Raw genomic sequence first — 72,089 nt, 5'->3', positions numbered from 1 at the left:
AAACAAGAGCCGGCCAGTGGTTGGTTCTATTCAGATTTGACCTGTAGAATTCAATCTGATTTTGAAACGCAGTCACATTCGTCTAGTGGGCACCCTCCTTGGGCCTATTTTGGGGGCTTGTTGATCCTTGGAGTCTTTTTCCACAAGAGTACCCCCATGGTGTTAGGGCTAGGGTTAGAAATATGGAGACTAGAGTTAGGCTATTCCAAGTGCAAGAGCATAAAGAGAGAGAGAGAGAGAGAGAGAGAATATGGATACAATGATAATAGTCAAGGTGTAAATGCTTCATTATGTGAGTGCGCAAATGCGGTGCGTGTGCAGAGAGTGAGAAGGGGAGAGAGAGAGCACGACACAGAGATGTGGGTGGAGCTCCCAAATCTCACTGTATGAACACAGTGTGAGAATGAGTGAGAGCTCCTTATTCTTTGTATGTATAAAGAATAAGGAGATAAATGTGAGCGGTCGAACATTGGCCGGTAGACACGGCAAAAGCACGATGAGGCACACCGCCTTTACGTAAAATTATCTCACTAAAGGTTGTGTGCCAATAAGTGGCGAGAAGACTAGCCTACAACTAGTATATACAAGAGGTGAGAGAAGACGATTCTCAACCTATGCCCACTGGATCACTTTGTAACCGCTCTAGTGTAGATGCAACATGCATACCACTAGGGCTAGAGCTACGATGACACTCCTGATGCAGATATCGAGTGATGACCTGCATGGCTCCACAATGCACAATGCCAGTGTTAGTCATCACACGACTAACAACTCCCACTACAAATGCACCAACCGCATAAGCAAGATTAGGTCTCGAGACCAAAAGGTCATACATGAGAGACTCGAAAGCCGACGAAACATGCACTATGTGTGCCAACCTATCAGTATTAGCAACCTCAGTGCCATATGCATCCTCATCAGGAACCACCTGACTATGAATCACCGTGTCAGCATCATCTAGCAAAGGCATATATGCTAAGAATGACTGCAAAACCGAAAAATCAACACCACTGCAATCACACACAGTTTTCTGAAGGACACAGTCGCCTTCAAACGTATCAAACACATCATAGAACAATGCATCAGTCTCTAGCTCAATTGATGTCACCTCAACTGATGACTGACCAAGGTGTGCATCCCCAGAGATACCACTATATGCATGAACGTCACCAAAAGACAAATGCACAACCTACTCTCCATGCAGCACATCCGTAAAAGAGATACTTCTCGTCTCTCGCTCCAAACATGGCTGCAAATACACAGAGACTACACCACCTCGTGTGTCAGAAATATGCAAAGGATATACCAAACCACTCCTAGTACCTCTGGCTATCACCAGTGATCCCCTATGCATTTGAAATGACCGCTCTCCAAGCAATACACAATATCCACTACTTTGCCAACTGACGCACTGAAATGAGACTCTAGCTGAGTCCTAGTACATAACGTACATCTCATAGCGTAAGCAAAGCACCGCTAGGTAAAGACATGCATACATCTCCAGCACCCTCTATGTCATATGCCGAACCATCAGCAAACTGCACACAACCAAGTATCCCACTAAAGAAAGAGAAAAACAAATCACGATGTGGCGTCACGTGAAAAACTACATGCTCGTAGAAAACACGTAGACAATGTGCTATCCCAATACACAAAGTAGTTTGAAGGCAAGCTAGACTCAAAAGTGGCATGCATGTCACATGCATACTCTCTAGCATTTGTCCTCATAGTAGCACCATGCATCTGCCTCTTCCGCTGCCTCATATGCCTGAAGCAAGGATGCATAATATGCCCATCGTGGCCGTAGTGCCAACATGTCAGTCGCGATCGTGAGCGAGAACCACCTCTAACCTGAAGCGTCTCCATATCCATGCCAAAACTATGGCAAACAAAGTCGAAGATAACTCAACACAATGCTCAAAAGCATGATCGATCGCATCAAAATCGATGCTCACATATGCATGAAACAACTCCATAATCTGCAAACTCTGCAAGCATAAACTGGGACAAACTGACAATTGGATGTAAGTAGGTATACAAAATAAATCATAATGTTGATGGTAGTGTGAGCAGGTACAAGGCAAGGCTTGTGGCCAAAGTTATGCACAAACTTATGGGATTGATTATGAGGAGAATTCAACCTGGTAGCCAAGATGGATATCGTTCGTATGTTAGATGCAGTGGATGTAGCTTTAGGATGCGTGTTGAAACAAATGGATGTAAAGAATTCTTTCTTGAATGGAGACTTGGAGGAAGTTGTGTATATGGAGCAGCCACAAGGTTATGCAAATATGAGTCTACGTGACCGTGTATGCAGGTTAAATAAATAATTGTATGGGTTGATGCAAGCAAATAGAGCCTGTTATGAGAGGATTGTGGCAATATTGATTTCTTTGGGCTTTGAAATGTCTGATGCAAATCATTCATTACATGTACAGAAGAATGAGGTAAGAATTGTGGTGATATGCATGTATGGGATGATATGATTGTTGGAGGTTATAGTATGGTTGAAGTAGAGTGTGTACAAGCTCTTTTATGAAGAATTTTGAGATGAAAGACGTGGGAGACTTAAGGTTTTTCTTGGGCATTGAAGAGGGTTTATGGCTATCACAAAGACAATATGCTTTGGACGTGTTGCAAAAGTATAGTATGGTTGATTGTTAGTCAATTATGATGCCCTTAGATCAAAATTTGAAATTGGGGAATGATGTAGGTCAAGTACTTGAGAATGCTATCATGTACAAGAAGATTATGGGTAGCTTGATCTACTTGAATATTTCATGTCTAGACTTAAGCTACACAGGTGGATTGGTGAGTCAGTTTATGCAGTCTCCCAGGAAACTACACTTGGATGCAATGAGGTGCACATTGCACTAGGTGAGTGCTACTTTATACTATGCACTCTTTTATAGGGTTAATTTGAAGTTGTAGCTCTATGGTTAGACATGCGGATTGAGCTGGTAGTACATAAGATTGCAGGTCTACCAGTGGATTCATGTTTTCACTTGGGAGTGTTTCTATCACATGGAGCAGTAAGAAGCAACATGTGGTTGCTCTATCAAGTACAGAGTCACAGTACATGGGTGCTACAGTGGCAACATGTGAGGTAGCATGGTTGGGATTGCTACTTCAGAACTTTGGAGTACGGGTACAGAGGTGACAACCTCAATAGCATATAGCTGGCACAAAACCCAGTGTTTCATGCTAGAACAAAGCACATTGAGGTGCATTACCACTTCATCGGAGAGAGGGTCTTAGTAGGTGACATGGACTTTGAGTACGTGGTGAGACGAATGAGCAGGTTGCAGATGTCTTCATGAAGGCCCTTGGTGCGAAGAAGTTGTGGTGATTTTGAGTGATGCTTGGCATACGAGAGATGGTGTTGAGCTTGAGGGGGAGTGTTGAGATGTCAAGCTCACAATGGACTCCTGGATGACTATCACCGATAGTTATCATCACTAGCATCCCTTGGTGGATACGCATATCTTGGTCAATGAGGATACTATACAATTGTACTACATCGAGTTGGTCTACCTACCAAATTTATGCGGCACACTTATCCATTCACCTCACTCACTAACGGTTTCCACTAGACCTTGTACTAGTTTCCTATTATGTTGTTATTTTCCCTTATGTTTTTATATAGACCTCTTATTTTGAGGCAGTGAAGAAGAAGAAGAAGAAGAGGGTTTGCCTCCATCTATGTGAGTGTGTGTGTGTGTGTGTGTGTGCTTGGAAGAGCTCAAGCTCTCTCTTTCTATCACTCTCTTAACAGAGCATCCTCAGAGGTATCTCATACACGGTACATAACTCCCTTGTTTTGTGTGTGTGTGTGTGTGTGTGTGTGTGTGTGTGTGTGTGTGTGAGAGAGAGAGAGAGAGAGAGAGAGAGAGAACATAGGGTACGTCATGTACATTAAGTGCATGGGGGTCATTGTTGCTATATGCGAGAGATTTTGACCATTTTTGGCATGCCCAAAGGGCATGGCCTATAGTATTGAGTACCCCTTTTTGCTCTTAACTAAGTACAAGGATTTACGTTTTTGCAAAAATGTGTGGGTCGCATAATGATTGAGGGGTGAAGTGGTCTTGGTTAGGGTGGGACTTTTGAGGTGGAAGGCTAGGAGTAATCTTGGGATCTAGGATTCTTATATATCTTAGGAATTTTGCTATTGTTAGAAGAGCACTTATATGATGAATGTCTTTAAAGTTCCAACTTTTAGTCATCATAAAGGACTATTTCTCTCGCTTCCTAGGAGGCCATGGTTGGGTTGTACAAAGCACTCAGTATTATGAGTGCTCTCTCTCTCTCTCTCTCTCTCTCTCTCTCTCTCTCTCTCTCTCTCTCTCTCTCTCTCTCTCACACACACACACACACACACACACACACACAATGGTAAACTATAGTGCACAATTTTTTTTCCTTGCTTGTGCTATCAATTGTGTCATATAAGCTCTCATCATGAAGGTGCACGATTTCCCATACATCCTCTCCTTTTCTCCAACTGTAATTGTCTCTATGACACAAGATCACGTGCCTCTTTCACCTTGATGATGTATGGTGAGTCCTTAACACTTGGGACTACTCCAAAATCCTTGTTAGTAAAGATATAGACCAACAATATAGTCTCTTGGTTGAGAATGCTACCCCTTCACACCATGACTTACCTGTAGACGATGACAATGGGGATGTTGAGTTCGTGCAAGAGCGTTTGTATTCAGATCGTTGCAAGTGGCCTTGTGAGATTTTCTCAAAGATGCACCTTAAATGCTAAATTTGTGGAAAAACGTAGTCTCGATTGTTGGAGAAAGAAGAAGAAGAAGAAGAAGCATGCAAGCGCACCATGCTTAGGGAAATGGGATAGAAAGGGAGAGACAATGACTTTGTAGTCTACCAAGCTTATGTATTGTGTGTGTGTGTGTGTGTGTGTGTGTGTGTGTGTGTGTGTGTGTGAGAGAGAGAGAGAGAGAGAGAGAGAGAGAGAGAGAGAGAGAGAGAGAGAGAGAGAGAGAGAGAGATCTCAATAGCTCAAGATGTTAGTGCAAGAGAAAAGGGTGTTTCCAAGGGGGAGGATGCAAGAAAGCAAGTAAGGAAGCATGCGTTAAGGAAGAAGAGCGAGCATGAGGTCACAAAACCATCATTCCTCCCTCTTCATCAATACTTTTATGCCTCAAGTAAATCAACTCTGTCCTCCAATTTTTATGGATTTGCTCCTATGATTTGATTCCATGTTTATCAAGTTGGTAGAAACATGGTAAATTTTTGTATTCTAACTTTAGCGCATTGTTGCTAAATTTGAGAAAAATTTTGTTTTTTAATATCAATAAGAGAGCTAGTGTGCTATTGCTACTTGCTTTAGCTTATAGTTTGTTACCATATACATGTGGTAGTGATGTGTGTGAACACACTAGGACCGCCGGGGCATTTTTTCCCTCTTAGGAATTTTCCCCCCCCAGCATTGTATATACGCCCATCACTCTAGGGCTATCTATCTTTCCATTGCACACTAAGTAATACACTCTCTATTGTGTGCCTTGAGCTTCCTTCGTCTTCTCCAAGCCGTGTGTGTTTCTCTGCAACCCTAATTCCAACAATTGGTATCAGAGTAGGTTGCGTCCTCCCGAGCTTAGTCGCCAGCTGCTCCAGTACACGCCTGCTCACTTTCTCCGATTTCAGTGAGCTTTGGCGCGCATTCGCAGGTCGACAAATACTTTGGGATTTTTGATTGGGCTCATTTCGGCCTCCGTTTCCACTACATGCAGGTCTGCACAGGCAATTTCGTCATTTTGTGCAGAATTTTTGTCAGTGCCATTTTCTGCATAACATGTGCCCTATAGTCTTCTGCGGTTTGTGCTATATAGCACGTGTTGTTCTCCCTCCGTTTCTCCTATTTTCGGGCAGTTTTCACATCAGGTGCAGCATTTACCATGGCTGACAACAACAACACAGATGTGTTCAAGATGTTTGCTACTGAGGACAGGTTGGATGGGGACAACTACCCTATGTGGGCTTATATGATGCAGCATGTTCTTGTGTCAAAGGGCGTCTGGAACATTGTGCAGGGCATTGATGTACGTCCTGGTTCTGAGGATGTAGGCGATGTTGAGGATGTTGCAGGTCTTGCTGCAAGGATTGCTGCTGTTAGAGTTGTTTTGCCTACAGCAGAACAAGCTCGTTGGGATGTTAAGGATGCGCAGGCTCATGCATTGATTGTGTTATCTGTGAAGCGCACCATTGTTCTTCACATCTGTTCAACAAAATCTGCAAAACAGGATTGGGATATTTTGGCTGGTCTTTATGCAAGTTGCAATGAGGCTAAAATTGCTTTGCTGCGTAAAGAGCTGAGTTGAAGATTATGCATGAGGAAGATGATATGGACACTTTCCTTGCTAGTGTCAAGGATATCAATGAGCAACTTATTTCTATAGGTGAAGTCATTTCAGACAGTTCCCTTGTGCAGACTGTTCTTGATGCCTTACCAGATTCTTACCAGACTTTTGCTAGTACTTGGAGACTTATGACCCAAGGAAATTCTGAAGTTGTCAAGTTTGATGCATTATGCACATTGCTGTTGCAAGAGTCACTTTCCAGAAAAAACGGGACTAGGCAGCGTGCAATTGAACAGGCTTTTATTGCTTCTCAAAGAAAGGGTGGTAACAGCAATGCAGCCACTTCTTATGGTTCTGCTGCGAGCGGCAAAAATACTATTCCTAATGCTTCTGTTGGCAGCACTTCGTCTGGCAATTCTGGTGATAAGGGCAAAAAGAAGATGCGTTGCCATTATTGTAAAGCTAATGATCACTTGATCAAGTCATGTCCTAAGTTGAAGGCCAAAGAGGCTAAGAAGAAAGAGGGTGGTTCCACTGCAAATGCTGGTTCCACTACAAATGCAACCATTGTTGAGTCTTCTATGAAAGGAGACTGTAATGCTGATGTTGATGCAGAATGGGCTTTTAGCGCAGAGTGCACTTACAATCTTGTTGTCCATGATGCATGCTTGTCAGTTGCTGCAGATTCACATGTGTGGTATTTCGACAGTGGTGCTACAAAGCACATTACCTCACATCGTGAATTGTTTACCTCTCTCGAGTCTGTCCCTCATGGGAATTCAGTCACTTGTGCCAACAATGCCTCTTATCCAGTTCAGGGAGTTGGAAAGATTGTGCTTACTGCTGCTAGTGGCAATTCTTTCACACTTGTTGATGCACTTTATGTACCTGGGATCAAGAAGAATCTCTTGTCTGTATCCGCACTTGCTAAACTTGGACTTGTAGTCAAATTTGTGGATGACAGATGTACAATTCATGATCTCAGTTTTGGTGATGAAATTGTTGCATCTGGCCTTTTGTGCCGTGGGCTGTATAAGCTCACTTTGTATGACAAGTGTGGAAAATTTTTTGCAAATGCTGTTGCAGATTCAAGGGCTATTTTAGATGCAAAACTTTGGCATGCACGTTTTGGTCATCTGAATTTTGCCAGTTTGCTACGTTTGCAGAAATCTGATATGGTTGCTTCTTTGCCACCTCTTGAAGCACCTGTCAAACATGTTTGTGAAGGCTATATTTTGGGTAAGATGCAGCGTTCTAAGCTTCCAAAGGATGGTTCAGTCCGGGCCACATGCAGGTTGCAGCTTGTGCATAGTGATGTTTGTGGGCCCATGCAAACTCCGTCCTTGGGAAATTACCTGTACTTCGTGACTTTCATTCATGATTACTCCAGGCATGCATGGGTATTTCTGCTTAAAGCGAAGTCCGAAGTTTTTATGTGCCTCAAACAATTTCTGGCTATGACTGAAAATGTCTCGAAATGTACTATGGGCACCCTCAGTTCCGATCGAGGGGGGGAGTATATGTCTCATGAATTAAATGCATTTCTGGCTAGTGGTGGGATAAAACACCAATGTACAGTGCCTTATACACCTCAGCAAAATGGTGTTGCTGAGAGGAAAAACAGGTCACTGATGGAAATGGCACGATGTATGGTCAAAAGTCAAGCTTTACCGCATTCTTTTTGGCTTGAGGCCATCATGTGTGCCACTTATGTACTAAACAGGTGTCCTACGAAAGCTTTGCAGTCTATTACTCCATATGAAGCATGGCATGATAGAAAGCCTTCTATTGAGCACATGCATGTTTTTGACTGTTTGGCATATGCTTTGGTGCCACAAGTGCAGCGCAGAAAATTGGATGATAAGGCTGTCAAATGTATTTTTGTTGGTTATAGTGTTGAAAGCAAAGGTTACAGGTTGTATCATCCGCAAACAAAACGTATTCTGGTTTCTTGGGATGTAGTGTTTGTGGAAGATTCTGTTCAGCCCTTGCTGTCATGTACTAGAGACAATAATGTAAGCTCACAGGACATTTATGACACTTTGTTGCCTCTTTTCAGTGGTGGAAATACGAATAAGTTCCAATGAGGCAAATGTACAGCCTATGGGGGTTTCTGAAATGTTCTAGATCAGCCTATTACTGATGCAGATGTACATGATATACTTGATGAGGAAAGGGCTGAAAATGAGCAGGCTAGAGGTATGCCAAAATGGCTGGTGCACACTTTGCGTGACAGTAAATTGGATGCACCTTTGTCTAGTCGTACTCGTTCAGGCTCTTGCCATGCATCTTATGCATCAGATTGTTATGCTTTGGCTGTGTCTAGCTTACATGATGTTGAGGAGCCTCTGTCTTTTGATGAAGCACAAAATTCAAAAAATTGGATGGCTGCCATGCAATCAGAATATGATGCACTCATAGAAAATGACACATGGACTTTATGTGATTTGCCTCCTAGCAAAAAGGCCATTGGTACGAAGTGGGTTTACAAGTTGAAACGCAAGTCGGATGGTGAGATTGATCGCCATAAGGCTCGACTTGTTGCAAAGGGTTATGCAAAGCAAAAAGGCATAGATTATGAAGAGAATTTTGCTCCCACTTGTCGTATGACTACTGTGCGTTTTCTATGTGCATTGGGAGCTCATTTTGGTTGGGATGTACATCAATCAGACATTGTTACTGCTTTCTTGAATGGTGACATATTTGAGGAAGTTTATGTAACGCAGCCTCGCGGTTTTGTCATAAAAGGACAAGAGGAAAAAGTGTGCAGATGTAAGAAGGCTTTATATGGGTTGAAGCAATCTCCTCGTGCTTGGTATGAGAAAGCTGACACTCATTTGGTTAAACGAGGCTTTCGCAACAGTCCAACAGAAATCACATTGTATGTAAAGCGTGAGGGTGATGTACTTCTCATTGTGGTTCTTTATGTTGATGATTTGCTGATCATTGGACCAAATGAGAGACATATTGCTGAATTTAAGGCTGATTTGAATGCTACTTTCAAGATGAAAGATTTGGGACTATTGCATCATTACTTGGGTATACAGTTTAAGTAGTGTGATGGTGGTATTGCCTTGTGTCAGAAAAGTTACACAGAGACATTGCTATGTAAGTTTGGACTTGAGGATTGCAAACCTATTGCCACTCCCATGGAAACAGGTTTGAAGTTGAGTCTACATGATGCTGGCGATCTTGTTGATGTCACTCTTTACCAAACTGCTCTTGGCTGCCTCATTTATGTATGCAACACGAGGCCGGATATTCAGTTTGCAGTCTCACAGGTCAGCAGATTTATGCATAGCCCAGGGTCTAAGCATTGGCAGGCTTTCGAGAGGATTTTCCGCTACCTTAGTGGCACTTTACATCTTGTCTTGTTTTATCCCAAGGGGGGATCATTGCCGCCAGACTTACATGCTTTTTCGGACTCAGATTGGGCTGGTTGTTTTGACACGCGAGTGTCCACAAGTGGTTTTTGTTTCATGCTTGGCATTTCATGTATATCATGGTTGAGCAAGAAGCAACCTAGTGTGGCCACTTCGAGTTGTGAGGCTGAGTACAGGGTAGTCTTCACAGCTACGGTTGAGTGTGTATGGCTCAGACGCCTTATGGCCGATTTGGGTGTTGGACAGGACACTACCAACACTATCTACACTCATAGTCAGAGCGCATTGGCAGTTGCGAGGAACCCAGTTTTTCATGCTCGCACAAAGCACATTGAGGTGCATTACCATTATGTCAGGGAGAGGCTCTCAGCAGGAGAGATCAGCTTGGCTTATGTGCCAACACAGGACAACCTTGCAGATCTTTTCACAAAGGCATTGTCTCGTGAGAAGCTTGAAGCTTTCCGCAAAGCTTTGGGCTTACTCCCCTTTGTGGACTGATCATGTCCTTAGGGCATGGCACTTCCCTTTACTCATGTGCCAGCTCTCGTTCACCGCATCACTCCAGGGGGGATTTGTTACCATATACATGTGGTAGTGATGTGTGTGAACACATTAGGACCACTGGGGCATTTTTTCCCTCTTTAGGAGTTTTTTTCCCCTGAGCATTGTATATACGCCCATCACTCTAGGGCTATCTATCTTTCCATTGCACACTAAGTAATACACTCTCTATTGTGTGCCTTGAGCTTCCTTCGTCTTCTTCAAGCTGTGTGTGTTTCTCTGCAACCCTAAGTCCAACATAGTTATCGATTCTATTTCTGTCAATAAGTGTAAAAAAGAATTGCTTGAATCTGAGAGTTTGTGGCCTATGAAATGAGTGTTACCTCCTTAAATATAAGGCCACATTTACATGGAAAATTCCCATAACAAAAATTCTACATTCCCAAACTTTTCGTAGGTTAAATTATTAACACTAGTTTGGTAATGTAACAGGACATAAAAGTGCTCTTTCACGGTTTTGGAAAAAAAATCAAATACTCCTATTATATGTATGTGATTTTAGACGTCCTTACTTAAGCTCAACGCTAACACTACACCCCCACTACACTTTATGTGGGAAAAATAAGACACTCACAACTCTGGACTCTATGGTCATGAGGAGCTCTCAAAGCCAAAAGAGTGCTCAATTTGACCAAAAATAGCAACCCCATTTTACACAAGTTAAAAAAATCTCTAGACAATGAACGTATTTCCCCCCGTAAACATCAATGAGTTCTTGACCAAATTCTATGGTTTTTATAGGCCCAAAAATTTTCTTTTGAACATAGAATTAAGTACAAAAATGTGCATTTTTTGCATTTTGTTGACCTATTATCAATGTTTCCATGTGTACACCTTTCATTACCTTTATAAATGCTTCCACTTTATGCACTTTGGTTCTTTACTTTCATGTTCAAGCACAAAAAGCATCAAAACATGTCTTTCTAAGACAATTTGGAACACACCTATGAAGTTCAAGAACTACACGGATGAAAAAGTTGGCTTCCACAATGTGGCCTTCTGTATGGCATATAAACCTATTAAGTTGGCACCAAATTGAAATTATACACCTACATTTTGACATAAACTTGCAATGTACCACATTTATTCAGTGAAATTTAGCAATTTGAAGCCAATGTCGTATTAACTCAAAATGAGTGTGATTTTGGTAAGATAAAAAATCAGTTTTGCCTTTGTGTTGTTTGTTATCTAGGGTACTAGGTGTCCCAAAAATCAAGGAAGAAGAGTTACATCGTGAGAAATCCATATACACACCAAATTGCCTTTTGATTACAAAGAGACTTTCAAAATATTCATCAAACTATGAATTTTCTTAGCACATCAGTATAGAGAATTTTCAATAAATGGGTCGTAGCTTCCAATACATAGGATTTCCATTTTAAAGAAGCATAAAAACACCTTTGGCTCGAGTTAGGTTTAAAAATGTTATTCAAACTCAACTCCAAAGGTGGAATTAATAGCCCCAAATAAATCCAAGTTTTTTTCAAATCATACGCTAGCTTTGTGGCTATAGAGCACTTTAGAACCTCCTTGGCATCTCAAGCAATAATTCTAGAAAGTTGATGAGTTAAGAGGCTCTATATGGTTTTGTTCAATCATTCAGGCTTGGAATTTTCACAGGCTTGATTTGAGAATTAATATGGATTCTAAGCACATGTATTGTATCCCCTCACAATACTCTATATGGTGGCCTACCCAAAACAACCCATATTGATCTTCGATGTGGAATTTGCTACAGGTGTTCTAGAGAAGTGGAAGACATTGGCCAATTATCATGTGCATGTTCGGATAATACTTCTGTGTTAGCCCCAGTGGTCAAGGTGCTCAATTTCCATCCCAATTGGAAACAACTGTTATTAGGGGCCTATGTTGGGTTCCTTAGCATTTTTTGGAGCAAAGTCAGGGGAGAATTTCTTTGGATTATTTGGAGGTAAAGGAACTTTACGTTGTTTGAGGGGGCTTACCAGACACCAAGTTTGAGACTTTTCTTTTCCTAGGTGAACTTGCGGACCATGAAGACTGCCAATGATGAAGTGACCTTGTACGGGACAAAAAAGGAGATTCTCTTTAATACCGGTTGATGGCCTATGGGAATTCATCTCAGGCCTACTGTGTCAAGTTACCCAACAAAGGAGCAGTGGCAAATCAAGGTTGAAATTGAAGTCCATCACTTGGAGTCTTAGATTGAGGACAGACTAAGATTTGTGGCAAGGGTCCAGGATGAGCTGGATGCCCTTCCCCTCACCCGCTTAGGGTAGTACTGAAGATGGGTAACAAGAGACCCCCTTTTATGGAGCAAAGTCTGGATACTTCCCCCATTATGGAGCTCTCACCTGCTACACCCTCTTCTATGGTCCCATGCTTGGATACCCCTCCGTATGGAGCCTACACTTGCAAGCTCACCTTGCATGGACCGTTCTTGGTATGGTCCCATGCTTGGATACCCCTGCGTATGGAGCCTACACTTGCAAGCTCACCTTGTATGGACCCTTCTTGGGCTGCTCTGTATGCTTCGCCACCCCATATGCTACATCCCCCACCCCCGGTGTATCTAATTTAGCTCTCCGTGGCTAATCACATATAATTTTTGATTCTCTCGATCATAAATTCACAGCGTGTATGTTTTGTTTTATAAAAGCCTTGTACTCGTGGCAATTGTTTAATATTTGCAAGTCTTTTATAACATAGATCGTCACTCCCTCTCCTGCTGCTGCTGAAAATTTCGTTGTCTCTCGTCGCAGGTTTTGAACTCTCATCTTGTACTCAGCATGGGGAGGGAAGGGAGACAGATTATTAATAGCAGAGAATTCACGGTCTGCTGATTCTGCGCAGTTCGCGCCTACGTCCTCAAGGATCTTTCTGTACGCTATCTGCTTTTAGGGGGGTTGCACAAGCAGCAGTTAGAGACTATGAGCACGTCGAAGAAGAAGAGCTTCAGGATCGAACCTTTCAAGCACAAGGTTGAGATCGATCCCAAGTATGCAGAGCGCACATGGAGGGTTCTCGATGATGCCATAAACGAAATCTACAATCACAACGCAAGCGGCCTTAGTTTCGAGGAGCTTTATAGGCAAGCTTTCTTTTGGTTTTCATGTTTGCTTCCATAGCCTGCAACCGCAAATTTTTTTGGCATAGTTTTCAAGGCTCTACGTCAGGCATTTTGTTTTAAGTTACCTCTATATAGCAACAATCACCGTTGCATGCTTCCAATGATATCTTTGGCTTAGCAGACGATTATTTACGTGCTGGGTTGTGCCTTCAAATACTTTTTCAATTGCCATCATCATTTCTCAGGTTATGGTTAGTGCTTTCAAGCATTGTAATTGCTAGTTGGAACTTGGAACAATCATTGCCCCAATGATACCGTTTTCTTTGAATGAATGGGAATATATAAGATTTTGTTCAAGAAAACACACTAAAGAGCTCAAATCGAGCATAGATGTGAGATTACATGCATTAGTGGAATGTTCATAAGAGCTGTTGAGGTAGTGTAAGCTTCCTCTTGGTTGACCATGCCTTCATCTTGTTAGACGTGTAAACCAAGACTCCATGAAACTCTCTCCTATGCTTTCCGCCTCTAGAAGTACGAAGTCCCACAATTCCTTGGCTGCCACGGGTGAACCACAAGTGGCTCCTATTAAGAGGACTTATGGGTCATTAAGAGCTTTCTTGTGTGATCACCACAATTGGACTCCATCCCTTGCTAGCTCAACGTGCAGAACTATATTGGTGTGGCTTATGGTATTGGATTGTGAGAAATATGCAGTGGAATGTGGGTGGGCATGAGAAAAGAAAGACAGCGTCTTCTAGAGGCTGAAGTCTTGCCTATGAGGCAAATGATGTACATCTGTGTGTCCTCCAGGCATCCAAAAAAGGACAAAAGTGTTGAAAATAAACCTGCTACAAAATAAAATAGGCTATCATGTTGGTATGTAAATATGTGTATTAGGATGAGGTTGATGGAGCTCTAACTCTAGTGGATGTGGAGCTATATGCGTATGGGAGTATAACCATGATATGCAAAAGACTAGCTTGCTCCATCTGGTACTAAATTAGGGGTGTAGTATAGCATGCATAGGTGGGTAGGGAGTGAAGAGTCCATGCAACATAGCAGTAAGGAGTGAGAAAGCCCGCTCTTTCTCCCTCTATCTGGTCCGTTTATGTTACAGTCGAATCTCTCGGATCACCGTGTGATGTACTCTCTGAACTTGGTATCCTGTTGCTCTGGGGAGTCTACGAGCTTAAACAATCTTTGCCTGCTATAGGGTGACCCCTCTCTAAATGTCAATGGGTCGGACTCGGGTAGCGGTCTGCAAGGAGTCTGTGAGTTGTGACTGTCCCCTTCCACAAGTGTGTGTGGGTCACTGGAGGAGAGTCTCCATGTCTTTGAATCACCTAGCTGAAGGTGGTCTCTCGACTCCAATAGTACTATATAAGTGTCGGCTGTTTTGTGAAAAGGGTTGTATATCGGCCTCATATGCTGGGCATGTGCATACAGAGTGCTCCTCATTTCTCATTACACGTCTACATACCTTGTAGGTCACGTGGTCTGTCAATCTGGGCCGCCATCCAACCTCAATCTATAGTCTGTTAGATGAAACCTTGAGCTGTCTGATTGCCGCTCTAGCACTATGTGTTATATATGTCCAACTATTGTAATAGGCTTGGACACCCCAAGCCAAAGATCCACAACACCACATTTGAGAAAATTGCAAACAACTAAGCTGAACTTGAATCCACAGAGAGAGAGAGAGAGAGAGAGAGAGAGAGAGAGAGAGAGAGAGAGAGAGAGAGAGTCGACATGAACGGTGGAGTTGTGCTTCTAGATGCACTGGCCCCAAAGAGTGGCGCCCCTTCTTGTTACTTCTTTACTCTTATGCTTCACAAGGTACAATGTCCAAGGGTTCTCTCTCTCTCTCTCTCACACACACACACACACACACACACACAGTCCCAAGCTAATCTGGCAACTTATTTAAAGGCCCTTGGCCAAAACCATACAAGTCAAAAGCCCTGCTCCAAAAGCCCTTCTTAGCTGTCCCATAAAACGTGGACTGTCCCTACAGCCATGGTAGCAATTTTTACGATTTGTGGGGATGTGTACCGAATGCCACGTTAGTAGCCTTGCCCAATTTGGGGGTTCCACTCTTTTATTTATAATGGTTTAGGCCCCTCGGCCACGCTTTGAAAGTTGGGCAGGATTAGGTTATTAACCCTAACCCCTTTTGTGCCTCTCGTAGAATCTGCAATTTAGAGGCCATGCCCATGTCACAAGTTTGTGATAGGCGCTCTACTTTGCTCATGCATGACACTAACAGAAGATGTGGGTTCTTTAGGACAATCTCTCTCACGTGACCTTTATTGAGACACTTAAAACATCTTCCTCTTTCTTCGAGACTTAACCATCCTCCAAATATTTGTGTAGCAGATTTTTAGGGGCCAATGCAAGGGTTGCTTGAGGTTTAGCCTTTCCTTTATTATTACTGTTAGGTGAAGAATTCTAAGCTTTAGGTGTAGTGGAAGATTGAGTAGAAAAGAGTTACCATTGTTCTTATCATTATGCTGATTCTGTTGGTCCTACTGCATATCAGAAGGTGACTTGTTCTTCTCCTCAGGCTTACCTTCGTTGTGCTTCATTTCTTGCTCTAGTATGATCTTGATGGTGTCATTGTTGTAATAGGCTCGGACACTCCAAATCAAAGATCGACTGCAACACACTTGAGGGAATTGCAAACAATTGAATAAACTTGAATAGAGGGGAGAGAGAGGAGGAGAGTCGACACGGCATGATGGAGTTCTGAGCCAAGATGCACTGGCTCCAAAGATAGGCGCCCCTTTCGGTATTTCTTTATTATTAATTTGCAAGAATACAATGTTCGTGGGTCCTCTTTCTCGTAGTGCTCCCAAGCTAAATCTGTTGAGAGTGAGGCCGTGGGCACATTTATAAAGGCCCTTGGCCAAAAGCATACAGTGAAAAGCTCTAGCATCCAAAAGCTCTAGACCCAAAAGCTAGCACCCTCTAGGACGCCTCTGTAATACGCGGGCAATCCGCACTGCCACGTTAGTAGTCAGCGTGATTTGCGAATGTCGGTACAACAATGTCATGTCATCACTTTTTATACTAAAAGGGGTCCTTGCTTTGCTTTACAGGGTCGGCTGGGTTCTACAAGTTGGGAGAGAACCTAATCCCTTCTGGGCCTTTCGGCCATAATCTGTAGGTTGCTTATGCTTCTTTTTAATAGGGTTTAGGCCCCTCGGCTGGGTTTTGCCATGTTAGGCCTAAGGCTATGCCACGTCATCATTTTGTGACATTGTAGTCGATAGGGCGTAAGACTTTTATATCATATTTGATGTACTCATGCAAACCAAAAAGGAAAGGCTCTTTGCGATCCTGGTTTGACTTACGCAATAAAGGACAATCTACAAAATATGATTAGAAAAAGACATAACTGGAGTCCCATTTTGCTTGAGATCTTGCCAATCTTCTTTCAACCGATCAAGGTATTGTGGTGGCATAAAACAACCCTTGAGCTTAGCTTGGGCGTCAACCCAATTGTAAGACGACAATGGCTCGCCATCGGCCATATGTGCCTCTTGCTAGGCTTGATACCAATTAATTGCATCACCCGACAAATACATGGCAACTGTCAAAACTTTACTATTACTGCTTGTCAGGTGCAGCGGAAGAGAATAAGGATTTTCTCGGATCTAGTACTCCGCACATGAACACAAGGGACACTTTACTTCTCTTCTTGAAAGAACTGAACTGAATTGAAAGAAAGAGAGAGACAAGAGAGAGAAAAGAGACGACACAGGAATGTCGAGTCCCAACCCTCAAGGGCCCCCTTGCTTTGTTGCCAGAGGAAGTACTTTCTTTATTCTTGCACAAATGCTGCGACAATGATTGGATGCTAAGATGCTGATGCTAAGGGGTACTGATGCTGTGGTACTTGATGACGATTGTGTCGACGACTATGTCGACGACGACGATGGAGACTATGACGATGACGATGATGGTGTCGTCGTCAAGTCCGGGATCTGCGACGATGGCGACGAAGGTGTCGTCGTCAAGATAGGGACTGCGATGACGATGACGATGTTGACGACGATGATGGGTCGATGACGACGGCGTCAAGGCTGAAAACTGAAAATGCTAGACTTTTTGTTGGGGATCTACTACTGCTGGCTGATCTGTTGAATTCTGAAAACGCTAGGCTGATCTGGGTGTAGATGGGGAATCGAGCGAGGATCTGCAAACCGGGTGGAAGCGGGTTCTCGCGAGGCTAAGGGCTGAAAACTGAAAACGCTGATCTTCTTCTTCTTCTTGAGAAAACGCTAGGGCTCCTGTTGGGTGCTGCCCGACTGCTGGGTGCCTGTCTCCTTGTGTCTTTTGCTTCTACTGAGTGCCCAATGGGTTTCTTTTATAGATCTTTAGCAATTTGCCCAACCTACTTTTCCAACAAACTTATGAAAAGAATTCCAAAAGTCACTTTTAATAAAATGACTTATAAGAGGTGGTTCACGCGGTAAAACGCCTGCATGATGAAATGACTGTTCTTGTTCAAGAGAGGGTATGCAACTATGACCGGCCTGGACATGCACGTCCTGCTAGAGGCTCACAAAGTGCCAGGCTCAGTCCTAAGCTAGGTTATGACTGACGCTAGACTATGGCAGAAGCGTGTCCACGTGGAGCAAGTGAAGTGCGCACGTGACATCCCTCCCTGTTAAAAGTGAGGCACAACTGCAAAACTACTATCTGTACTACTAATGCTGAGTGATGAATGGATTTGATGCTGTGGATACATCACCAATGAAAATTCCTCCATACGAGGTACTGCTGCGATGTAAACACCGACCATACGAATTACTAGGTAGCCTTACTACTGTCGTAGAATATCAGCCTTCGTGCTGACTCTGCCTGCACCTGTCGTGAAAACATTGCGGGTGAAGCTGAAAGGTAAGGGTGCTCGGAGAAAAATCCAAGGGTTTCTTGTCGACGGAAGTGGATGCATGCTACATGTGAATGCGAGTGCAGAAGAGGCTAGGGATCCTATCTCCAACTCCTTCCATATCCGCATAAGAGGCAAGTAGATCTTGGTACTCAAGATCTAGGTTTTCGTGTATCTGATGTCGATCTTCCATCAAAGACACGGTAATGAAGGTGGGATCTGGTAAGTTTGTCACAAGACGGACACCATGTGCCAATAGAAAAGAAGAGACTGAAACAGACTTTTAGCACTTCAATAACAACTGAACTGAGAGAGAGAGAGAGAGAGAGAGAGAGAGAGAGAGAGAGAGAGAGAGAGAGAGAGAGAGAGAGAGAGAGAGAGACGACACACGACATGGAGTGGCGGAATTCACCTCAGAGAGTATTGGCCCCAAACCTTGGCGCCCCTTTCGGTATTTCTTTATATTGCATCAACACAGTACAAGCCGGTACTCCAGACTCTGCACCTTCTCCAGGAAACATGTCAAAGAATGAGCCCTAACCTCATATTTAAAGGCCCTTGGCCTAAAAAGCAATTACAGTGAAAAGCCTTCAAACTCAAAAGCATATGGTCCAAAAGCAAAGCCAAAAAGCTGCTAGCGCAACTTACGGAATCCGTATAGTCCTGCCACGTCATGAGCCAGTGCAAAACGTGGAAATCCATACAGCCTGCCACGTCATCAATCAGCTTAATTTTCAGAAAAACCTGCCACGTCATCAGTGCTACGCAATTTCCTTCAGTGTGTGTTAGGTGCAGCGGAATGAATGTTTGTGCTTTGCTCAAGATGAGTGCTCCAAACTGTGCTCAAGGTTCCTTTTGTTCTTATGGAAGGTAGAGCCTTCCGTTCTTAATGAGAGAATGCTATGATCACAAACAAAGTGAATGGACACTGTGCGTGCAAGTGTATGAGACTGAGAGATAGAGAGAGAAGAGACTACGACACCAGAGACGTTGTAAAACCCTCCTCTGAAGGCCCCACTCTCGTCGGCGAGAGTGGTCTACTTATGATTGCACAAACTGGTACAAACTGAATGCATGGCTATGTCGACGATGACGACGGTGATGACGAAGTCGACCTAATGGCTGAAATCTGCAATCTTTCTATTGCTGTTCAAAAACGCTATGGGCTGAAATCTGTGACTAGTCCAAAAAGCTGATTTGGGGGCTGTTTTCTGTGGGTCTTTGACGCTGATTATCTGCAGGTTTAGGGCTGAAAACAGAGGTTCTTACGGGCTGAAAACTGATGGTCTTTTCGGGCTGAATCTGCTACTCTTTTAGGGCTGAATTTGCAAGTACTTCATTGCTGAAAAACGCTGCAGGCTGAGGTGGTATCTGTTGAAAACGCTAGGTTGCTGGGATCAAAAACGCTAGGTGCTGGGCTTCTGTGGCGATGATGCTGATGCAAAAACGCTATGCACTGGGCTTGCTCGCGATGGCTACCTGATGCAAAACGCCAAGTGCTGGGAGGTATGGCGATGACCACCTTGATGTGTCACGTGACACATCCAACCCTATGTGTCTGTGGACAAGCTACAGCATGATCAGGGTTGGGTCAGTCCAGTCAGTCTAGATTAGAAGTGATCTGGCACTTTTGTGAGTATTCGTAGACTGTGCATGCCCAGACACTTAGTGTAGATGCATATCCTCTGGTTGCACACAGCATGATCATCAGTATTCCCTTCAGAATTCATCAGGGGAATTTTCCAGTGCATTTAGCCTATTTTCCCTATTTTTGGTATTTTTCACTTATTATTTTTAAGTGACTTTCCAACAAAAGTAGGTAGGGCAATTTTGCTAAGTTAATTTATAAGCAAACCCAAGTTAGCACTTTCTGGCAGAAGAGGCAGCAAGAGCTCCCCGCTCAACAGGCACCTTCTCAGCAGGAGCCACAAGAACCTCTACACCCTCAGCGTTTGGTCAGCCTCAAGCCCTAAGCCTAGCGTTTTTGATCTGCACCAACATCCTCCCTAGATCTGGCGTTTTCCAGCTTTGCAGACATCGCCAACCTTCAAGTTTGCCTAGCGTTTTTGGTAGTACTACCAGATCTGCTAGCGTTCCCAATTTCAGCCCATTAGCGTTTTTGGGTTTCATCAGCAGTTCTAGATTTGCCAGCGTTTTGCTAACGCTACAATCAGCCATCAGCGTTTTTGGTTTTCAGCCATTCCGAAGCAGATGCAACAGCGTTTTTAGCAGTCTCCACAGTAGCAGATTCAGCCCTAGAAGCATTGTAGAAGACCCCCATTTTCAGCCATCGAAAACGTAGCCAAAACAGTCATTTTCAGCCACCGAAACAGCCCCGAAATTCAGCAGTTAGAAGACCACAGATTTCAGCCCTAAAGTCGTCGTCATCACTGTCGTCGTCATCGGCATAGTCCCAAGTTGCATCAGTCCATTGCATACGCATTGTACCACTTTGTGCAATCAATAAGTAGACCACTCTCGCCGACGAGAGTGGGACCTTCGGAGGAGGGTTTTACGTCTCTGGTGTCGTATTTCTCTTCTCTCTCTATCTCTCAGTCTCATACACTTGCACGCATAGTGTCTATTCACTTTGTTCGTGATCATAGCACTTTCCATTAAGAACGGAAGGCTCTCCCTTCCATAAGAACTAAAAGGAACCTTGAGCACAGTTCGGAGCACTCATCTTGAGCAAAGCGCAGACAATCATTCCCCTGCATCTAACATGATGGAAACGCCAGGAGATGCTGATGGTTCTTGCTTGCTTGGAGGGGAAAACCGCCAAGGTTTTGTTGGAGAAGTTGCTTGCTGAGCTTGGCTCCTGTTGCCTCTTCTGCTATTTAGTGCTAGTCTAGGTTTGCTTATATACAAACTTACTCAATTTGCCCTACCTACTTTCCAACAAAAGTCACTTAAAAATAATAAGTGAAAAATGTCAAAAATAGGAAAAATAGGCTAAATGCACTGGAAAATTCCCTTGAAGGATTCTAATGGATTCTGATGGGAATGCTTATGATCATGCTGTGTGCAACCAGAGAATATGCATCTACACTAAGTGACTGGGCATTCACGGTCTATGAATAGACTCGCATGCACGGTCTATGAATAGACTCACAAAAGTGCCAGACCACTTCTAATCTAGACTGATTGGACTGACTGAACCCTTGTCGTGCTGTAGCTTGTCCATGGACACATGGGGTTGGATGTATCATGTGACATCCCCTCCTTTTCAAAGCGAGGTACTGGTACCAAACTGTATGGCGTCGAGGGAGATCGCCAATAGCATCCGGAATCTTGGAAGGGACTCTTCGCCGGCCCACTCTGATGTGTGGGTCGTGCGGTACCTTAACTTCATAAAGGTCTGCAATGCTTGCTTCTTTGGGCCGCGCCGAAAGAGACAAAGTCTTCTGTGGCTCCTTGAATGCTTCAACTTCGTCGAGAGTCATGCTTCTTTCTTCTTCAAGAATCTCCATGGCTGAAAATTCCTGAAACCATTTCCAACACAAAATCATGAACATACCTATTCCATGTAAAGTGAGTGGAAAAAATCTTGTCTTCCTGAAAGACTGTGCATGCAATGTAGATGAACAAGCAGACGGAGTGCCAAACTGTTCACCACACACACGCAAACAATGAGATCGAATCTCTCTCTTTTTATCTAGAGCAATCAACTGTGGCAATTCACAACGGAAATGCCCATGCTTAGTGCTCATACTTTCATGTGCTCTTTCTTCAAATGTGTCATGCCAAGGGAGAGACATGGAATGTGACTTCCTTGAATGCATACTTTTCAGCTTTTCACGAACAATTCGCATACATTCGTGCTCATTCATGAGTGAAACGTGCTTAACGTACAATATGTCATGCCTAGGAAAAGGGATCACATAAAGATGCTGACGAAAATACAAGAAACGATCACGAATGAAACACTCGAACAATGCGTGCGTACTAATCATGCGAACACATAATACGTCCTATGAGGGTTCTTTGGACCTAGGGTCGAGAGCCAAAATCGGTTCTTCCTGAATGATCGAATCGTCCTGTGGGGGTTCTTTGGACCTCGACTCGAAAGCCAAGATCGGTTCTTCGTGATTGATCGAATCTACAACGAGGTTAGCTTCACTAGAAAAAGCATCCACTAACACATCATCCTTGTGAACAATCACATTATCTTCATACAACTCCTCATGCTTGTGAGAAATCACATCTTGATCATGCAAATCATCATGCTTGTCATGGTCATCCAAATCATCATGCAAATCATTGGCATTCAAATCATCATGCTCATCATTATCATTCAATTCATCATGCTTCTCATAATCATGCAAATCCTGTGTGTCATGCTTGGGAGAAGAAGAGACTGAGAGAGTCTCCTTTCCCCAAATCTCTTGCATCTGTGCTTGAACTTGAGAAAAGAGTCGCCTGAACTCTTTGTTGTGTCGGTCGCTCTGTTCTTGTCTTGCTTTGGCTTCCTTTCTTGTTGCTTCTCTTTCTGCTCTTCTTTCTGCGTGTCTGCGTTCCATTTCTGCCATTCTTTCTGCATGTCTTGCTTCGTGTTCTAACTTCCTTTCTAGAAACATCTGGTCTAAAGCCTCCATAGGAGTTAGTGCAATCCTTGATGTAGATGGGGAAGGGGGAGGGTCCGAAAAACCTCCTGGTGGGGAAAATTCTTCTTCGCCTCTCTCATGCTCATCACCTCTAAGCGAAGTATCCATTCCGCTTTGAGTGATGACCATTCTGAAGTCGTGGTTCTTGTGGTCTTGGGTTCTTGCGGGTCTTGAGTTCTTGGGGTCTTGGGTTCTTGAGGTTCTTGCGGGTCTTGAGGTTCTCTTTCGCTTGCAAACCGTGTTTGAGAAGGATCTTCTCTTCACCCGAGTTCTACTCCTTTCTGCGGGCGCACCCCTTGGTGGCATTGCGCTCACACCAAGGTTGCTTTTTCCCACCTCACGTCGATTGGCCGGCTGCTAAGTGCACGGTCCGCTCTCAATGAGTGAAAAGAGACACAAGGGGAGGCTGGACAAGCCCTTCTTTCTTGGGATTCCTGTCACTCTTTAACAAAACACGATTAGGAATCGACACGACCAAGCGAACTTGGGTTCGTGCGACCTCAACAAGCAAAAAAAATTCTTGTGGTTCTTTCCTTGAGTGATACAGAACACTGCCAAAGCTCTGATACCAATGTTAGGTGCTGCGGAATGATTGTTTGCGCTTTGCTCAAGATGAGTGCTCCGAACTGTGCTCAAGGTTCCTTTTGTTCTTATGGAAGGTAGAGCCTTCCGTTCTTAATGAGAGAATGCTATGATCACAAACAAAGTGAATGGACATTGTGCGTGCAAGTGTATGAGACTGAGAGAGAGAGAGAGAAGAGAATACGACACCAGAGACGTTGTGAAACCCTCCTCTGAAGGCCCCACTCTCGTCGGCGAGAGTGGTCTACTTATGATTGCACAAACTGGTACAGACTGAATGCATGGGACTGATGCAAGTCTAGGCTATGTCGACTATGACGACGGTGATGACGAAGTCGACTTAATGGCTGAAATCTGCAATCTTTCTACTGCTGTCCAAAAACGCTATGGGCTGAAATCTGCGACTAGGCCAAAAACGCTGATTTGGGGGCTATTTTCTGTGGGTCTTTGACGCTGAAAATCTGCAGGTTTAGGGCTGAAAACAGAGGTTCTTACGGGCTGAAAACTGATGGTCTTTTCGGGCTGAATCTGCTACTCTTTTAGGGCTGAATCTGCAAGTACTTCATTGCTGAAAAACGCTGCAGGCTGAGGTGGTATCTGCTGAAAACACTAGGTTGCTGGGATCAAAAACGCTAGGTGCTGGGCTTCTGTGGCGATGATGCTGATGCAAAAGCGCTATGCACTGGGCTTGTTGGCGATGGCTACCTGATGCAAAACGCCAAGTGCTGGGAGGTATGGCGATGACCACCTTGATGGAAACGCCAGGGGATGCTGATGGTTCTTCTTGCTTGGAGGGGAAAACCGCCAAGGTCTTGTTGGACAAGTTGCCTGCTGAGCTTGGCTCCTGTTGCCTCTTCTGCTATTTAGTTCTAGTCTAGGTTTGCTTATATACAAACTTACTCAATTTGCCCTACCTACTTTCCAACAAAAGTCACTTAAAAATAATAAGTGAAAAATGTCAGAAATAGGGAAAATAGGCTAAATGCACTGGAAAATTCCCCTGAAGGATTCTGATGGATTCTGATGGGAATGCTTATGATCATGCTGTGTGCAACTAGAGGATATGCATCTACACTAAGTGACTGGGCATGCACGGTCTATGTATAGACTCACAAAAGTGCCAGACCACTTCTAATCTAGACTGACTGGACTGACTGAACCCTTGTCGTGCTGTAGCTTGTCCACGGATACATGGGGTTGGATGTGTCACGTGACAGTGTGTGGGTCCTGCTTTATTTTAATCCTTTGTCCCATCGAACGGGGTGCCCATAAGTTGGTAGGACTTCTTCTGTTACTTGTTCTTCTTAGGGTTTAGGCCCCTCGGCCAGTATCTGTAAGTTGGCCCCATTCTTCAGGGCTTTGACACGTCAACAGTTTGTTACATCTCCCCTTCTTGAAAGAGAGTAATCGTCCTTGATTACAACATATCTGTAAAACAACTCAAGTTAGCTCAAAAAATTTCCGAGGGTCATTCCGAGGGACATTCCAAGGGACAATCAGTTTGCTCTTTTTGTTAAGGAGTTAGCTTCTCCTTTCGGCTCTTTTGATCAAGGAGTTAACTTCTCCTTTCGTCAAAATTGAAACTCTTGATATTCCGACGCAATAAAATTAGCCATCACACCCAGACCGTACTGATCTTCCACGCGTGTCTTGATGCACTAAAATTGCATACCCAGGCAATCTCATCCAATTAGGAATATTCAGTGGTTGGCACATCACAATGCAAAACAAATGCTCACATATGCATGTTACAAGACATAGAAACATAAAGTCGCCGATGAACACTCCTCCCACATAACCTAACAAGGTCCGGGCCGGGAGATATTCAACGACTCCCTCATCACTCCTCCCGCATAACCTAAAAAGGTCCGGGCCGGGAGATATAGAGGCCTTTTACAACCAAACGCCCCCCAGACCGTAGCCTCGTCGTTTGGAGGCGCTGAGAGTAAATATTGCTCAGGCTTCTTAATACTCCTCCTGCATAACCATCCAGGTCCGAGCCGAGAGTCACAACAACAATACTCTCCCCGTAAATAACCACAAGGGTCCGGGCCATGAGTATGAACAAGCATTCTCAAACATCATTTCTCACCACTCCACCCGGGAGTAAACTCACCAATCATTGAAACCAGTATTACAACCAAAGTCAAACAATTCAAATCGGCACCAAGACAGATTCAAAACAGATACCATCCATTTCAAACAAATTCCAAACAGGATCAACAAACAAGTTCTCAAACAAAACTCAAACAAAATTCAAACTTTAAAAGCAATCTCGACATCAGTCAAGCTCGAAAAGTCGACGGACTTTTCATCTTGAAACTTGCACCAAAAATTAAGGTTAGATTCGTTCCATATTGTCGTAGCTGAGCACAGCATGGTCCATCAGCTCTTGGACAAAGAGTGTTTTCTTTGGCGGCGATGGTAGTCGCAAGATAGCAATCGCACTGGATCTCCAAGGTCATCTGCTCATGAAGAGACATCTACTAGGAGATGTCGAGAAATTTCAAGTTATAATCTGCTAGGGTTTCCAAGGCAAGCATTTAAGGATACCCACTCTGCCAGAAGTTGCACTCCGAAGGAAGACGTCAGAACCATATAACTTCGGGCAAAATTTTTCTTGAAAGCTTACCAAGTACTTGGAGTATGCTGCTTGGTAGCTATCAACATCTGCATGGTACTATCTCTGAGAAAAACAGTAGCTCGAAACAAATCGTGGATCATTCTCTTGCAAGTGATCTTAATGACTTATGCCCTGTAAGACATGAGCGGTGAAGATGGGAGCGCGCTCGATGCGCGATGAAGTAAGGGTGGGAGAGTGGCTAATAAGTCCAGGGTCGGAGCGCGAACCCAAAATTTCCAATGAACTTTTGAAAGTGCAATCTTGCTCTGTCTGCTCCTTGGTAGGACCGGTATGCTTTCAGAAAAGCACACGCCTGATGCTCTGATACCACTGCCACAAGACGGGCACCACATGTCAATAGAAAAGAACTGACTGAAACAGACTTTTAGCACTTCAATAACAACTGAACTGAGAGAGAGAGAGAGAGAGAGAGAGAGAGAGAGAGAGAGAGAGAGAGAGAGAGAGAGAGAGAGAGAGACGACATGCGACACGGAGTGGTGGAATTCCACCCCAGAGAGTATTGGCCCCAAACCTTGGCGCCCCTTTCGGTATTTTCGCGCGAACCCAAAATTTTGAATAAACTTTTGAAAGTGCAATCTTGCTCTGTCTGCTCCTTGGTAGGACCGGTATGCTTTCAGAAAAGCACACGCCTGATGTTCTGATACCACTGTCACAAGATGGGCACCACGTGCCAATAGAAAAGAACAGACTGAAACAGACTTTTCGCACTTCAATAACAACTGAACTGAGAGAGAGAGAGAGAGACGACACGCGACACGAAGTGGCGGAATTCCACCGCAGAGAGTATTGGCCCCAAACCTTGGCGCCCCTTTCGGTATTTCGCGCGAACCCAAACTTTCCAATGAACTTTTGAAAGTGCAATTTTGCTCTGTCTCCTCCTTGGTAGGACCGGTATACTTTCAAAAAAGCACCCGCTTGATGCTCCGATACCACTGTCACAAGACGGACACCACGTGCCAATAGAAAAGAACAGACTAAAACATACTTTTAGCACTTCAATAACAACTGAACTGAGAGAGAGAAAGTAAGACAATACGCGACACGGAGTGGCGGAATTCCACCCCAGAGAGTATTGGCCCCAAACCTTGGCGCCCCTTTCGGTATTTCTTTATATTGCATCAACACAGTACAAGCCAGTACTCCAGACTTTGCACCTTCTAGAGGAAACATGCCAGAGAATGAGCCCTAACCTCATATTGAAAGGCCCTTGGAAAAGCCTTCAAACTCAAAAGCATATGGTCCAAAAGCAAAGCCAAAAAGTTGTCAGTGCAATTTACGAAAATCTATACGGTCCTGCCACGTCATCAGCCAATGCAAAATGCGGAAATCCGTACAGCCTGCCACGTCATCAATCAGCGTAATTTTCGGAAAAACCTGCCATGTCATCAGTTCCATGCAATTTCCTTCAGTGTGTGTGGTTCCTGCTTTATTTTGATCCTTTATGTCACTGGGGCCCCATCGGACGGGGTCCCCATAAGTTGGTAGGACTTCTTCTGTTACTTGTTCTTCTTAGGGTTTAGGCCCCTCGGCCAGCATCTGTAAATTGGCTCCATTCTTTAGGGCTTTGACACGTCAACAGTTTGTTACAAAGTCCATGGTCGGGACTCAAAGATTCTTAGGGAAAAAAATACTGGGAGAGGTTCTTTGGGTTCTTGGTTCTGCTTAGGTTCTTGAGGTTCTTGATTCTTTTGGGGTTCTTCTTTAGGTTCTTTCCTTGAGTTCGCGAAACCGAAGCACACAGAGCTCTGATACCAATGTCAGGTGTAGCACACACAGAGCTCTGATACCAAGGTGGTACCAAATGTACTGTACGTGGCTTATATGTACGTACTGTACGTTGTTCCGTACAGTAAAATTTTTTATGTACGTAAAAATACGTACTCTTGTAAAAAACCACAAAGTACTAAATTTTCTAGGACATTTCCAATAAAAAAACAAGAGAGAAGTCAACAACTTATAGAGACATTCAAAGACACGTTTTACAAGACAAACCACATATTGTGTAACTATTGCAAGAGACTTAGATTTTTATTTTAAATCAGCACTGTACGGGCTTCTCACACCCACCCCCAAAAAAAAAACCAGCGTACGGATCATTCCGTACGGTACGGATCTGTATAGAACGTCCGTAAGGTACGGAACCGATCCGTACGTACGTTTTGATCCAACCTTGTCTGATACCAATGTCAAGTGCAGTGGAAGAGATTAAGGATTTGCTCGGATCTAGTACACTCCGCACACAAACACAAGGGACACTTTACTTCTCTCGAAAGAACTGAATTGAACTGAAAGAAAGAGAGAGACAAGAGAGAGAAAAGAGACGACATAGGGATGTCGGGTCCCAACCCTCAAGGGCCCCCTTGCTTTGTTGCTAGAGCAAGTACTTTCTTTATTCTTGCACAAATGCTGCTACAATGATTGGATGCTAAGATGCTGATGCTAAGGGGTACTGATGCTGTGGTACTTGATGACAACTTTGTCGACGACGACGATGGAGACTATGACGATGACAACAGTGGTGTCGTCGTCAAGTCCGGGATCTGCGATGATGGCGACGAAGGTGTCGTCGTCAAGATAGGGACTGCGATGATGATGACGATGTCGACGACGACGATGGTGTCAATGACGACGGCGTCAAGGCTGAAAGCTGAAAACGCTAGACTTCTTGCTCGGGATTTGCTACCTGATCTGTTGAATTCTGAAAACGCTAGGCTAATCTGGGTGTAGATGGGGAATCTGGCAAGGATCTACAACCGGGTGGGAGCGGGTTCTCGTGAGGCTAAGGGCTGAAAACTGAAAACGCTGATCTTCTTCTTCTTCTTGAGAAAACGCTAGGCTCCTACTGAGGTGCTTCCTGACTGCTGGGTGCGTGTCTCCTTGTGTCCCTGCTTCTACTGAGTGCCCAATGGGTTTCTTTTATAGATCTTTAGTAATTTGCCCTACCTATTCCAACAAACTTGCAAAAAGAATTCCAAAAGTCACTTTCAATAAAATGACTTATAAGAGGTGGTTCACGCGGTAAAATACTTGCATGATGAAATGATGGTTCTTGTGCAAGAGAGGGTATGCGACTATGACCGGCCTGGACATGCACGTCGTGCTAGAGGCTCACAAAGTGCGAGGCTCAGTCCTAAGCTAGGTTATGACTGACGCTAGACTATGGCAGAAATGTCCACGTGGTGCAAGTGAAGTGCGCACGTGACACCGCTTTTCTTGTTAGTAGCAAAGTAATCGTTTAGTTGATGGATGGATTGGCGCTAGTTACTCTGCTTCCCCCCCCCCTTCCCCCCCCCCCCTTACAGGCTTGGAAACTTCAAGCGAGAAATCAATAGCAACACACGAAGAGAAATTGTGAAATCGTTGAACTTACGAGAGAGAGAGAGAGAGAGAGAGAGAGAGAGAGAGAGAGAGAGAATGTGGTGAAAAGAAACCCTGCTGTCTGCGCGTGACCGAAACCCTGCTGCTGCACTACCTGCGCGCGACCTGCTGCTGCCTTGCTTGCGCGCGCAACAACAGCAGCCCTGCCACGCGCCCTGCTGCCTATCTGGGTTCGCGCGAAATCCTGCTGCTGGCCTGCTGCGTGCCAACCTCTGCCATGCTGCCTGTGCGCACCTTGCCCTGCCTGCCTCGCGAACTACCTGTAGCAACAGTCCACCTCTGCAAACCCTAACTCCGTGAAACCCTAATTCCACGAAACCCTAATCCCGTAAACCCTAATTCCGTGAAACCCTAATCCCGAAAAACCCTAACTGCCCCAAACCCTGACTGTGCGCATCCTTCTACCGCTTGCGAGAGAGAGAGAGAGAGAGAGAGAGAGAGAGAGAGAGAGAGAGAGAGAGAGAGAGAGAGAGAGAGAGAGAGAGAGAGAGAGAGAGAGAGAGAGAGAGAGAGAGAGAGAAAGAGTCCAAGCTTCCTTGCGGGTCTTCCTTTTCCCGTTTGCCAGTCTAGCCCATTCTTCATGGCGGCTTTGCCGGTCTCGAGTGCTACACACGGCGCTCCATCACCACTTGCTTGTCGCGTGGACTGTACTTGCGACCTGTTGACACGAATTGACTCCAAAATACAACACTTGGCACAGCATGCCTTGGTTGGCCGGATGATTGGACAGTCTCCACCTCGCTCTTCTATACGTGATTGGTGTCCGACTGCATTGGGCACTACTCAGGGACGGGTCTCGGAGCTTACATTCCTTGGCAGGGGCATATTCATGGTACGTCTTTCAGATCCCGCCACTGCCTCAGCTCTCTTGGCTCGCTCTCCGATACTCTCTGATCGCAGGATGATATACTTGACGAGGTGCTATCCCGAGTTTACTACTGAGGAGTTTGACAGTCGACACCTTATTCCCAGATTCCCTCTGATGCTCTCCTTCCCGGATATGCCTCTCCATTTTATTGATGAGCATCTCCTTCAGATGATTGCTGCTCATTTTGGCACAGTAGTTCCAGGATCCTGCATCTTCTCCTCTGGTCCACCTCGCATTCAGGTCCTGGTGTTTGGGGATACTTCATTACCAGATACAGTTATTGTGGCTGTGCGCGATCGAGACTACTCTTGCTGAATGGTAGTCATTGGCCGCCCAGGACAGTGCTTACGTTGTCACGAGATGGGACACTTGGCACGAGATTGCCCCACCCATCCACGCCATCGGCGACAACAACAGCCGGCTCGTGGCACTCATGCTCAGCCACGTGGTCAGCGTCAACAACCGGTTACTCCTACTACTACTCGAGCACCTCAGCAGCCTGCAGGTGCTCCTCAAGCTTCGACCCTCCATGTTCCTCCCTCCGCTTCAGTTCCTACTGAGACTGCATGGCAGACAGTGGGTCGTAATCATTCCTTCCGTCCTCGTTAGCAACCTACAACTCATGCAGCCCCCAGTGTTACCTCTCCTGCTCCCTCTCAAGTTTCCACCACCCCCTTACCCCCTGTTTCTCCTCGCCATTCTTCTTCTTAGCACAGGATCACTTACCTCTGCTACCAGCTCCTCCTTCACTTGCCGTTCCCCCGCCCGCTCCTTCCCCTCTTCCCGAGGTCCCTATTCCCATGCAGATGGATCATTCCCCGCTATTACCTCTCCCTTTTCCTCCTCTCACTCTCGCCCTTACTTCCCCCCCATCCACCTTCTGGTCCTCCCACTCCCTCAGCCGCTCATACTTACGTCCCACGCAGTTTTCTCAGCTCCTGCCCTCTTTCCTGGGGCACTCATCGGGCTGAAATGTGCGGTGACTCAGAAGGACCATTGCGGGTGCAGCTCTACCTTATGCATCACAAGCCAGGTTGTGTTCCCTCTTTAATAGGCAGTCGCTCTCAGCCTACCCATTCTTTTTTCCTTCCATTCCACGCAGCTCCGGAATGGTCTGAGGATCAGGTTCTACATTTTGTGCATGCCCAATCTATGGCTTAGCTTCATTTATGGTTGTCTACTTCCGCTCCGGATGTACTGTCTCCACACTTCCCTTCCTGTATTGGTGCTATGGAATGGAGTGATGGTTATGCTTGCTATTCATTGCCTATGGTCATTCATGTATCCTCAGATGTGGTGCTTCCTATGTCTATGCGCATTTGGGGTGTCAAAGCTGCAGCATCGGTAATGCAATGTAAACAAGCTGAGGTCCGCAGTTGGTGCAATGAGACACCATATTTTGGAGAGGGCTTGCGGGTTGCTTTCCTACCGCCCGAAGCTCACCCCTTGGATGGCCCAGCTGCCTCCAAGAAGATGTGCAGTTAGTCAGATGCTTTACCAATTCTTTCATGCAGACTATGGATTTACATGTAGTTTCTTGGAATGCTAATGGTTTGCAGACTTCTCGGGTAAGAGGTTCCCGCAAGCTTTTACTTCGCAGAGATTTACATGCTCATGTAGTAGGCATTGTGGATATATTACTAGTACAGGAGCATAAGATTGCCACTCCCTTTGGTAATCTCATGCCCTCGGGTGCTCACACTCTTTGGGAGCCTGCTCTGGGCATTCATGGACAGAGTTGCAGTGTATGCATTTCAGTGGGGCCACGTTACTTGGCCTCAGTTCAGCAGCATGGCACCCTTGTCGCTGGCAGAGCAGTCTATGTTTCTATTCGGATTCGGGACTCTATCATTGGTTTTATGTCAGTCTATGCACCCACTATTCCTCGGGAGAGGGCTACTTTTTGGTCCTCCTTGGCTACTGTTCTACCTGCTGTAGACTCTTGGGTTGTTGGAGGTGACTTCAACAACGTCGAGAGCGACTCTGATTGGCGATCCATCACACCTGGAGTTCTATCATCCATTTCTCCCGATGAGCAGTCAGCTTGGGATCGATTTCTTCTAGCTATTCAAGGTGTTGATGCTTGGCACATCCCCTCTTTTGGTCACCACCCTGCTACACTTCATTACTCGTGGGGGTTTCAGAGACAGCAGGGGAGATTATCAGAGCGACTTGATCATTTTTACATTGGCCCTTGGGCAGCAGCTCTAGGCGGATTTACTACTATTTGGAGAGGGACCAGCCTCTCAGATCATTTACCCATCTCTTTGTTTATCTCCTTCACTAGATCCTCTGCACAGAGACGAGGCTGCCGCATCCCTGACAGTGTTCTCACCACTGAAGTTTTGCAGCAACAGATTTGTGACTTATGGTCCACGGGTGCTTCTTATTGTGGTCCCCCTGGAGAGTTCCTTGCTCATTGCATTACTCAGTCTAGTATTTACTGCCATGATCAGACTGCTATTATTCATCGACAGTTGAGAGTACGCGAGTCTGATCTTCATATTCCTCTTGGTTCCACACAACGTTTGCTTGAGGAGTGGCCTCAGGATGCTTATCTCGCTGCTAGACAGACAGAGCTCACAGAGGAAATTCGTCGCGTACAGGAGGCTAGGTCTGAGTTCACTCATCATGCTTCAGTATCTCATTGGATAGCTAAAGCTGATCGAATGAATAAAGCCTTCTTCGCTGCGCAAAAAGAGCACCCTCCTGGCACCACCCTTCGGACTTTGTGCGATGCTCAGGGGACACTTCATATGCATCCTGATGTTATTCTTGACATGTCTGCAGATTATTTTGAGGCATTGTTCACTGCTGATGTATTCACTACTGAGGTTTTACTAGCCCGTGAGCAGATCTAACATCACACCCGACGCCGTTGTACAGACACTATGGCCGAGATCTTGATGGCACCCTTCACACTTGCAGAGCTTCATGCTGCTATCGAGAGTCTAGATCCATCCTCCTGTCCAGGAGAGGATGGCCTCACTAGAGCTTTCTTTTTGACTTATTAGGATGTATTGCATATACCACTGCTTCGCGGTTGTGAGGACATCTTTGCATCAAGATATATGCATCCGGATCTTTGCTCAGGTCTCATATCTCTTATTCCGAAAGGGGGTGACACCACTCAGCTCCGCCAGTGGAGACCTATTACCCTACTCCCTTCGGTCTATAAGATATTAGCGTTATTGATCAGCTATCGCTTGCGACCGTTCTTACCAGATATTATTCATACTTCTCAGACAGGCTTTGTCATGGATCGATGCATACTGGATAATATCTTCACTTTTTATGAGGCAGTAGAGTGGGCCAGATCATCTTCTGAACCTGTCGCTTTTTTCATTCTTGACTTTGAGAAAGCATACGATCGTGTTGAGTGGGACTTTCTCGAAGGATCATTAGCTAGGATGGGTTTCCCCTCGAGATGGATCGCAGGCATTTCCGCTCTCTTCAGGACTGCCAGCAGTGCTATTACTATTGGTGGTCGTGTGAGTCGCAGTTTTGAGCTTTCTCGATCTGTCCGTCAGGGATGTCCTTTAGCAGCATATCTGTATCTGTTTGTCGGAGAGACTATGTCCGATTTTTTTCGTGCTCAGAGTCATGCATTTCGTGGCTTGACCATGCCAGTACCTTCAGCTCCGGACCTTATCGATCAGGAGTTTGCTGATGACACTATGCTTATGTTGCGCTATTTGCTAGCAGCTCTTGATGCCATGCGGGAGGCCCTGGAGGTTTTTTGCATTGCCAGTGGTGCACGTATTAACTGGCATAAATCCTATGGGTTACTGGTTGGCAATGATGACATACCTACTTGGGGGGTAGCTGATGGTTTCACATGGCTGCAGCCGGGTCAGACATGCAAATATCTGGGCTTTCAGGTTGGATTTGACGTTTCCTCACAGCAGCAGTTTGCACCCGTACTACAGTCTATTCGCAGGAAGCTATGTCATTGGTCTTCACGTCATCTGTCGTTGGCTGGCCGTGCATTGGTCGTCAACCAGGTCATTCTGGCTACAGTATGGTATACGGCCTCTTGTTGGATGCTACATTCTGGAGTGATAGCTCAGCTCCGCAGACTAGTGCGGAACTTTTTATGGAGTGGCACAGATGGGACTACTGATACTCGTGCTCGAGTTCGCTGGTCCACGATTATTCGACCTAGGTCAGAGGGAGGCCTTGGCATTATTGATCCAGAATTACAGAGTCGCGCCCTTCTTACCAAGCTTATTGTTCGGGGTCTTTTTCCCGGCCAAGAACCTTGGAAGATGCTTCTTCAGGCCGCTCTTTGCACAACAACTCCACGCCTCGGCACTAGAGATGGTCATACTTGGCATACAGGGTATCGTTTTCTCTTTACGGATGCCCCCTTGTTCACCAGCACTCTCTCACCCTTCATCCGATCACTCCTTCAGATTTGGGTTTCCATGCGACAGGCTATCATACGCTCACCTCCCTCATGTCGTGAGGAGATTGAGCGCCAGCCTCTGATTTGGAATGATGCAGTTCTTGATTCTTCTGTGAACCCACCCCGTCAGCTTGGAGAGAGGACTCACATTGATTGGGCTGTTTGGGACATTGGCCCTGCTGCCTCTATGCGGTTGTTTCATGAAACGCGTATACTGGATGCAGATTTTGTGGTAGAACATTATGACATTGGTCGCGGGGTGACAGACAGACTGCTTGAGATTGACTCCGCCGTTCCTTCACAGTGGGACGCAGTCATGCGAGGCACGGTTCAGATGCCTCCACATAGTGGCTGGGAAGGTCTCTTTGCTTAGAGCACTCTCTTATTAGTTCGTTTGGACACCATGCTGTTCACAGTTGATACAGACTACTCTCAGGGGATTCATGCTAGATTGACATATGATACCACCTCTCCGCACCTTGTCTACCCCGGCGCTCGATGGGAGGCCATACGAGTAGTTGGCTCTCGCGGGAAGCGTCGTTGTGTTGACCCTCGTTTCGCTTCTGCTGATGCGGCCCTTTGGAGGCTTTGGGTGTGGGAGGGTCGTGCCCTATCTCAGCTTTATTGGGACCCAGGAGAGTGGCATTGGCCTCACTCTAACCCCACCGGTGCACTTGTATCATTCTTTGAGTACACTGTCAGAATTGGAAGATTAGCATTGATGAGACAGCACCCAGAGCAGCCCACTCGTATGCGTTTTTGGTTACATTCAGGTCTCTCCCATGCCTATCTACGGCAGTTTTGGTCAGCCATCTGGGATTTACATGCGGCTCGTCGTATTTCTTTTTTCATGTGGATGATTGCACATGCAGGACTTCCAGTTGGGACTTGGCTAGCTACTATGGGTCATGATCCGTTATGCACTCGATGTCCTTCGCGACTACATGAGTCACCTGCACACTGTCTTTGGTCATGCTCCTCTTCTCATATAGTGTGGCTAGCAGTTTGCTTTTTACTTAGCAGAGCCGGTGTTCAGCATGGATTTCTCACTTGGGGCTCTGTCTCATGGTTGATACCGATGCCCGGACCGCATCTTTTCTACGAGGGCTCAGACACAGATCCAGCTCTTATGCTTACCTCGACTGGTTATCGGCGAGGGACTTTGGCTATGTTACCACAGATCGCTTGGCAGGGGGATCCTCAGACACGTGATGAAGTTTTTTCAGTCATCACTAGCATTACACTATGGAATGTTTGGAAAGCTCGTTGTCTTCACATTCTCAGTGCGGCTCCACAGCTCCTTCAGGATACCCTCACTGCCATTTGGCTGGACATCATTCACACCCTGATTTGGCAGTGGGATTCTTCCTCAGGTACATCTAGAGCAGCCGAGGCTCGACGATTTGCCTTCCTTCAGCGTTGGGCCCGTTCTCCACTCTTCTTCACACTTACAGGTGGCCAGATTACATGGCATTATGCCCCCCCTCAGTGGTTTCTCCTCCACTCATCACACAGACCACCATGAGATTGTTCTAGTTGAGTTGTCACTATAGTGGCTCTCACCCTTACCTTCAGCTTGTACACCCCACGTGATAGGCTATTTTGGCATCCGCTGGGGATTATATTGTACTCAATAATATACAGCCTTGATTTTTCCAAAAAAAAAGAGAGAGAGAGAGAGAGAGAGAGAGAGAGAGAGAGAGAGGCAGAGTTCTGAGCCAAGACGCACTGGCCCCAAATATTGGCGCCCCTCCCGGTATTTCTTTATTATTATGTCGCAACAGTACAACTCGTGAGGGTCCTCTACTCTCAGACTCTGCGTCCGGATGCTTTGCTGAGTGAGGCCCCATGGATACTTATAAACAATACAAGGGATGCCTAAAAGCAGTGCCCCAAAAGCTCTTCACCCAAGAGCATCTGCTTCCAAAAGCTAGCGCTGAAATAGCAAAAATCTGTCAACGTAATTTGCGAAAATCTGTAGAGCCTGCCACCTGCCACGTGGCAACTCTAGTGCCTAACGCAAGAAATCCGTACAAACACTGCCACATCAACATGTCAGTGGGAATTGTCACAAAAATACGGAAGCGTAAACTGACATTTAATTGCACTTCAAATACTCAAGAGGATTAGAGAGAGAGAGAAAGCTTGACACTTCATTGGGGACCAGAAGATGGGCTAGTCCCCCCTCATAAAGAGAATATCTTTATTACTAAGGGAGAATCTTTACAAGCACGGGAACGGGGCGAAAGATAGTCCTCTATTCTTTCTTGGCCTTTTTCTGCTTCTGACTGAGAGAGTAGAAGAACTGCTCTTTGACTACTGAGAGGATCTATCCTCTTCTGCGAGATTTTGGGAAGCTCTCGTAGGGGAGAGTCTACCTTCCACAAAACTCATCGGAAGCTCTCACGAATGAGGGTCTATCTTCCGCTAACTGTGCCACTTTGGATGTAATCATTCCTGCAATTAACCAACCACAGAAACATGCAAAACACACACACACACACACTTGCTGTAATTTTCTGCACATAACCAGAAATTGTTACCTGAGCGTGTTCCAATGCCAAATTGGAGGTCCTTTTCGCGATGGAAATGCTCCAAACTTGGTGTATGTGTAGAGTAGGTAGTGGGGAATGAGATTCTATTAAGACTTTGCTGAAATTCACCCTTATACAAGTGATTAGGGGCTGAAAACAGGGAATTTTCAGCAGCTAGACAAGGGAGAAAGAGAGTTTTCTACTACTTTACGCGATGAAACTTCTCCCAAAGCTGCAAGCAACCATGAGAGGCCTTGTTTTAGGTGATGGGTGCTCAGAGGCTCCACATACACCACAAGGTGCTGCTCTCAAGCTTCAATGGAGAGCTTCACTGCGTAGAGGATGGTCAACTTGGGGGGGGGGGGTAGTGCACTGCCAACCTGCCAGAGGGGGAGGGGCTGCTCTCTTATAGCCTCCTAGAAGAGGAGGCGCTAGCATGAAGAGAGGGAGTGAGAGAGACAGAGAGAGAGAGATTGCATGGGAAAGTGTGCCAAGTGGCACACTTACTTTAAAATTTAAAAACCATTCAACTTTTGACTTTAAAAATCCTATGCTAGTTAATGAAATGTGCAATTAAGTGCACAACTGCACACATAGATGCAACAAATGAAAACTTTATCTGCTCCCTAGTGCATTGCCGTACCAACAATGCTCTGGCATTACTTGTTCGCACTTGTCCGGCCATTTGGTCCAGTGCAAAATCATTTAAGAATACTTTTAACTAACTTATCTTAAGGCCGTAAAATAATCAGGCCTTAGGGTTATTATTCTAAGGACCCCATCTCATTCCTGTGCTTGCACTAGCGCGTATAATTTTCTGAGCCTGAAATCTGAGGCTACTATCTACCCCTTCAGTGAAGACCCGATTTCCCAATCGCTAGGGCTTCAGGGTATTTTCTGCTAGGGTCTCCCTGAGGTGCACTGGCCCAAACATGGGCGCACCTGAGGCCCCAGAACTGCTAAATCTATTCTGATGTGCACACAACTAGTTAGATAATTCTTTTCTCGTAAATAAATTAATTATTTACAAAGTCTGATATAGTTACAGGAATCAGCTCCAATCTTCAAGCTTTGGGATTTTTAGGGTTAAGCCCTGTTCAGTGCTTAGAAGTTCTTTAAGTTGGTTGGTTCAATTCCTCTTGTTCACTTGGCCATTTCTCTTCCAATTGGGCATGCCACTTCATCACTTTGTGAATCTCTCCCATGGCATTGTTTGAACAACCAGCTTTTCCATTTGCTTGGAGAATTCCATCATTTGAGAATAGGGAATGCATCGTCATTGATCTGTACACATCTTTGGCAACGTATTGGGTCCACACCATGGGCATCTTCTTAGCAATCAGTAGCCATCAATCCGGAGCCAAAGGATTCCAATCCGAGGCAACGAGCGCCAGAGTTCGCAGGCATCGTGAGCCTACATTTGTGGCCACATCCGTATTAGATTTACACCACTTTGCTGCTTCACAGGTCTAGGGCATACTTGTACGGCTAGTATGTCTCCGGGTTGGCCACCCATAGTCTAGGTTGCTCCTGGTCCGGCCGCTCGAGTTTGGGGCCGGCCGCCCGCCCTTGTCTAGGCGCCCTCATATATTTCCATATATCATTTTTCTGTTGGGTTGTGGGGGATTTTTCCAGGCTTTGCCCTACCTCCCCTTGGACACCTATTTATGGGGCTAGGGGGGTACCCACTTCCAACATCAGATTGTATAGACAAGGTCTTCTGCTCATGGTAGTCATGGGGGGTTGATCGCCCCCTCTTCACCATCTGTGGCGTTTGTGTCTACGGTCTCTCTCTCTCTCTCTCTCTCTCTCTCTCTCTCTCTCTCTCTCTCTCTCTCTCTCTCTCTCTCGCTTCTGCACACGCGCCCTCTCACAATCCGTTGCAGAGACAAGGATTCATCTAGAGCTTCCATCATACGGCAATCTAGTCGAAGCCCCAAGAGGAGCCTCTATCTTTGAGGAGTTATTATTTGGCAGTTTCATGAAACATCACACAGAGGACTTGCCATGGTTCGTGGGCATTCCAAAGGACATATCCATCTTCATCTGTCATTCGGCGTTGCTCTCGCCAATCTTCCTGCGTACGGGCAGCATCAGAGTTACCCGAAACGCGGAACGGGAACGGCGATGGGCATCCTTGCGGAACGGGAAGGGCGCGGAACGGGAGGCTAAAAGAACACCCAAATAATGTTATTTTTAGCGTTATGTGGTTGAATACAAGTAGTCTTAGAGTCCTTTGACTCTAATACCCACAAAAAACACGATTCGAAGACCATTCAACCTTATTATGACTTGATTGGGACGTGTGGTGCCCATAGTACATAGTACATACACAACGTTGAACAAACACAATGCCCATATACATGTCAATAACATATGTAATTACAGATTAGAGCTCTCAAATAATTGCAAGAGTAGAAGTCAGAGATAACGCTTTTTGCTTAATTCTGGCTAAGAAGGCCCGCCAAGTCGCTACAAAAAAACCAAAGGTGACATATACCATAATGAGAGTCGAGACTACAAGGGGGCCAAACCAGTGACCACAATACCAAAAGACTGAAGGTGACAAATACCATAAAGATGCTAGTAGCTACAAATGTCAAAGAGGGCAAGGCTCAAGCAACCATACAAAAAGGTAAGGATACCGGAATTCTAAAGTCGCAACTCTCGAGCCTCAAGACTCAAGACTCAAGAGCCACTAGCCTGAGAATTCTTAGTAGCCGGCTGTAAATCATGCACATCCTCCCATTCCTCATCATTTAGCTCTAGGCCTGGCTCGATCTCAGCCACAGATGAAGTACCTGGTGTTGGTGGATGTGCATCTCCACTTGCGTGAGGAGCCTCTTGCTCCATCTTCCACTGTGTAAAAGGATCTGTCTGTGTGTCTATATTCTAACAAAGTATTTTCAAATTTGCGTTGACAAAGACAAGATCATTAGCCTTCTCCACTCCAAGCCGATTCCTCTTCTTGGAAGCAATATGGCTAAAGGTACTCCACAATTGCTCCAAGCATGAGGTACTAGTTTACTGGCTGAGAATACAGATCGCCAATCTCTGAAGCTCAGGGCCATCATAGCCATAGTCCTCCCACCATAGCACTGAACCTATCTTCTTGCGATCAATTTGAGTATCTGGACTACCAAATGACCCCCGCATCTCTTTGTACAGTCTCAACTGATCTCTGACAATGCGTCGCCCATCTCTGTCTAGAACCATCTTGTTTAAGATCTTTGTAAATTGGTTCATTACTTCTCTGTCTGTCTCTTGCCCTGCACCATGGAACTCTGGATCCACCATGTACGTTGCCTCGTGTAAAGGAGAGGCATATGAATTCCACCTCGAGCTGCAAAGCGCTTGAATCTCCTCATATCGCTCTACTTTCGGCTCAAGCTGTGCAAGCTGCTCGATCATGCGGTCCATTGCCTCATAAATCTTGCCAATGCAAGGATCCATGCCATCCAAAACTCGAAGCAAATGAACCACTGGTTTTACCTGTGCGCCTAGACTTTTGAGCTCCTTCCACAACTCAAGATCCTCTGCATTATCCTCGCACAAAATCCCTGCAACTGTCTTTGCATAGGGGGAGGTGGTGAACTCATCACTGATGAAGACCTGTCGGACCGCATTTTGACATTCAGACAGTGTTGCTAAATTGGCTTTATCTGATAGAAAAATAATTCTAAATGAATTATGGGATTTATAAGTGAGAGGGTTTTCTCGCTTGGAACACCAAGAAAATAATTCTAAATGAATTATTGGAATTTTAAGTGAGGGTTTTTCTCACTAGAGACATCCGAGTACAGAGTATTCCTAATGCGTCATTCAAAGTAATGACGGGAGCACTGTGAACGGGAATATCTGTAAGGCCACCAGGAACGGGTACTTCTGATGCGTCACGTTGGATGGGTGACAGGGAGCATCGAAGAAGTATCCGACCATCCGGGAACGGACATCTCTGATGCGATAGGATGGGTGACATAGAGCATCGTGAAGGGGATTGTACCGTGAGTTCGGTAGGAAAGGACTAGGTGATGGGTATTCTTGATGCGTCACAAGGTGGGTGACGGGTGCATCGGAAAGGGGATATCCATAGTCGAGAGGAAATCCGAACTGGAAAAGAGGAATACGCGTAAAGACGCAAGCACAAGAATAAAGATGGGTTCTGAGAAGCTTTCCTTAAAAAGCGGAAAATTTTAACGAGTTTTCCGGGAAGAGCAAACGCTTTGCCGCGAGGAATCTATGTTTGCATTGCATTCGTGCATGTGATTGCATCCAGGGACGCCTGGGAAGTGCTGTGAAAGCATTGTTTTTAACTTATAAGGTTTTATTGAGTTTTTGGCAGATTCAGACTATTTTTAAAATACGCCGGCCGCCCATTTAATAAGTGGGCAGCCATCTGATAAATAAGGCAGCAGATCAGTCTCTCCCTATTTCGAGTAGAACAGAAAAAAAAATAAAAAATAAAAAATAAAAAAAATCGGCCGCGATCTCTACGCGAGCAGCTATTCGTGCCGTGGCGAAGAAGCTATAAAAGCACCACATGCCCTCACTGAAAGGAGTTGCTAGCGTCAGCAAGAGAAGACTTTGCCGCCAGAAGACGCGAGAGATCGCGAGACTACGAAGCACGGAAGTCGCTATTCCCGCGCAAGAGCGACAGGTATCTATTGTGGATTCGCCATACGAATTGTTGTCGTGTGTTTGCATGTGTGTTTGCAGGTACTTCATCGTGAAGGAGAAGCGAGAAGGCTTCGGCCTACGCTTGGGAATTCCGGGAACGGAATTTGGACATTGTCTGCGGAGTCTCGACTCCGAGTACAGACGGAAAAAGGATTGAGAGTTCGTCTCTCGGATTTCCCTTACGGGAAGGAACGACCATCGAGTCAGAGATTTAGAATGGAGGGGTTTTCTCCGGTTCTTGTGCTTGTAAAAAGATTCTCCCTAATAAAGAATTCTCTTTAAGGGGGGGGACCAACCCTTCTTCTGGTCCCCAGTACTGTGTCGATCTTCTCACTCTCTATCTCTCTCTCTATCTATTTCTCTCTATATCCTTTGGCTTCAGTATTAAGTGATAAATTCTATTTATCCGAGTATATTTTATATTGTTATGCGCTCCCGTTTGTGACAGACAGCCTGCGCACAAGAAGAAAGTTGAATGCGAAGCGGGTGTCTGAATACTTTAGAAGCACTTTGCCGCCCGACCTCTTGAGGTACTCACTCCGAACCAAGTTGTGATTGTTGATGAAAGTAACAATCTTCACTGCATCAACAATGATTGGAGCGATCCAGTCTAGCTTGCCGATGTCTTTTAGAAGGTTGTTTAAGCAGTGTGCCATGCAAAAGCACACTGTCACATGCGGATAGTGGCCCTCTATAATAGCTGCTGCTGCCTTGTTTGATGCCTCCCCATCTGTGACAAAGGCCACCACGTGTTGCTCACACTATCCACTCTGCAGAGAGGACATTGACGGACTTGCCACTCTCGGTGGCATCATGAGAGTGCACAAAGTACATCTCTCCACTCGAGTATGCGACGAGACCATGGATAGATCTCTTCCTTGTATCGCTCCACCTATCGGCAATGAGGGAAACACTATGTTTTGCCCAAAGACGCTGAATATTGAGTGTTGCTTGCTCCATGATAGCCTTCTCTCGATCGAGCAAAGTGGTTCGGAGAGCTTCTAAAGATGGCGGCACATAGCCGGTGCCATACTCTCCTATCCGTTGCACCATAACTTTCCAATACTCCGACCTATTTCGATCAAACATAGAAGAGGTTAGTATCAAAAAGGCGGAAACGACGATAACGGAAGAAATGAGAGAGAAGATTGATAAATCATAAAACATACCTCGTCGCGACAAATGGGAGATGGTCGTGATAGAAGAATTGGGCCACGACCTCTTCCTTCTTCTTTGGGTCCCAAGAGGTGGCAAGGGTCCTTTGGTAACGAATCGGATCCGATGAAGATCCACCGGCACCTAAACCGGGTAGAGAGGAAGAAGGGAAAAGGAGGGTCTTTGGGTCGATACCTTTGCGTGCGGGCTTGGCTTTATGGTTGAATTGCTGATCCTTTTCCTCAAGCTCCTTCCTCTTCTTGATGGTTACGTTGGTGCAAAATTTCACCTCATGTCCCGGCACTCGAAGAAAGTGTGCCCTCACTTTGTCATGCCCCCCTTTCCGCATGTAAGAGCATAACTTGCATGCCCATGCACGAGAACCTCCCGCCGCCGACAAGGTGCCTTCCGATGTCACTTCATCCCACCACGACCATTCCTTCTCCTTTTGAGTGTTGCCCGCATGAACAGAGGGGGTTGTACGAGAGGAAGAGGCCATGGAATGATGGATGAAGAAGCTTGAGACTCGCAATAGAGAGCTTGAGAGAGGCTTCACTTCTTGAGAAGTTGAGAGTCGAGCCCAAGGGGGAGAGAGCTTGAGCCTTGAAGCCTTGAGAGCAAGAGAGAGCTTGAGAGCCTTGAAGGCTTGAGAGCAAGAGAGAGCTTGAGAGCCTTGAAGGCTTGAGGCTTAAGAGCTTGAGCAATGAGTAGATCGTAGCGCCGAGGGGAGGTTGAAGCTTGAAACTTGAGAGCAAGAGGAGAGAGAGCCTTGAGAAGTTGATTGAACTTGAGAGCAAGAGACTCGAGAGAGCTTGAGAGGAAAGGGTGAGGGGGTGGCACAATATATAGGAAACTATATGAGGCATTTTTTGAACTTTTTTCACTTCTGCCCATTTTTTACCGTTGTCCGTTTTTTCCCGTTTCTGTCCGTTGCAGGCCGTTCTGGGTCCGTTCCCCGTCCGTTCCGGTTTCAAGCAACCTTTCGGAATGGTAGCCCGTTCCTGGGCGTTCCTTCAACTTCCAGCCGGTCGGAACGCCGGCGTTCCAAGCATGAAAATGGCCGTTCCCCGGTAACTCTGGGCAGCATAGGCTGGCCGGTAACCTTCGTCGACATCAGTGTTTGCATATCCAACCATTCGCTCGACGAGCATCCATCCGGTCTGCAGTTTGATTCACACCATCCGAGTTGGGGTAGCAAAGGCTGGCCAATAGCCAAGAGGGGAATCATTGATCCAGGAGGCAGTCCAGTGTTTGCGAGTAGATGTATCATCACCATCCCTGTCTTTTGGACATTTCCACATCACCCAAGGGATCCTCTCTCAAAAGTTGCTGTGGAGGACATTATCATTCGTTCGAGATCATCTTATGGCATGCGCGGAGTGCAGTACCCGTACCTCACCTTAAGCAGGAGGAGATGTCACGTGCTATTAGATGCAGCGGAATGATTGTTTGCGCTTTGCTCAAGATGAGTTCTCCGAACTGTGCTCAAGGTTCCTTTTAGTTCTTATGGAAGGGAGAGCCTTCCGTTCTTAATGGAAAGTGCTATGATCACAAACAAAGTGAATGGACCCTGTGCGTGCAAGTGAATGAGTCTGAGAGATAGAGAGATACGACACCTGAGAGGTTGTAAAACCCTCCTTCGAAGGCCACACTCTCGTCGGCGAGAGTGGTCTACTTTTGATTGCACAAAGTAGTACAATGTGTATGCAATGGACTGATGCAACTTGGACTATGCCGATGACGACGACGGTGATGACGACGACGATTTAATGCTGAAATCTGTGGTCTTCTAATTGCTGAATTTCGGGACTGTTTCGGTGGCTGAAAATGACTGGTTTGGCTGCGTTTTCGAGGCTGAAAATGGGGGATCTTTTGCAACCAACTTGGGCTGATTCTACTGCTGTCTAATAGGGCTGAAAACGCTGCCTTTTTGACGCGGCAATGGCTGAAAACCACTAACGCTGATCTGCTAGCTGAGCTAGCAAAAACGCTGGCCTTGATGAACTCCAAAAACGCTGATGGCTGAGGTTGGAAAACGCTAGCAAACTGATGCTTCTGCTGGCGATTGGGTGGATCTGCAACCGCTAGGGGACTGGGAGATGATGGCGATCATGCAAGGGATGGAAATGCCAGGGATTTGGGTACTGTTGCTGATGCGGAAACTGTCAAGACAGAAAACGCTAGGTGCTTGAGGGTGTTGGCGATGACGGCCATGGAAAACGCTAAGGTTCTTGCTGGGTTCTGCTGAGAAGGTGCCTGTTGAGCATGTGCTCCTGCTGCCTCTTCTGCTAGAAAGTGCTAACTTGGGTTTGCTTATATATTAACTTAGCAAAATTCCCCTACCTACTTTTGTTGGAAAGTCACTTAAAAATAATAAGTGAAAATACAAAAAATAGGGAAAATAGGCTAAATGCACTGGAAAATTTCCCTAACTGAATCTGATGGATTCTGAAGGGAATACTGATGATCATGCTGTGTGCAACCAGAGGACATGCATCTATGCTAAGTGACTGGGCATGCACGGCTGAACCCTGCTATGTTGTAGCTTGTCCACGGACACATAGGGTTGGATGTGTCACGTGACATCCCCTCCTTTTCAAAGTGAGGTAACTGTATGGCGTCGAGGGAGATTGCCAATAGCATCCGGAATCCTGGAAGGGACTCGTCGTCGGCCCACTCTGACATGTGGGTCGTGCGGTACTTGAACTTCATAAAGGTCTGCAACGCTTGCTTCTTTGGGCCGCGCCGAAAGCGACACAAAGTCTTTTGTGGCTTCTTCCTTGCTTCAACTTTGTCGAGTATCGTGCTTCTTTCGTCTTCAAGAATCTCCATGGCTGAAAATTCCTGAAACCACTTCCAACACAAAAACATAAACATACCCATTCCATGTAAAGTGAAGGAAAAAAATCTTGTTTTCTCTAAAGACTGTGTATGCAATGTAGATGAACAAAGAGACGGAGTGCCTAACCGTTCATCAAACACATGCAAACAATGAGATCGAATCTTTCTCTTATGATCTAGAGGAATCGATTGTGGCAAAACACAATGGAAATGCCCATGCTTGGTGCTCATACTTTCATGTGCTCGTTCGGAAACTGTGTCATGCCAAGGAAGAGACATGGAATGTGACTTCCTTGAATGTATACTTTTCAGCTTTTCATGAAAAATCCGCATACATTCGTGCTCATCCATGAGAAAAACGTGCTCAACATACAATATGTCATGCCTAGGAAAGGGATCACATAACAATTGTGACTAAAATACAGGAAACGGTCACGAATGAAACACTCGAACAATGCGTGCGTATCAATCATGCGAACACATAATACTTCCTGTGAGGGTTCGTTGGACCTAGGTGCGAGAGCCAAGATCGCTTCTTCTTGAGGGGGTTCTTTGGACCTAGGCTCGAGAGCCAAGATCGCTTCTTCGTGATTGATCGAATCTGCAACGAGGTTAGCTTCGCTAGAAAAAGCATCCACTAACACCTCATCCTGGTGAACAATCACATCTTCTTCATGCAACTCATCATGCTTGTGAGAAATCACATCTTGATCATGCAAATCATCATGCTTGTCTTTGTCATCCAGATCATCATGCAAATCATTGTCAATCAAATCATCATCATGCTTCACACAATCGTGCAAATTCTGTGTATCATGTTGTGGAGAAAAAGAGACCGAGAGAGTCTCCTTCTCCTGAATCCTTTCAATCTTGTCCTGCACATTAGCAATGAGAGATGGAGAATGAGCAATGTCCTCTCCATGAATGACAATAGGAGAATCACTTTTGGCATTGAGAGTTATAGTGTTAGTCAGAAAATCCATGAGAGCGTCGTTATCACGAAACCATCGAATGCCCAAAATCATATCACATCCTGAGATAGGGGAAACAACAAATCTTCTAGTGAAGGCAGTCTATTGAATTGCAAACAACACATCAAGGCACTCCTCCGTGATGAGAGCGTCCATACCGGGATGAAAACCAGAGACCTCGATAGGAGATCTCGGACTAACTTCAAGGCGGGCTCTCTCAACAAGAGAGGAACTGATCACATCATGCATACTACTTGGGTCAAACAATATGACAAAACGGTGCCCCAACGTACGACCATAACATTTAATGAGAGAATCATCAATGGGAGGGTCCTGAGAAACTTGGGGCACACTCGTGTTATCATTCATTGCATTGACAGAGGAAGTGGGTGCTGTGGGTTCTTTAGATTCATTTGATTCAAGCTTAAGACATGTTCTTTTTATGTGACCCTTAATGTGACAATGAAAACAATGACCTTCCTTAGAATAAGTGCTTTGCTCTTCCGACGTGATGTATCCTCCTACAATTCCTTGTGCTACCTTTTCATCTGGAGTAAGCTTAGGTTTAGCAATTGTGTTAGCGCTTTACCCTTAGATTCATTGGAAGAATTCTTTGATGAGAGACTGTTGGAAAATTGGTTAGAAGAGTTATCATTCTTACCATTCTTACCGTTCTTACCGTTCTGAGAAGTCTGCGAGGTACTTGTGGAAGTTTTGTTCTCCTTGGGCTTTCCCTTGTTGTGCTTCATCTCTTGGGAGAGAGCGATTGCTACCGCCTTGTTGAGATCCGCGGGTCAAAGACTTCGACATCAAACTTGATGTGTTCGTCTAACCCAAAGAGAAAAGCCTCTTTGCGCTCATCATCCGATTTTCGTAATTGAGTGCCTAGTTGTAAAACACGATTAGAAAAAGACATGACTGGCATACCATTTTGCTAATCGTCCTTCAATCCTGCGAGGTACTGAGGTGGCATAAACCGCGCCTTGAGCTTGTCTTGGAAATCAGCCCAACTAAACGAGAGGGGCGTGAATTCGTCGGCTTCCTCTAGGTGCGCGGCTAGCTGTGCCTCTTGCCATGCGTGGTACCAATTGATGGCATCACCGACAAGGTATATAGCTGCCGTCAAAACTTTGCTATTTCTTGTTTTCTTAGTTGTCGCAAAATAAGCATTAAATTGATGCAACCAAGAGTGAATCACCGTAGCATCCATCTTACCATCATACTTATTGAAAGTCAACTTTTCGGTGATTGGGTTGTTGGAATCCGCATCGTGGCTTGTACCACTTGAGGAACTCCCACGATCTTTGGATGGTTCGGTCTTCGAGGCTAGTACTTGGGCAAGCAATTCTTGAGTGCATAGCTTCCTTTGAGCTTCACGCTCGGCCTCCAAGGCCGCGCTTCGTGCTGCCGCTTCCTCCTTTCTTAGTTCTTTTCTTTCTTTTCTTGCGTCGCGCTCGCGTTCGAAAGCAAGGCGCTTGTCTTCTTGTTGTGCGGCAAGTCTGGCGTTTCTTTCGTCGTGCTCGCGGTCCTTGGCTACTTGCTCACGGTCCTTAGCTACTTGTTCACGGTCCTTAGCTGCTTGTTCTTCGAATCTTCGGCAAGTCTTGCAATTCTTTCGTCGCGCTCACAGTCCCTAGCTTCTTGTTCTTTTGCTTTGCTTGCGAGTTGTGCCAATGCAACTCGATTCGTTTTTTGTTGTTGTGCCATCATGTCTAACATCGACTTAACCATCATCTCCATAGGAGTTAGTACAACTCGTGGTGTAGATGGCGAAGGGGGAGGGTCGAAAAAGTCTCCTAGTGGGGAAAATCTTCGTCGCCTCTCTCATGCTCATCACCTGTATGCGAAGTATCCATTCCGCTTTGGGTGACGACCATGCACTATGATCTTTGGTTCTTAAGTTCACGAGGAACTTGGGTTCTTGAGGGTCTTGGTTCTTGGGTTCTTGGGTTCTTGAGGATCTTGAGGTTCTTGAGGTTCTCGAGGTGTTCTTTCGCTTGCAAATCGCGTTGGAGAAGGATCTTCTCTTCACCCGAGTTCTACTCCTTTCTACGGGCGCACCTCTTGGCGGCCTTGCGCTCACACCAAGGTTGTTTTTTCCCACCTCACGTCGATTGGCCGGTCGCTAAGTGCACGGTCCGCTCTCAATGAGTGAAAAGAGACACAAGGGGAGGTTGGACAAGCCCTTCTTTCTTGGGATTCCTGTCACTCTTTAACAAAACACGATTAGGAATCGACACGACCAAGCGAACTTGGGTTCGTGCGACCTCAACAAGCAAAAAAAATTCTTGTGGTTCTTTCCTTGAGTGATACAGAACACTGCCAAAGCTCTGATACCAATGTTAGGTGCTGCGGAATGATTGTTTGCGCTTTGCTCAAGATGAGTGCTCCGAACTGTGCTCAAGGTTCCTTTTAGTTCTTATGGAAGGGAAAGCCTCCCGTTCTTAATGGAAAGTGCTATGATCACAAACAAAGTGAATGGACCCTGTGCGTGCAAGTGAATGAGTCTGAGAGATAGAGAAATAAGAGAGATACGACACCCGAGAGGTTATAAAACCCTCCTCTGAAGGCCCCACTCTCGTCGACGAGAGTGGTCTACTTTTGATTGCACAAAGTGGTACAATGTGTATGCAATGGACTGATGCAACTTGGACTATACCGATGACGACGACGACTTAATGGCCGAAATCTGTGGTCTTCTAACTGTTGAATTTTGGGACTGTTTCGGTGGCTGAAAATGACTGTTTTGGCTGCGTTTTCGAGGCTGAAAATGGGGGATCTTTTACAACCAACTTGAGCTGATTCTACTGCTGTCCAATAGGGCTTAAAACGCTGCCTTTCTGACGCGGCAATGGCTGAAAACCACTAACGCTGATCTGCTTGCTGAGCTAGCAAAAACGTTGGCCTTGATGAACTCCAAAAATGCTGATGGCTGAGATTGGAAAACGCTAGCAAACTGATGCTTCTGCTGGCGATTGGGTGGATCTGCAACCGCTAGGGGACTGGGAGATGATGTCGATCATGCAAGGGATGGAAATGCCAGGGATCTGGGTACTGCTGCTGATGCGGAAACTGTCAAGACAGAAAACGCTAGGTGCTTGAGGGTGTTGGCGATGACGGCAATGGAAAACGCCAAGGTTCTTGCTGGGTTCTGCCGAGAAGGTGCCTGCTGAGCATGTGCTCCTGCTGCCTCTTTTGCCAGAAAGTGCTAACTTGGGTTTGCTTATATATTAACTTAGCAAAATTGCCCTACCTACTTTTGTTGGAAAGTCACTTAAAAATAATAAGTGAAAAATACCAAAAATAGGGAAAATAGGCTAAATGCACTGGAAAATTTCCCTAACTGAATCTGATGGATTCTGAAGGGAATACTGATGATCATGCTGTGTGCAACCAGAGGATATGCATCTATGCTAAGTGACTGGGCATGCACGGCTGAACCCTGTTATGTTGTAGCTTGTCCACGGACACATAGGGTTGGATGTGTCACGTGACAAGTGCACATGACTCTGTGTGCCACGTGGACATGCTTCATCGACTTCTAGAGCCAATTTTGCACCTATCCCTAGGTAGGAGTGTCTAGAATCCTAGGAGGATTAGTACCGGCAATTTTGTGGGCATTTTCGCAAACGAGTCCATTAGATTAGGTTTTTGGTTTTGGAACCAGCCCGGACTTGTCACGGCTAGCTTCCCCGTTGCAGCCCGGTGCCCATTGAGCCTCTTCTTGGCAATTCCCTCGCCACATTGAGTGCTCCCATTGTTGCCCATCATCGGCATCATCAAGATCTGCGTTTTCAGCCTTGCCTTACGTGATGGATCGGCTGAGTTTTTGCAGTCAGATCTGCGTTTTAGCAGCCAACTTTCACATCGGGAGCACAAATCAGCCCCAGATCTACACCTTTGGTGGCCATTAGCAACCCCTCATTGAGACGGATCCAAAGGTGCATCAAATCAGCCCCGGAGGTGCTTCATTTTGAAGAGTTACCGCGGCGACATTCCCCATTCGAGTCTGTAGAGTCTGCATTTGAGGTATTGCACATGTGTACATTCATTTACGCAATCAAAAGCAAATACCACATTGGCAACGGTGTGGGGGGCCCTTGAGAGGGTTGGTTTGGACTCCATCGAGTGTGTCTCTCTCTCTCTCTCTCTACAAGGAAATAAAGGAACCATCGTTTGTGCTAAGTAGCACACATTCAAGCAAGCAAAGAAGTAAAAATTTGTGGAAGTGTAAAGCTCAACATTTCAATTCCGTTGCCTCTGACAGAAGACTAACACCAGATGGGGTCCCAAACCCCTTTCAAGGGCCCCCCACTCTATTGCTAGAGTGGTATTTGCTTTAGATTGCACAAATGCTGATACAATGGTTCTATATGTTGAGATGCTGATGGGATCATGCATTGGTTGCTTGGTACTGACGGTGCTTGAGAGGATAAGGGTTGAAAATTGAAAACACTAGGGAGCCTAGCATAGATCTGCAATCTCCGGGCTGATATGCTAACACTAGATGTTGAGGCTGATGCTGATGGCTAATGGGCTGAAAACGTTGTGGCTTATGGTTGAAAAACGTTGGTGCTGATCTGCTTCAAAAATGCTAAGCTGAGGGTTGATATGGGTGGTGAAGATGAAAACGCTGAAATCGTAAATGGAGGAAAGCGTTGATGAAGGTAAAAAACGCTTGAGGGTGCCATGGGCGCTGGCTACCCATGAGGGGTACTAAACTGATGGCTAAGGGAGAGCCCCAAGCTCTCTTATATAGGTTTCTGTAGGGAGTTCGAGCAATGCAAGATTCAGCCCCCACGACTTCTGATATGCAGGTCACTTTTTAATAAAAGTGATTATTACTAATAAGAGGTGCTTCTTATGCTTCTAATTACCTAGGCAGGTTATAGTCATTTTTAATGACTAGAGTCCTAAATGCGAACACTCCCTAGTGTCTACACCTAGTAGACACTGGCACACATTCATGTGCAATCATAGGGTATGCATTCTATCCAGTGTGACATGAAACGTTTCAGGGTTTCGTGCGTTTTGGGGTTTCGAGGTTTTTGAAACGTTTGGTTTTGGAGCTCAAAGAAAGCGAAACACAAGTTTCGTTTTGCATGCATGTACCTATAATTATACATTGAATATACATACAAATTCACGTGTCAAGGCATATGAAATACCAAAATCTAGATGTGAGACTTGAGTCACGAGTGAACAAGGTATTGTTTTTTTGAGGCGGCCTTTGTACATGGTGTCACAAACTGCTGACGTGTCAAGCCATTGAAGAATGGAGCCAACCTTCAGACCCCGGCCAAGGGGCCAAAACCCTAAGAAGTAGCAGAAGAAGAAGAAGAAGTTTGACAGACTTACAAAGTCTTGACGAGTGGCCTATTTTTAAAGAAGAGTTCCCACCAACTTACGGGATCCCGTCCTATGGGGCCCAAGTGACATAAAGGCATTGAAAATAAAGCAGAACACACTCAAAAGATTTTGCACAGCAAAATATGATGACATGGCACCTGTACGGACGTTCCGCAATTGGCGGCGGATTTCTAGGAAAATCCCAAAATTTTAGGGAAGTGTTTTTTTGGGGTCAGCTTTTCATATTTGATGCTTTTAGGACAATGATGACGACGACAAGGACGGGCTGAAATGCTAAAATCTGAAAAACGTCAACTTTCTGCTGAACACTAACATTGTGTTGGCGAGGATGGTGATGACGACGACTCGACAACGATGCGCTGAAAACGCAGGTGCTGAAATCTGAAAACAGAAGGCTGAAACTGTAAACGTTGGCTGACTCGGCGGTGCGGTGAGGATTTGCTGCGGGTAGGTGAGATCTGCAAAGCTAGGGCTGAATCTACAATGGCTAAGGGCTGAAAACTGAAAACACTAATTAACTTGGCTGGTCTGGCGCCGGGAAATTGCAAAACTCTAGGCTTGATGTGCAACTAAAAACGCCAGGAAAACGTTGGGGCCGATCTGCTACAAAAAACTTCAGGCTGATCTTGCTGGCTGAAAACGCTAGGGTTCTCTGCCGGTCTTGCTGAGAAGGTGCATTGCAAGTTGCTGGAACTTCTTCTGCTGCCTCTTCTGCCTGTAGTGAGCACCCCCTCTTCCCTTATATAGCAATCTCATGCTGGGTTGAGCAAGCTCCCCTACAGCCCCACAACCTTGGAAATTGGTGCAGTTAAATAATAAAATGCCAAATTCGCTGTAAAATGTTCTGCCCAAAAAATGGCCGGAATTTGGACCTTTTGCGTAGACAATGCATATGCTGGGTGGTACTGGGTGTGCAATTAGAGGATATGCAACTACTAGTGCTTGGACATGCACGGCCTTCTCATAGGTTCACAAGGGTTCCAGAACACTTCCTAGGCTAACCTGAACCCTAGACCTGAGATAGCTTGTCCACATGCACATAGGTTAGATGTGCACGTGACACAAGAGCTCCAATCTGGAATGAGACTCCTTATTGGATGAGATTCTTCTAGGAAGCCAATGACCCAAGAAATTGTGAGCTCCAATTTGGAACGAGGAAACTGATTGTCCCTCCAAATGTCCCTGGAAATGACCCTCGGGAATATTTGAGCTAACTTGAGTTGTTTTGCAGATATACGGTAATCGCAGATGATTACTTTCTTTCAAGAACGGGGGATGTCACAAACTGCTGAGGTGTCAAGCAAGTGAAGAACGGAGCCAACCTTCAAATTTTGGCCAAGGAGCTCAAACCCTAGAAGAAGCAGCAGAAGAAGTTTTACCAACTTGCAGGACCTCGTCCAATGAGGCCCAAGTGATCTCAAGGGATTCAATAAAGCAGGACCACACACACACACTAGTGCGTAGTAGTTGATGACATGGCAGGCCAATACGGACGCCCCAAATTTTGCGCCGACATGCTGACGTGGTAGCTTATACGGATTTTTGGATTTCTCACTGACTGTGTTGATATGGCACCTGTACGGATTTTCGTGATTTTTGCTAGGCAGCTTTTAGCGCCAGTTTTTGAGGCAAGATGCTTTTGACTTTAAAGCTTTTCATGTAACTGCTTTTCATGGCCTTTAAATATGAGCCAAGGGCTCATTCTTAGGTATGCTCCCACGTGGAGGTGCAGACTCTAGAGTACTGGCATTGTATTGAGTTCAAGCAATATAAAGAAATACTGAAAGGGCGCCAAGGTTTGGGGCCAATGCTCTCTTGGGGTGGAATTCTGCCACTCCCCGTCTCGTGTGTCGTGCATCTCTTTCAGTTAAATTGTTATTGGAAGTGCTTAAAGTTTTTAAGTCTGTTCTTTTGCGTTGGCACGTGGTGCCCGTCCGTCCCCATGACAACTCTCGAGTCCTATCTCTTGTTACGATGCAATTGAGCGAGAGAAATTGAAATCCAACCTTGGTCCCTTGATATTGTGTTGAATAATTCAAATTTTGTTTTATGTTTGTACGTGGTGTACAATTGTATGGTTTGCCTAGATGAATGAGTAGTTACTTGAAACATTTGATAGTAGCGCACCCTTGCTGACATGGTGTTTCCCCGTTTCAACCCTCAACAGCTTTGGTGTTTCCGTTTCTATTTTCGTCTGTTTGCGTTTCCGTTTCCGCATTTCTGTTTCCCACAACTTTGTAGACTAAAGCAACGTGGCAATTTTGCTAATTTACTAAATTTGCTCTCCAACCCGTTTCAAAACGTCCCAATGTTTCCTAGAAACCGCCGATTTGCATTCTAAGCCCCTAAAATGCTGGTCCCTTTTCGCTATTGAGGAACCGAGGGATGGGGTAGCAAAGGAGGATGGGCATCAAGGCTCGTAAAAAGGCAATGGGCAAATGCGAAGAGGAAGGGAAAGTAAAGCTAGCGGGGCACAGGGCGAAAGCAAGGATGAAGGTGGCGCTAAGGCAAAGGGTGAAAGCTACAAAGGAGGCTGGGGATGGCTGGCGAAGGTCTAACATGGACTTGCAGAGCAGGTCGATGAATGTTACACACTCTCCGTGGATAGATCTTTGAGGTTCTCTTGGGATTATTCCGACGACATTAAAACTTCTCTTCTTCTTCTTCTTCTTCTCTCTAAAGGTCAAGGTACATTCCTCAAGCAAAGAATGAAAGAACTAATTAGTAGCACAACCAGGAAAGAAGGGGTGTTTGGATTAGTGTGATATTTGATCTATGTGCCATATTTATCATCCAATACGCCTGCCACGGGTTGTGTGGGTTTGGAGTAATCTTAAATTGCAGCCTAGGATCAAGAACATTTGGGACAACGTATAACATGATGACAGGTGATATGTGGACTACTTCAGTAAAAAAATTGTTGATACTACAGTTCGTTCTTTATGGGCCTTGTTGAATTGACGTTTTCTGGCTTTTTAGATTCATAGCTGGGTTAAGCTGGTTGAGTTAGGCTTATCAGGGTGGACAGTACTTTGAGGTTTTTCTTATCTTGAAATCTGTTAATCTCACCAGAACTTCTATAAGAAACTGATCTTTGAGATATTTCAAATACTGGCTAGGGCTACAGTTAATTCATTGTTGTCAGTTCTTTTTTCATAAATAGTTTCCTTTTGTTTATCCAAGAGTAAGCTATGAGACAAGTTGTTGATTCTTTAGGAATGCTTACAACATGGTACTTCACAAGTACGGTGATAAGCTTTATGCTGGATTGGTGAACACTTTGACACAGCATCTCAAAGATATGGCAGGTATTATTGAAGCTGCACAGGGTGGCCTTTTCCTTGAGGAGTTGAATAGGAACTGGTTGGAACACAATAAAGCTTTGCAAATGATCAGAGATATCTTGATGTATATGGACAGGACCTTTGTACCCAACTACAATAAGACTCCTGTCCATGAGCTGGGTCTGAATTTGTGGAGGGACCATGTGGTAAGATCTCCTAAGATTAAGGCAAGGTTATTGGATACTGTCTTGGATCTTATACACAGGGAGCGAGGTGGTGAGGTGATTAACCGGGGCCTCATGCGCAATATCACAAAGATGTTGATGGATCTTGGAAGTGATGTTTATCAAGAGGATTTTGAGAAGCCTTTTTTGGAGGCTGCTTCAGGTTTTTACAAGTTAGAATCTCAGGAATTCATCGAATGTTGCCATTGTGGTGACTACTTGAAAAAAGCAGAGAGAAGGCTTAACGAAGAGATAGAAAGAGTTTCACATTACCTTGATGCAAAGTCGGAGCTGAAGATCACAGCTGTTGTGGAGAAGGAGATGATTGCAAGCCATATGAATCGTCTTGTGGAGATGGAAAATTCAGGGCTTGTGTTTATGCTGATAGATGATCGATATGAGGATCTAGGTCGGATGTACAGTTTATTTAAACGAGTGTCAGGTGGATTGGGGCTTGTTCGAGATGTTATGACCACTCACTTGCGGGACACTGGCAGGCAGCTTGTCACAGACCCTGAAAAGTTGAAGGATCCAGTTGAGTTTGTACAGCGTCTACTGGACGAGAAAGACAAGTATGATAAAATAATCACGACTGCTTTTGTCAATGACAAGACATTTCAGAATGCTTTGAATTCTTCGTTCGAGTATTTCATCAATCTTAATCCCAGATCTCCAGAATTTATCTCTTTGTTTGTGGATGATAAATTGAGGAAGGGCCTAAAAGGGGTCAGTGAGGAAGATGTGGAAAGCATTCTGGATAAAGTAATGATGTTGTTTCGATATCTTCAGGAGAAGGATGTTTTTGAGAAATACTACAAACAGCACCTCGCTAAGCGACTGTTATCTGGTAAGAGTGTTTCAGATGATGCAGAAAGAAGCCTTATTGTGAAGCTAAAGACGGAGTGTGGCTACCAGTTTACCTCAAAGTTGGAGGGCATGTTTACGGATATGAAAACTTCAAAGGATACTATGCAAGGCTTCAATGCAGTCGTATCCAATAATGATACTAGTGAAAGCCCTACACTGTCAGTGCAAGTTCTCACCACTGGTTATTGGCCTACTCAATCAGGGGCTGGTTGCAACCTTCCCACGGAGATCTTAGCAGTATGTGACAAATTTAAGACGTACTATTTGTCTACTCATACTGGGCGTCGATTGACCTGGCAAACAAATATGGGCACAGCAGATCTTAAAGCAACTTTTGGCAAAGGACAAAGGCATGAGCTGAATGTTTCTACCTACAATATGTGCATCTTAATGTTCTTCAACAATGTTGACAGCATGACTTATAAAGAGATTGAACAGGCCACGGACATTCCAGCTCTTGATCTGAAGAGAAGCTTACAGTCTTTAGCTTGTGTCAAAGGAAAGAATGTGCTTCGGAAGGAGCCAATGAGCAAGGATATCAGTGAAGATGATGTTTTTGTATTCAATGACAAGTTCAGCAGCAAGTTTTATAAAGTAAAGATTGGTACTGTCACTGCCCAGAAAGAGAGTGAGCCAGAAAAGCAGGAAACGCGTCAGAAGGTTGAAGAGGACAGAAAACCCCAGATTGAGGCTGCAATTGTGAGGATCATGAAGTCTAGGCGTGTTTTAGACCACAATAACATCATCAGTGAAGTGACAAAACAGTTGCAGTCCCGCTTTCTGCCTAATCCTTCTGTTATAAAGAAGCGCATAGAATCTCTTATTGAGCGTGAGTTTTTAGAAAGAGACAAGAGTGATAGGAAGCTTTACCGCTATTTGGCCTGACACCTACAAGATGAGGGGTTGCCTGCCCCTCCAGGTTCTGATGCAGATTTTCTTGAAATGTAATGATTAAGTTTTCAGTAAATATATATTCAAGCGCCTCATTTATGTCAAACCTGGTTTTATACTGCAAGTGTTACAACGGTGTCAAGAATAGACTGTGATCCTTCTGCACCTCAGTTGGTTGGAAGATGCTTGAGAGCGGATTTGGTGCAATGCAGGGAGGATCGCTTGTCAATCAAGAAAGAGCTGAATGTCTGTGCCATGGGCATATCGTGTGCCTCTTTGCTGCTAGTCTGGTGTAAGTAGGACCATGATGTGCAGAGTTTGTGGAATTTTCCACAGCTCCCATTTTTCGTTTGCTGCTAGTTTGGTGTAATTACTACATGATGTGCAGAGTTTGTGGAATTTGCCACAGCTCCCCATTTTTCGTTTGCTGCTAGTTTGGTGTAATTACTACATGATGTGCAGAGTTTGTGGAATTTGCCACAGTTCCCATTTTTCATTAAGAGTATTATTGCAGCTACGGCAGCATGGGTGGCATGAAGCAGGCTCAATATCATTTCCTCGTTTTAACTTTCTATTTCAAGCTGGAAGGATATACTGAAGTATGTCATCTTAAAGCATAGGGACTGCCATGTGGTGTATGCTGTGTTGTAGCCTGCATTGGAGCTTGAGGATTTTTGTTTCTACCATTTGTATGGGACCTCAAATTTGAGTGCCAAAGATCTAGATGGAGTCATTGGTTGCACAAATTGGACAAGCACATCGTTTGTTATGGTGGCTTCTTTCTTGTTTTTTCTCATCAAATTTACTCAATTGTCCAATTTTTATCAAGGTGATAGAGATTGTTCCTCGATTGATCTGTTTGGAAGCAAATCCAATGTTGTAGACTTCAGTATAAGTATGTGGATAGAATTCAGTAAAAACGATGATTGGTGTACATGGGGTTAGGAGGGGCATACTCTTTTCATCTCGTGTCATGGTACATTGGCTTGAGGAAAGTGCAGTAATAGATGTTATGACAGTGCCATCTCCATGAAATGTAAGTTGTAATGTGGGAGGACCATTTACATATAATTGCAAATGTTTTCTAAGAGGGGTGTTTCGTGCACATGCTTGCATGTGCAATTGTGGCCGTGAGCTAGATGGCTCGACCATGTTTGTGCTCCGATGAATGTACTCCAGGGGAAGTCATTTGCACACCCCATGCATTCATTCCTAATATGGTAACCCTAAAATCCCTCCATCTTGAAGGACTAGATGGAGCATAAGACTGAGCTCCTGCCTAGGAGGGCTGAACCAAATACTCTATGGGTGTGAGCACAACCTCAATGAATGCGGCCTGTAGAATACTGATAAAACTACCGGCAGAGTAGACATTGAGCATAACTGGAGCTTTAGCAAACTTCTTATTCAATCTTAATTTGCCCTGCTGTTCCTCTATTGCAGATTTCTAGGAAGCTAGGGTTTGAAGCCTTAGTTCATATTGGCTTAATGTTCAAATGATAGCACTTCCTCTGCCATACCAATCGGTAAAATGATTAGGGACGTAATTGTTATTTGTAGTAGAGAGAGTATCATTATTTGGAGCATGAAGTTGATGATTGAAGCACTAAGAATTTAATAAAAGCTCAATGACTAGATTGTGCAAAGTTTCTCAATAAGATACTGCCACAATTATGATCTTTATAAGCAATTAAAGCAAAAATGCCAAAGTTACCCAAATTTGTCAACCCCTCACTTTAGGGTCTACATAGATTTGCAGAGATTGTACCCTCTTATTAGTCAAGCCCATTCTCTTGAAATTTGGTACAAATATTGTTCCAAAATTTATTGAGATGTATGGATTTTCAGTCAAAGTCATGTTATGTATCTCATGTATGTAAAGCTCTATGTATGGTGTACAATGTATGCATGGGTGACGAATGCATTAGTGCTAATATTCTATCGTTTCTATACATTCAAGGGTGTGGCTTCTAAAATGATCAAGGGGAGTTAAAAACATGAAAAAAAGGGAATTTTAGGACTTGAAAAGGTGAGTGAAGTTGAGCTATCTACAAGGTAGATTCTACTATATAGAAGATGGTATTGGCAACCATAACTAGTAGTGAAGTAAAGTTATTTGTGCCTCCATTAAAATTTTCCCAAAGACTTGAAGGTGTTGTCTTTGTCAAAAGACCCTTGAAAGTTGGTGTTATCTATGCAAGATTCTCATAATTTGTGGTTTGGTTCATGGATGCTAAGGTGTACATAGACCTCTCCACAGTGCTTGTGCTCGAGAAGAAATTTGCACATACTTTAATGTTTAGTTTTTTGCATTTTTTGAACCTCTTTTATTGAGGTTTTTCTCATGGTCACTTTCTAACTAAGTTGGTTTTTGGATTGGGCTCTACTTCCCCTAGATCCATGCATCATGATTGTGAGTGCTTTTGAACCTTCTCTTGATATAATGTTGCAAGTGTGCCCATGAGACATCGTGCATTGTGCTTAGTAATTCATGAACCTTGCTCTAGTTTTTTTCTCGGATGAATGAGGTTTTTGGGCATTTTTAGTTATGCAAGGTATCACAATAATTGCACTTGTGTAGGCAACTAGTTGCACCTAGTCAAATGTGAGTGTTTTTGCTAGAGGTTTTCTAGTGAGGACAAATTGCTTTCTGTAAGGGACTTTCATCGTCTTTTGCTTGTCCTGACAATGAGTTAATTAAGCTCCGCTCAAAATGTATGGAACATGAGAGATATTAAGCATTCAAAGAATGTATAGGTGAAGATTCGGATTATTTGATGTAATGGAAATGGCCTATGAACTTTGAGAATAACGGAAATAAGAGAAGTAGAGTGAACACTTTTATGAGCTCCATCAATTGCTCTGATACCAATTGATGGAGCTAGTGCGGAAGAGAGAGGAAGGAGAAGGGGGAAGGGGATGCAAGAGCAGGTTTGGTGGTGCTTGTGAGAGAATGGCTCTCACACTCCTTATTATCTTTATGAACCTAATAATAAGTGGATGATCGTCGGCCCGGCCATAACCGACCATAGGCTTGAGACCCAACAATCTCCCACTTCAAGGCCAACGTGGCCCAAGTGGCTAAAGAATGTAAGGGCTACTATGTACAAATGTACAAAATCATGAAGCATGATTGTAGCTTCACCCTACGCCCATCATCTCTATGCAATGTGCGAACCGTTTGGAGGCTAGGCTCTTTGTTAGAGCATCCAATGGGTTTTCATCCGTGTAAACTTTGACTAACTCAATGCGTTTGCTAACCAAAATATCCCATATCACATGATATCTGACATCTATGCGTTTCAACTTGGAGTGAAACATGGGGTTCTTTGCTAACACAATTGCACTTTGACTGCCACAATGTAGCACTGGAGTATGGTGTATACCAAAATGTCCCACTAGACGAGATAACCACACAGCATCCTTACTGGAACTAGAAACTGCAACATACTTTGTCTCAACGGTGGAAGACGAAGTGAAATTTTGGATACATGACCTCCAAGAAGTTGCAGCTCCAGCGAACAAGAAAATGTAGCCAGAGGTGGATCGCCTAGTGTCCACATAACCTGCATAATCCGAATCATGTATCCAACTATGGATGCATCACTTTTCCCAAAGCGTAAGCACTTGCCAGCTGAGCCCTTGACATATCTCAAAGATGTGCTTCACTACTTCTCAATGCTTTTTGCATGGATTTTCCATAAACCTACTGACCACTCCCACTGCATATGCAATGTCTAGCCGTGTGCTAACCATGGCGAACATGAAACTACCAACAACCGAAGACTACGGCACCTTTGCCATCTCTGCCTTTTCAACATTCGATTTGGGACAATCATGCTTGCTAAGTTTTTTGTATGCTGCCATTGGGGTACTCAATGCTTCCCCTCCTTGCATATTAAAACGTTGCAAGACCTTATGGACATACCCTTGTTGTGAAAGTTCAAGTATACCATGTTTGCGATCTCTCTTGAAACGCATACCAAGAAAATGATATGCATCACCTAAATCTTTTATAGAAAACTGCTTGCTTAAGGCATCCTTGAGAAGTGAAATCTCATATTTTGACTTCCCGGCTATGACCATATCATCTACGTACAAAATCAAAATGATGAAGGAACCATCGTTCAACCTCTTTGTGTACAAACAGTAATCCTCTTGGCTCCATATGTAACCTTGGGACTGAATGTACTTATCAAACTTGATATACCATTGCCTTAAACCTTGCTTTAATTCATACAAATCTTTCTTTGGTCTACACACCAGCTCTATCCTTGTTGGCTTCTCAGGATTTATTGCGAAATGCTGTGGCTTTTTTCATGTAAACATCTTCTTCAAGATCCCCATGAAGAAATGTTGTCTTCACATCCATTTGGACCAATTCCAAGTCCTCAACTCTACTAGAAAGGTGTGGGTTTATCTCTTGAAGCAAAAGAGCGACATCTTTAGTGTCTTTCAGAAGTTCTCGGTCGAGAACCAATCAGCTAGAAAGCTTAAAGCTTTGCGTAGTGACAATGGAGGCGAGTACATCTCCTTCGAGTTCAACGACTTTTGCAGTAAAAGAGGCATTAGAAGATAGTTTACCATACCTAACACATCCGCTCAAAACGGTGTGGCTGAGAAAATGGATAGAACCATTCAGGAACGAGCCACTTCTATGTTGCCTACGGCCAACTTACCTCACGAATTTTAAGGAGAAGCTGTTACGATGGATGCTTACTTGATCAATTGATTACCTAGTACACCACTAAAGTACAAGGTTCCGCAGGAGATGTGGACGGGCAAAGAGCCCAGTTATGATAGATTACATGTATTTGGGTGTGAGGCATTCTCACATGTGCCAAAAGCGCTTAGAAAAAAATTGGACCCCAAAACACACAAGTGCATCTTCATTGGATATGGTGTAGACGAAGAGATGGGTTATCGTCTCTGGCACCCGCAATCTTGTTGAAATTAGGGTTGCAGAAAAACACACACAGCTTGGAGAAGACAAAGGAAGCTCAAGGCACACAACTGATAGTGTGTTACTTAGTGTACAATGGAAAGATAGATAGCCCTAGAGTGATGGGTGTATATGCAATGCACAGGGGGAAAAACCTCCTAAAGAGGGAAAAAAATGCTCTGGTGGTCCTAGTGTGTTCACATACATCACTACCACATGTATATGGTAACAAATCCCCCCTGGAGTGTTGTGGTGAACGAGAACTGGCACATGAGTAAAGGGAAGTGCCATGCCTTGGAGACATGATCAGTCCACAAAGGGGAGTAAGCCCAAAGCTTTGTGGAAATCTTCGAGCTTCTCACGAGACAATGCCTTTGTGAAAAGATCTACAAGGTTGTCCTGTGTTGGCACATAATCCAAGCTGATCTCTCCTGCTTAGAGCCTCTCCTTGACATAGTGGTAATGCACCTCAATGTGCATCGTGCGAGCATGAAAAACTGGGTTCCTCGCAATTGCCAATGCGCTCTGACTATCAGTGTAGATAGTGTTGGCAATGTCCTGTCCAACACCCAAATCAGTCATAAGGCGTCTGAGCCATACACACTCAACCGTAGCTATGAAGACTTCCCTGTACTCGGTCTCACAACTAGAAGTAGCCTCAATAGATTGCTTCTTGCTCAACCATGATATACATGAGCTGCCAAGCATGAAACAAAAACCACTCGTGGACACTCGCGTGTCAAAACAACCAGCCCAATCTGAGTCCAAAAAAGCATGTAAGTCTGGCGGCAATGGATCCCCTTGGGATAAAACAAGCCAAGTTCTAAAGTGCCACTAAGATAGTGGAAAATCCTCTTGACAGTCTGCCGATGCTTAGACCTTGGGCTATGCATAAATCTGCTGACCTGTGAGACTGCAAATTGAATATCCGACCTTGTGTTGCATACATAAATGAGGCATTCAACAACAATTTGGTAAAAGTGACATCTACAAGATCACCAGCATCATGAAGACTCAATTTTAAACTTGTTTCCATGGGAGTGGCAATAGGTTTGCAATCCTCAGTCCAAACTTACATAGCAAAGTGTCTATGTAACTTTTCTGACACAAGGAAATACCACCATCACACTTCTTAAACTGTATGCCCAAGTAATGATGCAACTGTGCGCATCTGTCACACGTCTATGCGCATCTGTCAAAGCAAGGGACTTTCCGTACACTGTGTGTAAAACACAAATGGCTGCAAGTACACAATCAGACTAATCTAGCAAGCTCAAGAAAGCAAGGGTGTGTCACTCACCGCCCTATGCTCGTCTTCATGGAGGATTCCTCACCGCGAAGAAGAGGGAGCTACCGCCGTGCCGCACGCAACCACCTCGCCGCCGCCATGCCATTGCAATGCTCGATCACTCTCTCTCTCTCTCTCTCTCTCTCTCTCTCTCTCTCTCTCTCTCTCTCTCTCTCTCGCGCGCGCGCGCGCACACACACACACACACACACATACACAAGGAAGAAGATGGAGATGGAGCAAGAGCACTCTTCAATTGACAAATGAGAGAATGAGTGATTTTTAGGTTTAGGTGACTTTTATATGAGCTCGCCCATTCACACTTGGGCACCCATGCTTAGCCAACTAACCCTTGAATGTTCCAGTTAGCATGCGCCTCTCATCAGCAATCACTCTTACCCTTTTCCTATTGGACCGACAAGCCCGGCCCATGACTAATAGAAGTGGACGCCGATGCCCCCCTTCTTGATGTAGATTTCGCCCTTGAAATATAACAGTGCATCATCAAGATCCACGGTAGGAGTATCTATAGCACATGAAAAACAACATTGTGAAAGCTCAAAGGCAGCATGTGCAGGCGTGCAATAAGTGAGTTGCATACATGATATTGTAGGAAATGCAAAAAAAATCATAAATTGTAACATTGCCAACTAGAACAATCGTAGTACTTGAATGAAATGCAATTGAGTTAAGGTCTATTAGGTTGACTCTAAATGAATTTCACAAGAGCTAAGGTTGAAGTAGGTACTAGATTGACCAACATTATTTAAAAAATGTCGACTAAAGAGTAGTTAACCGTAGGAATGCTCCTCGTGGTCTAAAGATTAGTGATCTTGTCACTTATACCACTTAAGTCGATCAACATAAAATGCAAGAATGTGTGATAGCTCGAAACAAGCGTATCGCTCAGGGGGTCATGGTGTGCTTTACAGCTAAGCGTTCGGTTACCCAAAGCTCCGTTGGTCCTCAAAAGGGTCGGTTTTTACTTAGGCGGCGTGAGGCTAAAATAAGTAATTCTAAAGGGTGACTGAGGCGTGAGCGTGAGCGTGAGCATGGGCTTGGGCTTGGGCCTAGGGAATATTCTCGATTCCGGTCCTACCTTTAATTATTTTTTTATTTTTTTTGGGGATAAGGTCGCCGCGATCGCGCCGCGCGCGAGCACACACACACCCCTAACCTACCTACTTGCAACTAACAGAGCTACTATTACACACTAACACAATACTACAACAACTAATTAACGAACAGATCTACTTATTATACCTTACAAAATTAACACTATAGATCTAATACCTTAAAGCTAACACCTTATTAACAAAAACAGTACACTGCAGCAAAACAAAGGTCACAAATCCTTCTCAACAAGCCACACACCTTCTTTCTATATCTTTCCTACATTTCATAATGCACCACAAAGAAGCACAGAGTGCTATTCGAGCTTAGTGTAAGGCATTTCCCCGGCAATGGCGCCAAAAATGTGCGCATCTATCGCACGTATCAAAGCAAGGGACTTGTCGTACACTGTGTGCGAGCCACAAATGATTGCAAGCACACAAACAGACTAATTTAGCAAGCTCAAGAGAGCAAGGGTGTGTCACTCACCGCCCTACGCTCGCCTTCGTGGAGGATTCCTTCCGCAAACAAGAGGGAGCTACCGTCGTGCCATGCTCAACCGGCTCGCCACCGCCATGCCGTTGCAATGCTCGATTACTCTCTCTCTCTCTCTCTCTCTCTCTCACACACACACACACACACACACACACACACACACACACACATACACACACACACACAAGGAGATGAAGAAGAAGATGGAGATGGAGCAAGAGCAATCTTCAGTTTAGGTGACTTTTATATGAGCTCGCTCATTCACACTTGGGTGCCCATGCTTAGCCAACTAACCCTTGAATGTTTCAGTTAGAGTGTGCCTCTTATTGGTGATCACTCTTACCCTTTTCCTATTGTACCAACAAGCCCGGCCCATGACTACTAGAAGTGGACGCCGGTGCTTAACAGCAACAGCCCCAAATCTTTCATCTTGAAAGTAGCATTCAAATCAGCCTTAAATTCAACAATATGTCTCTCATTTGGTCCAGTGATCAACAAATCTTCTACATAAAGAACCACAATGAGAAGTACATCACCCTCACGCTTAACATACAATGTAGCATAACATTCAAATCAGCCTTACATTCAGCAATATGTCTCTCATTTGGTCCAGTGATCAGCAAATCTTCTACATAAAGAACCACAATGAGAAGTACATCACCCTCACACTTTACATACAATGTGTTTTTTCTATTCGACTATTACAAAAGCCTCGTTTGACCAAATGAGTGTCAGCTTTCTCGTATCAAGCACGAGGAGATTGCTTCAACCCGTACAAAGCCTTCTTACATCTGCACACTTTGTCCTCTTGTCATTTCTTGACAAAACCGCTAGGCTACGTTACATAAACTTCCTCAAATATGTCACCATTCAAGAAAGCAGTAACAATGTCTGATTGATGTACATCCCAACCAAAACGAGTTGCCAATGCACATAGAAAACGCACAGCAGTCATACAACAAGTGGGAGCAAAAGTCTCTTCATAATCTATGCCTTTTTGCTGTGCATAACCCTTTGCAACAAGTCGAGCCTTATGGCGATTGATCTCACCATCCGGCTTGTGTTTCAACTTGTAAACCCACGGCCTTTGTGCCAGGAGGAAAATCACATAAAGTCCATGTGTCATTTTCTATAAGTGCATCATATTTTGATTGCATGGCAGCCATTCAATTTTTTGAATTATGTGCTTCATCAAAAGACAGAGGTTCCTCAACATCATGTAAGTTAGACACAACCAAAGCATAACAATCTCATGCATAAGATGCATGGCCAGAGCCTGAACGAGTACGACTAAACAAAGGTGCATCCAATTTACTGACACACAATGTATGCACCAGCCATTTTGGCATACCTCGAGCCTGCTCATTTTCAGTCATTTCCTCATCAAGTACATAATGTACATCTGCATCAGTATAATAGGCTGATCCGTAACATTTTTGGAAACCCCCATAGGCTGTACATATATCTTATTGGAATTTACATTCAAACTTCCACCACTGAAAAGAGGCAACAAAGTGTCATAAATGTCCAGTGAGCTTACATTATTGTCTCTAGTACATGACATGACAGCAAGGGCTGAACAAAATCTTCCACAAACACTACATCTCATGAAACCAAATACGCTTTGTTTGCGGATGATACAACCTGTAACCTTTGCTTTCAACACTATAACCAACAAAAATACATTTGAAAGCTTTATCATCCAATTTTCTGCGCTGTGTTTGTGGCACCAAAGCATATGCCAAACAGCCAAAAACACACATGTGCTCAATAGAAGGCTTTCTATCATGCCATGCTTCATATGGAGTAATACATTGCAAAGATTTTGTAGGACACTTGTTAACTACATAAGTGGTACACATGATGGCCTCAAGCCAAAAAGAATGCGGCAAAGCGTGACTTTTGACCATACATCATGCCATTTCCATAAGTGACCTATTATTCCTCTCAACAACACCATTTTGCTGAGGTGTATAAGGCAATGTACATTGGTGTTTTATCCCACGACTAGCCAGAAATGCATTAAATTCATGAGACATATACTCTCCCCCGCGATCGGAACGGAGGGTGCCCATAGTACATTTCGATACATTTTTAGCCATAGCCAGAAATTGTTTGAAGCACATAAAAACTTTGGACTTTTCTTTACGCGGAGATACCCATGCATGCCTGGAGTAATCATCAATGAAAGTCATGAAGTAAAGATAATTGCCCAAGGCGGAGTTTGCACGGGCCCCCAAAACGTGCATGCCACATTTTTGCATCTGAAACAACCCTTGAATCTGCAACTGCATTTTCAAAACTTTGTCCACACTTGTCATACAAAGTGAGCTTATACAGCCCATGGCACAAAAGGCTAGATGCAACAATTTCATCACCAAAATTGAGATCATGAACTGTACATCTATTATCCACAAATTTGACTACAAGTCCAAGTCTAGCAAGTGCAAATACAGACTAAAGATTCTTCTTGATCCCAGGTACATAAAGTGAATCAACAAGTGTGAAAGAACTGCCATTTGCAGCAGTAAGCACAATCTTCCCAACCCCCTGAACCGGATAAGAAGCATTGTTGGCACAAATGACTGAATTCCCATGAGGGACATACTCAAGAGAAGTGAACAATTCACGATGTGAGGTAATGTGATTTATAGCACCACTGTTGAAATACCACACATGTGAATCTGCAGCAACTGACATGCATGCATCATGGACAACAGGTTTGTAAGTGCACTCTGCACTAAAATCCCATTCTGCATCAACATCAACATCACAATCTCATTTCACAGAAGACTCAACAATGGTTGCATTTGTAGTGGAACCAACATTTGCAGTGGAGTCACCCTCTTTCTGATAAGAAGCACTGAATTCCCATGAGGGACAGACTCAAGAGAGGTGAACAATTCACGATGTGAGGTAATGTGATTTATAGCACTACTGTTGAAATACCACACATGTGAATCTGCAGCAATTGACATGCATGCATCATGGACAACAGGCTTGTAAGTGCACTCTGCACTAAAATCCCATTTTGCATCAACATCAACATCACAATCTCCTTTCATAGAAGAATCAACAATGGTTGCATTTGTAGTGGAACCAACATTTGCAGTGGAGTCACCCTCTTTCTTCTTAGCCTCTTTGACCTTCAACTTAGGACACTGCTTGATCAAGTGATCATTAGCTTTACAATAATGGCAACGCATCTTATTTTTTCCCTTACCACCAGAATTTCCAGAAAAATTGCTGCCAGCAGCAGCATTAGGAACAGAAGTTTTGTCACTTGCAGCAGAACCATAGGAAGTGGCTGCATTGCTGTTACCACCCTTTCTTTGAGAAGCAATAAAAGCATGTTCAACTGCATGCTGCCTAGTCCTATTTTTTTTGGAAAGTGACTCTTGCGACAGCAATGTGTATAATGCATCAAACTTGACAACTTCAGGATTTCCTTGGGTCATAAGTCTCCAAGTACTAGCAAAAGTCTGGTAAGAATCTAGTAAGGCATCAAGAACAGTCTGCCCAGGAAACTATCTGAAATGACTCCACCTGCAGAAATAAGTTGCTCATTAATATCCTTGACACCAGCAAGGAAAGTGTCCATATCATCTTCCTCATGCATAATCTTTGATTCCAGCTCTTTACGCAGCAAAGCAATTTTAGCCTCATTGCGGCTTGCATAAAGACCTGCTAGAATATCTCAAGCCTGTTTTGTAGATTTTGTTGAACAATGTGAGGAGTAATGGTGTGCTTCACACACAACACAATCAATGCATGAGTCTGCACATCCTTTACATCCCAAGGAGCTTGTTCTACCGTAGGCAAATCAACTCTAATAGTAGAAATCCTTGCAGCAAGACCTGCAACATCCTCAATATCGCCTACATCCTCAGAACCAGGACGTACATTAATGCCCTGCACAATATTCCAGACGCCCTTTGACACAAGAACATGTTGCATCATGTAAGCCCACATAGGGTAATTGTCCCCATGCAATCTGTCCTCGGCAGCAAACATCTTGAACACATCTGTGTTGTTGTCAGCCATGGAAAATGCCTGCACTTGATGTGAAAACTGCCCAAAATGAGGAGAAGCTGAGTGAGACCATCATGTGCTATATAGCACAACCCGTAGCAGACTGTATGGGTACTGTTATGCAGTAATTGGCGCTGATAGAAATCCTGCATAAAACGACGAAATTGCCTGTGCAGACCTGGTTGTAGTGAAAACGGAGGTCGAAATGAGCCCGAATCAAAAATCTGAGCATACTAAACTCTACGAGCTTGCCCAAAATTTTTGTCAACCTGCAAACGCTCGCCAAAGCTCACAAACATCGGAGAAAGTGAGCAAGCGTGTGTTGGAGCTGCTGGCGACTAAGCCCGGGAGGACACAACCTGCTCTGATACCAATTGTTGGAATTAAGGTTGCAGAGAAATGCACACAGCTTGGAGAAGACAAAGGAAGCTTAAGGCACACAACTGACAGTGTGTTACTTAGTGTGCAATGGAAAGATAGATAGCCCTAGAGTGATGGGCGTATATGTAATGCACGGGGGCAAAAACCTTCTAAAGAGGGAAACAATGCCCTGGTGGTCCTAGTGTATTCACACACATCAGGTTATACGTAGCTCCTAGGTGATATTCAACGAGTCTAAGGTGCATAAAAAGCCAGTGAAAGACATTGAGTATTGCAAAGTACGGTTTGAGGATGTCTCCTCACGACCAGTTACACAGAATGTTGGACGTGCTAGTGATGTGCCTTCCACTAGTACACACACACATGTTGCTCTAGAGAGAGCAAAATCTAGCAGTGGAGATCTACCCGTACATCTCGTACACCTGAGTGTTTTGAGCCAAGATTGAACTACTTGTTAGTCACTGATTGTGGTGAACCTACTTGCTACAAAGAGGCCATTAAAATGGACGATAACATGAAGTGGGAAGAAGCTATGCAATCTGAGTATAACTTGATTTTAGCCAATGAAACTTGGGAATTGACAGAGTTACCTACGGGTAAACAGGAATTGCCATGCAAATAGGTGTACAAGAAAAAGTATATCACAGATGATCCCGAGCCTAAGTATAAGGCCAGATTGGTTGCTAAAGGCTCAAGAAAATGAAAGGCATGGATTTCAATGAAATCTATTCTCTAGTGGTCAAGATGGCTACGCAACTTATGAGTGTGCATGTGCATGGATGCATGCAGTGCATGTGGGGAAGGGGAAGAGCACGTGACTGTGTGTGGATGGAGCTGCCTGAAGAACTAATGATGAGGAGCTCCTTATTCTCATATGTAATGAAGAATAAGGGTATGTACACACGTGGGTGGGCGTGCAGACACCGGATGTCCGGCCCTGGGCAAAAGGCGTAGCGCCTTTACCCCTACAACTCCGGTCCCCCCTCCAATAGGCTTTTGTATTATAGATTCTCTCATCAAGAGAGACTTGGTACAATACAATCTTTGTGCTCCTTGTGACCTAGGTGATGCAATGAAGATGGAATTTTATGCATCACGAGCATAATATAATCTTTGTAAAAGCATTAACCATATCCGACCTCAGTCTGAAGGCCTCAAACACCTTCAAAGGTGGAGAGAACTAGCGGGGAATGAGGGTAGGGAAGAGGAAGAAGAAACATTCATAGGAGAAAGAAATAGTTCCTCACTTATTATCACTCTTCTTGCTTAGCATAGCATAATAGCATAGTAATGAAGATGAAGAAGATGGCAAGCCTAAGCATTGAAACATGTCTCTTGGTTGGATTTGCATTCCATAGCCAAGAGTGTTGGTGTAGGCTCTCAACTTCTCAACAATCTTGGAGAAGGAGATGGAGCTCTTGCACTTTGCACTTCACACAATGAGAGAGAGAGAGAGAGAGAGAGAGAGAGAGAGAGTGGGAGAGTATACCCCCCAAGCTAGCCCCCTCCTTGCTTTGGTCGACCCCCTCTTCTAGCTCATGGTGGAAGCTCATTGGACCCCTTCAAGCCTGGCCAATCACATGCAGAGTGCATATCGAGCAAGCATGCTAGCCTTGGGACAAGTGTCCTTCTTTCCCCTTTGAGAGAGAGGACTTGATAAATGCATACACAATTAATTAAATTAGCTAAATTATCATTGGACCCCTTGAGAGGCCAACTAATAGGCTTTAGGTACATCATGAGGGCAACATGAAGAGGAAGTTGACAAGTGTCCTTGTTACTTCTTTAGACAATGCTTGACTTGTGTGAGGGTGTGTGTGTTCTCTCTCTAGCTCCTACAATGAGGGCTCACCCCCCCTTGAGTAGGGATCATGTTGACTTATGGGAACACCTTGAACCCTTCAAGCTTGGGGAAGGTTCTCACCTCAAGCTTAGTCCTAGCACCTTAGTCCGCAAGTACGACAAGCACCTCAAGCTTGGGCTGGGTTCCCACCTCAAGTACAGCCCTAGCTTGCCTAAGGTCAAAGGACTTTTAACACTAACCTTTGCAGGTATTTAATGAAGCTAGCCCTAAGATATTTAAGCTCCATTAGGTAGCCTTGCTCTTTGACAAGCCCTTTCTCATTTGGACCCTTTCAACCTTGGCCCCGTGTTGAGATAGATCCATAAGCACATGTCTATATTCTAACCCTTGTTTTCGTTTATTTTGCCACATTAAATGATCAATTTAATATGAAGAAATCATTTGGGTTGGTTAGATATTAGATTTTATGACATTTGATATATAGATTGAGATGAGAGCACTCGAAAATAACATG

The 72,089-nt window shown here is 44.7% G+C and overlaps 1 protein-coding gene across 2 annotated transcripts; it reads left to right on the top strand.

The window, feature by feature from the left end:
- The first annotated feature begins 12,954 nt into the window (after positions 1–12,954).
- Positions 12,955–58,037, top strand: LOC147453876 (cullin-3A-like). 2 transcript variants are annotated; one of them, XM_086515942.1, is made up of 2 exons: positions 12,955–13,343; positions 55,471–58,037. In XM_086515942.1, exons 1-2 carry the CDS (start codon positions 13,183–13,185, stop codon positions 57,512–57,514), a joined length of 2,205 nt encoding a protein of 734 aa, XP_086372068.1. In that variant the 5' UTR covers positions 12,955–13,182; the 3' UTR covers positions 57,515–58,037. The 2 variants fall into 2 exon arrangements, with proteins under 2 accessions (XP_086372068.1, XP_086372069.1); XM_086515943.1 differs by having other exon boundaries at positions 13,207–13,343; positions 55,563–58,037.
- The last annotated feature ends 14,052 nt before the right edge of the window (positions 58,038–72,089 follow it).

The sequence above is a fragment of the Adiantum capillus-veneris genome, chromosome 7 (assembly GCF_014529385.1).
Source record: "Adiantum capillus-veneris isolate H3 chromosome 7, ASM1452938v2, whole genome shotgun sequence".
NCBI classification, from domain to species: Eukaryota; Viridiplantae; Streptophyta; class Polypodiopsida; order Polypodiales; family Pteridaceae; genus Adiantum; species Adiantum capillus-veneris.
The sequence above is the reverse complement of the archived record's forward strand: the minus strand, read 5'-3'. Positions and strand labels throughout refer to the sequence as shown.

Coding starts and splice junctions, on each gene's coding strand:
- LOC147453876 (XM_086515942.1), top strand. CDS start 13,183: ATGAGCACGTCGAAGAAGAAGAGCTTCAGGATCGAACCTTTCAAGCAC. Junction 13,344..55,470: donor AGTTTCGAGGAGCTTTATAG/GCAAGCTTTCTT, acceptor TTGATTCTTTAG/GAATGCTTACAACATGGTAC.